The following is a 72,089-nucleotide window of genomic DNA, read 5'->3' on the forward strand; positions in this document are numbered from 1 at the left end:
CATGGAATGTTCATAAGGACCTGCTTGTTGTTGAATTCAAATAATATCATTCAACTGAGGTTGTGGTTCTATAAGAACTACTGGATCTAATATTGCTACCTGGCATCCTGATGCTTTTTTAGCTTCCAAATCTGCTTTGTTGTTACCCTTAATGACATAGTCATTTCCTTTTTTTATGAGCTTGACATTTGATGTCTGCTAATCATTTTGGTAGCATCATAGCAGAAATTAATTGACCTGTCTGTTCAGCATGTTAAATGGGAGTTCCATCACTCTTTTTGAAGCCTCTCTGCTTCCACACTGCTCCAAACAGATGAGCATAAGCTGAATCAGTAAAAATATTTGCTGTTTGTCCCTTTGCTAATTGACATGCAGTTGTGAGAGCTTTTAATTCTGCTAATTAAGCAGAGCAAGGCTGTACACACTGTTGGGATATTACAAGCAGAAATTCCTCCATGTCTTTCTTTATAACTGAATATCCTGTATGATTTCCCAAATAATCTCTAAAATTAGAACCATCCACAAAGTAAGTGACTTCTGCCTCAGAGACTGGCGTAGACTCAAGATCTGTCCGTAGCCTAGTGAATGCAAGTGAATTAGCTACACAATCATGTGGCTCACCTTCATAAGCAAAAGGAATCAATTCAGCTGGATTAACTGTATTACATTGCTTAATGGTAACATCTGGATACGTAAGTAATGATGAATATGCTAGAATGCGGGCTTGAGTAAGAACAAATTTTCCTTGTTCTATTAACTCCACAATTTTGTGATGCATATAAATGGTTACTGGGTATCCCATGGTTAATGTAGATGCTTTCTCATATGCGTAATATACTGCAGCAAGGCCCTGTTGGTAACATGGTGGGTAACCTTGCACTACGTTGTCCAGCTTAGGGCTATAGTAAGCTATGGGTTGCTTTTTCCTACCACTGCAGGTCTCTTGCATCAATACAGCTGATGCATAACCATCAGCTCTGTTTGCCACATATAGGTGAAATGGTATAGTATAGTTGGGATTACAGAGGGCAGGTGCCCTTTGTAGTTCTTTCTTTATAGACTCAAATGCTAGCAACACATTTGTATTCCATCTTAGTCGAGTCCTGCTTGTTTCATGATTTCTCTCAGTGGAGCTGTTTTTACTGCATATTCCTCTATCCAATCAGAACTGAGGCCAGTCATTCCTAGGAAAGTCATCATCTGTCCTGCTGTTTATGGGAATGGTGTTTTACTTATGCCTTCTAATTGATTTGGCGCTATAGCTTTTGTGCCGTATGAGATCAATCATCCTAAATATTCAACCTGTGGCTGGCAATACTGTAATTTTGCTTTGGATGCCCTGTGACCTCCTTGAGCTAATTTAGTAAGTACTTTAATAGAATCTTTATGGCATTGTTCCAATGATGTAGAACAATTCATCAAATCATCTACATACTGCAGCAGAGTACTGTATATCATTAGGTCTTCTAAATCAGCCTTGATAAACTGATTGAATATATGTGGTGAGTGTTTAAATCCTTGCGGCATTCTGGAATAGGTATACTGTTTACCAGCATATGTGAATGCAAACAAGTGTCTACTTTCCTCTGCCACCGGAACACTGAAAAAGGCGGAGCATAAATCAATCACAGTAAAGTATTTGGCATCAGGAGGGACATTTGTCAACAGCGTGTGCGGGTTTGGAACATCAGCTGGCCAATCCTCTACTATTTCATTGATTGCTCATAAGTCATAAACGAGGCGCCATTTAGATTTGTTTGCTTTGATCACAGGCAAAATTGGAGTATTACAGAAACTGTTTGTTTCCATTAATACTCCTGCTTTCACTAGACCTTCAATAGTGTCTTTTATGCCTGTTTCAGCCTCAGGCCACAAAGGGTACTGCAATTTTCTTGGCAGGCATGCACCTGGCTTAAGTTGTATTCTTATTGGGCTGGCTGAATTTACCAGTCCTACATCTGTGTCATGCTGAGATCATAACTCAGTTGGTACCTGACGCTCTACTTCCTTAAACAGTTCAGCATCAATAGTCTCTACCGATTTGGGTGTTGTTATCATCTGCTTTTGTATTTTTTTTTACTAATGACTACTTCCTGAGGAGTACTCATCAATATAATCTCACACAAAATTTTTATGTAATTTTTGTCAGCGGAATGAAAAATCAGTGGATTTACTGTTGGTTCCCATTGGCACTGTTTAGCTTTTTTCATCATTGGCCCCAAATCTTTTGCATTCCAATTTTTCATTACATATAATGATACCTATGGAGCAGGATCTGCTACATTAAACCAATTTTTTACAAATTCACTCTCAGTTATACTCAAAGCTGCTCCCTTTTTACCTATTATGATGTATTGTGAGGTAATTTCGATTTTTTGTCCTTTAGTTCCTTCCTGCCATTTCTTTTCTATTTTTGCATCTCTCTCAGGATCATATATAATTGTACAGTGAAATTCTGATTTTGGCAACTGTGCTTCAGGAATCTGTGCTTCAATACATTTTCCCCATTTATTAATTGCCTGTCTCACATCATTTTCTATCTGTCCTATCCAGTACACATTTGCTCTTGGCTCAGAAATCATCATTTGAGTTCTTATTCCCTGTAAGTCTATATACACTCCCTCTGGAGAACACCAAATTTGAAGTCCCAATTTACATAATGCATCTCTCCCTAACAAATTAACAGGAGTCTGATTTGATACCAGGATAGGTATAGTTGCACTTTTGTTTTTAGTTTGTAGACACACTGAAGCGGTCATAGGAATTAGCTGCATTTGTCCCAAGAATCATTAGGCCTGCTTCTTCCTCTCTGTCCCCCTTGTGATGATTTTCTTTTCCATCCCATTGTCCCTGGCTGTTGAGCATAGACATTGACAATGGGTGCAGGGATCTGGTGTGTATTTGTAGGGATTTCTGTAGGTGGATTCAGCTGGATAGTTGGTGATGGAGCATTTACAGGAGCCATTACTGTCATTTGCTCTGATTCTTCTTTCTTTACTGTAGCTTGAATCTTTTTCTTATGCTTATGTGTTAGTTCTTCAAGTTGTAACTGAGTCAGTTTTCTCTGCAGCTCTTTCTCCTGGTTCTTGAGCTTTTGTTATTTTTTTTCTGTATTGCTCCACTGCATGAGTCACATGATTGCAAAACTCCTTGTGTGTTTTGGAGGTTAAGCCAACTACGTCCTTCAGCTTGCTCTTTACAGCTTGTGGCATGGCATCTATCACAGCATTTCTAAACAATGTAGCCATTAATGGGTCTCCTTCTGGATTCCCTTCAGTCTCTTGCTTCCATCTGTTTAGTTGTCTCTGAACATATGTGATTGGGTTTTCTGTTTCCCCCAGCTGTTCCCCCTTTAATGCCTTAGGGTTCACTCTGGTTGGCTACTCAGCACGCGTTGCCTGCCACACTGCTGGACGGTATGCATCAAAAACAGTTCCATCCATGTAATAAGATTCCACAGCTCTATCCAGCCCAGATGTTTGAAAGATTTCTTCCATCTTTGCTCCTCCTACAATTTTTGCCAGGAGTGCTTTAATGTCCCCCACAGATAAAAGTCTGTCCATTGTTTGTTCTTCAAACACTCTAATCCACTTCCCAGCCCCCTCGTGGATATCAGGGAGGCGAGTGACCAGCCACACAAGGTCCTGTGAAGCCCAGGGCACATAATGTCCCTGCATACATTTAATTAAAATGGGGAGTTGCTCTGCCAATGGTCTAAGCCTTCCTCTTTTTTTCCCCTGTGCCCACCTTCCTCCATCAAATGATGACTTCTCTTCACTTTCTATATCCCTACTGTCTAATAGTCTACTTCTATTTCTCACCAATTTATCTGTCTTGTATTAATTTTTCTGTTTCTCTAATTTTCCTATTTATTTGTGCCAAACCACTATAACAGTTACTTTTTCTTAGAGTCTTTATTTCTTTCACTGTTATTTCTACGTGGCATACAAAGAATGAAAACTTATTTTGTCACCATTCATTTAGATAACATTAAATTTAAAGGATAAACATATATCTTACTATTTTAGTTTATTTCCTACTACAATAATCTGCAAAGCCAATATCTTGTAACAATTTTTCTCATTTGTTTCACCTTCACTATTCAATACATAAGTTCATAAAAGGCCCTATATTGTTGTGTGGGGCTCAAATTTCTCATACTTCAAATTTCTCATACATATGTATTCTCATATATACTTGTCTCATTTGTTTGGGCTCATTATTTCTCATACATATATATTCTCATATATACTTGTCCCATTTGTTTGGGCTCATTATTTCTCATACATATACAGGTGCATCTCAATAAATTAGAATGTCGTGGAAAAGTTCATTTATTTCAGTAATTCAACTCAAATTGTGAAACTCGTGTATTAAATAAATTCAATGCACACAGACTGAAGTAGTTTAAGTCTTTGGTTCTTTTAATTGTGATGATTTTGGCTCACATTTAACAAAAACCCACCAATTCACTATCTCAAAAAATTAGAATATGGTGACATGCCAATCAGCTAATCAACTCAAAACACCTGCAAAGGTTTCCTGAGCCTTCAAAATGGTCTCTCAGTTTGGTTCACTAGGCTACACAATCATGGGGAAGACTGCTGATCTGACAGTTGTCCAGAAGACAATCATTGACACCCCTTCACAAGGAGGGTAAGCCACAAACATTCATTGCCAAAGAAGCTGGCTGTTCACAGAGTGCTGTATCCAAGCATGTTAACAGAAAGTTGAGTGGAAGGAAAAAGTGTAGAAGAAAAAGATGCACAACCAACCGAAAGAACCGCAGCCTTATGAGGATTGTCAAGCAAAATCGATTCAAGAATTTGGGTGAACTTCACAAGCAATGGACTGAGGCTGGGGTCAAGGCATCAAGAGCCACCACACACAGACGTGTCAAGGAATTTGGCTACAGTTGTCGTATTCCTCTTGTTATGCCACTCCTGAACCACAGACAACGTCAGAGGCATCTTACCTGGGCTAAGGAGAAGAAGAACTGGACTGTTGCCCAGTGGTCCAAAGTCCTCTTTTCAGATGAGAGCAAGTTTTGTATTTCATTTGGAAACCAAGGTCCTAGAGTCTGGAGGAAGGGTGGAGAAGCTCATAGCCCAAGTTGCTTGAAGTCCAGTGTTAAGTTTCCACAGTCTGTGATGATTTGGGTTGCAATGTCATCTGCTGGTGTTGGTCCATTGTGTTTTTTGAAAACCAAAGTCACTGCACCCGTTTACCAAGACATTTTGGAGCACCTCATGCTTCCTTCTGCTGACCAGCTTTTTAAAGATGCTGATTTCATTTTCCAGCAGGATTTGGCACCTGCCCACACTGCCAAAAGCACCAAAAGTTGGTTAAATGACCATGGTGTTGGTGTGCTTGACTGGCCAGCAATCTCACCAGACCTGAACCCCATAGAGAATCTATGGGGTATTGTCAAGAGGAAAATGAGAAACAAGAGACCAAAAAATGCAGATGAGCTGAAGGCCACTGTCAAAGAAACCTGGGCTTCCATACCACCTCAGCAGTGCCACAAACTGATCACCTCCATGCCATGCCGAATTGAGGCAGTAATTAAAGCAAAAGGAGCCCCTACCAAGTATTGAGTACATATACAGTAAATGAACATACTTTCCAGAAGGCCAACAATTCACTAAAAATGTTTTTTTTTTTTTATTGGTCTTATGATGTATTCTAATTTTTTGAGATAGTGAATTGGTGGGTTTTTGTTAAATGTGAGCCAAAATCATCACAATTAAAAGAACCAAAGACTTAAACCACTTCAGTCTGTGTGCATTGAATTTATTTAATACATGAGTTTCACAATTTGAGTTGAATTACTGAAATAAATGAACTTTTCCACGACATTCTAATTTATTGAGATGCACCTGTACTTGTCCCAGTTGTATGGGCTCATACAGACATTCTTTGTCCCTTTTTTACATACACTTTTCCTATTCTACACTCCCTTGAGTGACATAAGTTCTGCTCTTCAGTGATACACTTTTTGCCTACCCAGTCAAACCTGTGATTCGTGCCTACTCGGCTTCTTTAAACTTCATCTGCTTCATTTACTGATATCCGTCAAGGCCCTCTTAACAGTAAAAACAGATCATTGCATGCAATTATTTCTTCTGGAATCAGAACCCTTTTATTCTTTTTTCTTTTTAAATTTGCAGAAGCTTTTTGAGTGTCCTTACCACCACGGGCAAACTCTGGCAAGCAACACAAACTAATTATATAAGCAAAAAATGCTTACCTTTTTTTGGTGGTCACTCTTCTGCTCCTTCCTATCTCATCTGGGGTTTCAATTTGTTGTGGCTTCTGCCACCTTTGTGAAGAATCACTCTCAAAGTCTTGGGGATTTGATGCCAGAAGATAGACTTTATTATCAGAGATAGCAAAGCCGAGTAAGTCTGCAAAGCAACTCCCACAAAATGGGTTTGTCCCCCTTTATACATATGATCTCCCAAGGCATGGCTAATATATTCCATATGTGTCAACGTGGAGAGACCTCACCATATTTTCTTTAGCGTTAACACAGGAGTTTACCATATGCGAGGGGCCCCACATTCCACAGACACAGCAAGTCACATGCTTGACCAGCAGAAACAATTGTAGAATAAAATGGCTATATTAACATTGATTATACTTAATTAATTTATCTTCAACTTTATAAAAATACTCTACAACTGGCCATCTTTATTTTTCTCCCCCAACTCTCACTGTGAACATAGAGATGTAAATTAGTCACAATTCATCTCAGGTGGATGTCCTTACTGCTTTCTCTCTCCCCAGATGGGCGCTCGACCACGCCTTCACCTCCACATGCCCCCATAAACAAGACCTCTGAAGGTGTCCTGTGGTATCTGGCACCAAGATGTTAGCAGCAGATCATTTAAGTCCTGTAAGTTGTGAGGTGGGGCCCCCATGGATCGGACTTGTTGTGCCAGCACATCCCATAGATGCTCAATCGGATTGAGATCTGGGGAATTTGGAGGCCAAGTCAACACCTTGAACTCTTTGTCATGTTCCTCAAACCATTCCTGAACAATTTTTGCAGTGTGGCAGGGAGCATTATTCTGTTGAAAGAGGCCACTGCAGGCAGGAAATTCCATTGCCATGAAGGGGTGTACGTGGTCTGCAACAATCTTTAGGTAGGTGGTACGTGTCAAAGTAACTTCCATATGAATGCCAGGACCCAAGATTTCCCAGCAGAACATTGCCCAGAGCATAACACTGCCTCCACCGTCCTGCCTTCATCCCATGGTGCATCCTGCTGCCATCTCTTCCCCAGGTAAACAATGCACATGCACCCAGCCGTCTACATGATCTAAAAGAAAACGTGATTCATCAGACCAGGCCACACCTTCTTCCATTGCTCCATGGTCCAGTTATGATGCTCACATGCCCATTTTAGGCGCTTTCAGTGGTGGACAGGGGTCAGCATGGGCACTCTGAATGGTCTGCCTCTTCGCAGCACCATACGCAGCAATCTGCGATGCACTGTGTGTTCTGACACCTTTCTATCATGGCCAGCATTACGTTTTTCAGCAATTTGTGCTACAGTAGCTTTTCTGTGGAATCGGACCAGACGGGCTAGCCTTTGCTCCCCACGCACATCAATGAGCCTTGGGCACCCATGACCCTGTTGCCGGTTCACTGGTTGTCCATCCTTGGACCACTTTTGGTAGGTACTAACCACTGCATGAACACCCCACAAGACCTGCATTTTGGAGATGCTCTGACCCAGTCATCTAGCCATCACAATATTTACCTTGTCAAAGTCACTCAGATACTTACGCTTCCCCATTTTTCCTGCTTCCAACACATTAAATTCAATAACTGACTGTTCACTTGCTGCCTAATATAGCCCACCCCATGACAGGTGCCATTGTAACAAGATAATACATGTTATTCACCTCACCTGTCAGTGGTTTTAATGTTGTGGCTGATCAGTGTATATAGTTCTCATCAAGCTGAACAACTTTCATACTCACAGTAATTATCTCTGCCCAACAGGAAATTGGCCATTTTGGATTTTCTGAAAATCGCAGGCTTTGAACTTTTAAATACTTCTCCTAGGGGATTCATGTGACTGGCACCAAATTAAGGCAACATCATGCCAAGACATTTTAGATTCTAAATTGCAAAAGGTTTTTTGATATATCGAACGGTGTTGCCATGGTGAAGCAATACATTTATGAAAAAATATGGGAAACAGGAAAAGCCTTATATCTTCTGTGTGCATTGTGTGATTTTGATGAAAAATCAGCTGTATGTTTGGTAATGGGTCTGATCACATGGATGAGGCTATTATGGTCACGGTCATAGTGCCACCAACTGGCAGCAGGAAGTCTAGCACTTTTAACACTTTGAAATAGCCCTTTTATGTTTACATGAATTGATTCAAAATCCTTTAGAATAATGTCAAGACACTGCTGATGTAAAACTGTCAAGGGATATTTGATATCTTAAATAGTGTTGCCATGGCAACACATTCATTGTTATTATTCCTTTCTTCCTATATGTGGGTGTTTTTGAGGCACTTGGCATGCTTAAAGTTTCATGAAATTTTACACACATATCAGAGTCGTTGGCCATTAGGGCTGGGCAAAAGTTCACGCATGGATGTGTAGGAGGGGCTCTGTAGCACCCCTTTTAAAATGGGCATGTAAGACAGCCTCTGTAGCACCCCCATTTTCACCTACAGTCACCAAAATTGGTACATATATAGTTCTCATCAAGCCGAACAACAATCATATTTATAGTTATTAGCTCCGCCCAACAGGAAGTCAGCCATTTTGGATTTTTTAATATTGCAGTCTCTGAACTTTTAAATACTCCTCCTACAGTGTATTACTCCCTGCTAATTCAGAGTCTGGGAGCGGAGCTTTAAATTCCCTCAAAAGATTATGGGAGGAAGATTTAAATTAGTTTTTGGAGGAGGGAGTGTGGGCTAGGATTCTTAAAAACGTCAAGTTTGCATCTAGAGATGCAAGGGCGCGCCTTATGCAACTTAAGATTCTACATATATTTTATTGGACCCCTTCTAAATTGTATAGGCTTGGTCTTAAGGACACACCCACCTGCTGGCGATGCCATTCAGAAGATGGAGACACCACCCATGTTTTTTTGGGGTGTCATAAGATACAGGAGTTCTGGTTGAGGGTCCAGAATTTTATGAGCGACGTATTGGGTACTCGGATCTCCTTTTGCCCCAGGCTCTGTATTTTGGGTGATGGAGCGGTCATTGATGTAGGAGATAAGTACATGAAGAATTGGATCCTGGCTGGTGTTATGGTGGGCAGACAGGTTATCCTTAATGGATGGAAGTCAGCTGGAGCCCCCTCGTTTTGTGAGTGGTGCGAGGAGATGGGCAGGGTGGCAGCTTGGGAAGAGTTGTCATATAGAAGTCTAAGTGACATGGATATGTTCATCAGGAGGTGGGGCAGCTATTTGTCCTTTTTGGAGGGCTCTCGGGAAGGGGCAGTGGAGGGAGACGTGTTGTTTTAAATGTGTATGTTGTAGCCTTTTTGTTTTTGAACATATACTTTTTAAAAATGTATTTCTAAATACTTTCTTCTGTTTTATTGTCTGTTTGTGTGTCTTTGTCATTTGTATTTGACCACTGGGGTAGCTGTTTGTTTTGGGTGGTGGGGTGGGGTGGTTAATGTTCAGGAGGAAGGGTTGTAAATAATATAATGTGATTCCAAATATTCTGTTTTTTTTTTTGTTTTTTTTTAATATATATATATATATATATATATATATATATATATATATATATATATATATATATATATATATACTATATTGCCAAAAGTATTCGCACATCTGCCTTTAGACGCATATGAACTTAAGTGACATCTCATTCTTAATCCATTGGGTTTAATATGACGTCGGCCCACCCTTTGCAGCTATAACAGCTTCAACTCTTCTGGGAAGGCTTTCCACAAGGTTTAGGAGTGTTTTTATGGGAATTTTTGACCATTCTTCCAGAAGCGCATTTGTGAGGTCAGACACTGATGTTGGACGAGAAGGCCTGGCTCGCAGTCTTCGCTCTAATTCATCCCAAAGGTGCTCTATCGGGTTGAGGTCAGGACTCTGTGCAGGCCAGTCAAGTTCTTCCACACCAAACTCACTCATCCATGTCTTTATGGACCTTGCTTTGTGCACTGGTGCGCAGTCATGTTGGAACAGGAAGGGGCCATCCCCAAACTGTTCCCACAAAGTTGGGAGCATGGAATTGTCCAAAATCTCTTGGAATGCTGAAGCATTCAGAGTTCATTTCACTGGAACTAAGGGGCCAAGCCCAGCTCCTGAAAAACAACCCCACACCATAATCCCCCTCCACCAAACTTCACAGTTGGCACAATGCAGTCAGACAAGTACCGTTCTCCTGGCAACCGCCAAACCCAGACTCGTACATCAGATTGCCAGATGGAGAAGTGTGATTCGTCACTCCAGAGAATGCGTCTCCACTGCTCTAGAGTCCAGTGGCGGCGTGCTTTACACCACTGCATCCGACGCTTTGCATTGCACTTGGTGATGTATGGCTTGGATGCAGCTGCTCAGCCATGGAAACCCATTCCATGAAGCTCTCTACGCACTGTTCTTGAGCTAATCTGAAGGCCACATGAACTTTGGAGTTCTGTAGCTATTGACTCTGCAGAAAGTTGGCGACCTCTGCGCACTATGCGCCTCAGCATCCGCTGACCCCGCTCTGTCATTTTACGTGGCCTACCACTTCGTGGCTGAGTTGCTGTCATTCCCAATCACTTCCACTTTGTTATAATACCACTGACAGTTGACTGTGGAATATTTAGTAGCGAGGAAATTTCATGACTGGACTTGTTGCACAGGTGGCATCCTATCGCAGTACCACGCTGGAATTCACTGAGCTCCTGAGAGTGGCCCATTCTTTCACAAATGTTTGTAGAAGCAGTCTGCATGCCTAGGTGCTTCATTTTATACACCTGTGGCCATGGAAGTGATTGGAACACCTGAATTCAATTATTTGGATGGGTGAGCGAATACTTTTGGCAATATAGTGTATGTTATATGGAATCAATAAAAACTTTTAATATCATAAAAAAAATAAATAAAATAAAAATACTCCTCCTAACGGATTCATGAGATTGTCACCACATTTAAACAACATTATGCCAAGACATTGAAGATGCTAAATTGCAAACAGATTTATGAAAAATCTAATGATATTGCCCTGGTGTGGCAATAAATTAATGGCAAAAAAATGGAAAATAGGAAATGTCTTATGTCTTCTGCGTGTATTGTGTGATTTAGATCAAAATTGAGATGTTTGTTTAGTCTTGGGGGCTAATAGCATGAATTTGGCTATTTTGGTTCACGGTCATAGTGCCAACACCTGGCAGCAGGAAGTGTCTCTTACAACAGACTTTAAAATAGTCCTCTTATATTTACTCAAATTGCTGCAAAATTGTTAACAATAATGTCAAGGCACCGCTGATGTAAAATTGTGAAGGGATTCTAGATATCTTGAAAAGTGTTGTCATGGCAACAGATCAAATTGCAATGTACAGGTGCATCTCGATAAATTAGAATGTCGTGGAAAAGTTCATTTATTTCAGTAATTCAACTCAAATTGTGAAACTCATGTATTAAATAAATTCAATGCACACAGACTGAAGTAGTTTAAGTCTTTGGTTCTTTTAATTGTGATGATTTTGGCTCACATTTAACAAAAACCCACCAATTCCCTATCTCAAAAAATTAGAATATGGTGACATGCCAATCAGCTAATCAACTCAAAACACCTGCAAAGGTTTCCTGATCCTTCAAAATGGTCTCTCAGTTTGGTTCACTAGGCTACACAATCATGGGGAAGACTGCTGATCTGACAGTTGTCCAGAAGACAATCATTGACACCCCTTCACAAGGAGGGTAAGCCACAAACATTCATTGCCAAAGAAGCTGGCTGTTCACAGAGTGCTGTATCCAAGCATGTTAACAGAAAGTTGAGTGGAAGGAAAAAGTGTAGAAGAAAAAGATGCACAACCAACCGAGAGAACCGCAGCCTTATGAGGATTGTCAAGCAAAATCGATTCAAGAATTTGGGTGAACTTCACAAGGAATGGACTGAGGCTGGGGTCAAGGCATCAAGAGCCACCACACACAGACGTGTCAAGGAATTTGGCTACATTTGTCGTATTCCTCTTGTTATGCCACTCCTGAACCACAGACAACGTCAGAGGCGTCTTACCTGGGCTAAGGAGAAGAAGAACTGTACTGTTGCCCAGTGGTCCAAAGTCCTCTTTTCAGATGAGAGCAAGTTTTGTATTTCATTTGGAAACCAAGGTCCTAGAGTCTGGAGGAAGGGTGGAGAAGCTCATAGCCCAAGTTGCTTGAAGTCCAGTGTTAAGTTTCCACAGTCTGTGGTGATTTGGGGTGCAATGTTATCTGCTGGTTTTGGTCCATTGTGTTTTTTGAAAACCAAAGTCACTGCACCCGTTTACCAAGAAATTTTGGAGCACTTCATGCTTCCTTCTGCTGACCAGCTTTTTAAAGATGCTGATATCATTTTCCAGCAGGATTTGGCACCTGCCCACACTGCCAAAAGCACCAAAAGTTGGTTAAATGACCATGGTGTTGGTGTGCTTGACTGGCCAGCAATCTCACCAGACCTGAACCCCATAGAGAATCTATGGGGTATTGTCAAGAGGAAAATGAGAAACAAGAGATCAAAAAATGCAGATGAGCTGAAGGCCACTGTCAAAGAAACCTGGGCTTCCATACCACCTCAGCAGTGCCACAAACTGATCACCTCCATGCCACGCCGAATTGAGGCAGTAATTAAAGCAATAGGAGCCCCTACCAACTATTGAGTACATATACAGTAAATAAACATACTTTCCAGAAGGCCAACAATTCACTAAAAATGTTTTTTTTATTGGTCTTATGATATATTCTAATTTTTTGAGATAGTGAATTGGTGGGTTTTTGTGAAATGTGAGCCAAAATCATCACAATTAACAGAACCAAAGACTTAAACTACTTCAGTCTGTGTGCATTTAATTTATTTAATACACGAGTTTCACAATTTGAGTTGAATTACTGAAATAAATGAACTTTTCCACGACATTCTAATTTATTGAGATGCACCTGTATTCAGGTGTATTTGACATACTCAGACATACTCAGCCATATGTTTAATAATGCTTATGGTGTGAATTTGGCTATATTGGGTCATGGTCATAGGGCCTCTGAACTTTTAAATACTCCTCCTAGGGGATTCATGTGACCTTCCCCAAATTTAGGCAACATTATGCCAAGACATAGAAGATGCTATATTGCGAATGGGTTTTTGATATATTGAACGGTGTTGCCATGGCGAGGCAATAAATTAATGGCAAAAATGGGAAACAGGAAGCGTTTCCTATCTTCTGCGTGCATTGTGTGATTTCGATCAAAATTTACCTGTATGTGCCACCACCTGGCAGCAGGAAGTGTGGCACTTACAACAGACTTTGATATAGTCCTCTTAAATTTACCCAGATCACTTCAGCGGTGTCTTGATTTTATTCTAAACAATTTTGATGTAAAATTGTGAAGGGATACTTGATATCTTAAATTTAGTTGCCTTGGCAATACATTAAATGTTATTATAATTTTATTTATATATTCATGTGTTTTTGAGGCACTTGTCTTGCTTTCCTCGACAAAATGCATGTGCTCATCATGCATTGTTTTCCAAAAGCCACCGGGTGGAAATGGACCCATGGTGCTTGGGCCCATCATCGCTGCTTGCAGCTTTATTTTTAAAATTGATTTTTATGTCTGTATTTCTCTTGTTTTTATTATGTAAGGCACTTTAAATTACCATTGTTCTGAAATGTGCTTGGCTGTGTAAATAAATTTGTCTTTATTTGTGTTCCAGTCAATACGAGAATACATTCAAATAATTTTTTACATTATTTCAGTATATCAAGCCATACTTGGTGTCAAGCAGCAGTTGTGGGTGGAGTTTTATATTTATATGTTAATTGAGTTTAACTTGAATTGAACCTGGAAGTTTCCTTTAATTTATAATAATGTACTGTATATTACTGAAAGAGTAGCCTACTCAATTCAGTTTGATGGAAATTCGTTATACAATCTAAATGTCAATCTTAAAAACTGACTAAAATATATTTTAAGTGATGACTTGTACACCATATCCAAGTCTTCTGAAGCCATATTATAGCTTTGTTTGATTAAAAAAAAAAAAAAAAAAAAGTACATTAAATCTTATTCACTGAAAATCTTCCCATCTGCCGCAGCTATCAAATCTCATTCTCAGTTCACAATATTCAAACTATAATGCCAACCACGGCTTTTGGCTTTCAATGTGATTTCAGAGATTCGGCAGAGTTTCGGTCTGTTCCTCACACAAATGACTTAGAATATAGTGCACAACTCATATGACTACTTAAATGGTACTTTTATGCTGCTTTTTTTCTTTCTTTTTTTAGCTTGACATTTGTGGTCACCATAAACTGTCTGCATGAAAAAGTTTCTTCAAAACTCTCCTTTTGTGTTCTGCTGAAAAATGACATGACGGTGAGGAAGTAATGACAGAATTTTCATTCTTGAATGAAATATTCTTCTAGGATTTGGGTTTGAGCAGATGAAGCTGGTCATGGATTGGCACAAAAAGAAAATTACTTAGGTAAGGCCTTTGCTTGTACAGTAGATCTGAAGGCCGTCTGCAGTCCTTAAGAGGATGCCAGTCCGCGATCAGCTAAACTGGGCGAGTTCAGCGTCGTAGCTGTTATTGGCGGGATTAGGATGAGGTGACTGCAAAACATCCATACTGACAGACACGCAGAGGAAGGACTTTAGTACTTAGCGTGCTGAGGTTCAAGGATAGCGAAATACATGATTGTCAGGCTTCAGAGAAGGCCTAGGGATCACAAGCACCTCTAAATGTGTTTAATTATCCATTTATGTTGCCCCATGTTTTGCAGAAAGCCAGTTAGAAGACAATACATGAAATTGAGATCCTTACGAAAACATGAAAGAAATACAAAATGTGCAATGATTGTAAAGAGCAGTCAATATGCCCAGCAACCTAGAATTAAGCAAGTATAAATAGGATGTGAAAATGCATGTGGATCCTTATAGTCTGTCTTTTTACATTTTAATTAAATGTATATGACAGACATTTTGTCCAAAGCAATTTGCATTGAAGATATACAATCTATTAGCATGTGTATTCTGTTGGAAACAAACCCATGATTTTAGTATTGCTAGCGCCATTCTCTAACATTTAAACAACAGGAAATTGCAGTTAATTTCATCAGTGACACTTTATTAGTTACATTAGTTAGCACGAACTAACAATAGACAGTACATTTACAGCACTTATTAAGCTTGGTTAGTGTTCATTTCAACATGTTCTAATACTTTTTTTAATTTTTATTAAAAGTTGTACACTCAGTAAATAATTTTAATATTTACGCATTTAATTTTCATAACACAATTCCATGAAATTGAATTGAATAATCTTTAACATAATAAAATTAAATAAACTAAATATTTTAAGTTTTATTAATTCAATTTTGTTAAAAATTACACAATTCAATTGTATGGAATTTTGTTGTGAAATCTAAATGCGTTCATCTTAAAAATAGGTTTATAACGTATTTTTTGAGTGTATGTGTTAACATAAGTTAATGCAAGAGGAACTAACATGAACTAGCTGTAAACAATTGTATTTTCATAAATTAGCATGAGCCAAGATTAATATATACTGTGAAAATATTATTTATGTTAGTTCATGATACATAATGCATTAACTAATGCTATCAAACAGATCCTTATTGTAAAACATTACCATTTTTAGCAAGTTGCGTTATATGTTAATATTATTTAATTCATTCATTATGAACTAACAATGGACAAAAGTATATTTATAAATGAACATTAACCAAGAATATTAAATTCTGAAAACAAATAAGGTTGTATTCATTATTAAAATTTAACTACATAACCCCTATTGTAATCTGTGTCCTTATCAAAAAGTAGGAACTTTTCTCCTTATGGTGTGGGAATGTGAGAAGGTTTATAATTTGGGGAAAGGATTACATCTATACTGTCAAACATGGTTGGAAATGAACATGAACATTTCATGACATAGTAATGTTAGAACTGTCAACTGCTAGAATAAGACCATAGCTTGTAATATTGAGGCATGGAAGTCAGCTGCAGAGAAACTGTTGGAAAGATTCAATGATATTACAACCTAAAGGTGATATAAAGTAGGTCTCTTAACCTGTGTGCTGTGTGCTGTGTGCTGCTGTAATGTGTATTTCTCAATAAATGTACTTTTATTGTTCATTATTTTTTAATTTTTTTATTCTGTCTATTTTTTATTTTCCAACTTTATACAACTTGTGTTTGATAGTCATCTCCTGTTTGATAGCCAAGCAAAGCGGGGACTGTTGAGGTTTGGGAGGTGGTAAGCAGGAGAGATTTTTTTTTTTCTGTTCTGTTGAGGAATTTTTTTTTAAACATGTTCCAGTTGACTCTGTGCTGTTGAAAGAAACCAATACAAAATTGATAACAAAAAATAAGTTAACTTCATCAGTTAAAGTGAACTAACAATGAACAATATTGTACAGCACTTATAAACCTTGGTTAATGTAAATTTCTACATATAGGCCTATTAATATATTTTTTATCTATTAAACCATTATGAACTAAAATGAACTAACAATGTACAACTGTATTTTTATTAATTAACATTTACCCAGATTAATTGTTCATTGTTAGTTTCCTAATGCATTAACTAATGTATCCTATTGCTAAGTGTTACCTTTATTTGTAACACTCTAAAATCCGAGTTAACATAAATAGAATAGATGAGAATAAAAAAAAAAAAAAAAAAAAAAAACATATACCAGGTAACACTTTACAATAGGATTGTATTAATTAATATTAGTTAACTATATCTGTTAACAAGAAATAATAGTAATCAATTTATTAACAGTACAGCATTTGTTATGTTTGGTTAATGTTAATTTCAACAAATTATAATGCATTAATAAAGTTAAAAGTTGGACATGTTAACATTATTTAAAGCCATAAAAGCTAACATGAACAAACATTAAACAACTGTATTTCCAAAAATTATCTAAATAAGCCAAAATTAATAAATACTACAAAAATATTGTTCATTGTTAGTTCATAATGCATTAACTATCTTAACAAATTGAACTTTATTGTAAAGTCTTCCCATGTTGCATTGTTAACAATTGCATTGTTAATATACATTAATACTGTATATAAAAATACTGTATATACAATATACAAATATATAAAATATGTATTTTAAAGTTGCAAATGTGCCACTGCTTTTTGCAAATAATGAAGTGTTAAGAGTTACATTGATAAATGCATGCAAAAGCGATCATACATTTCAGACATTAGAAATAACCCAATTTAAAGGAACTATTAGAACTATGTTGCAACAATAACTTGAAAGCCCATGCAATTAAACAGTCAGATTTTCTCTTAGCACCCACGAAAACCCCATTTCTAACATGCACCACCAAATTCCATGCATTAAATGAAGGCGCATACAAAATAATTTCTGTTCTGCTTACTCTTTTCACAAACACTTCACCCAGTGCACAAGCACAGAACTGGCCAGACATGTTTATTGATGATATATCTGTTTTGTCTTTCCAGCAGTATCGTCATTAGGACAACATGAGTCTCACAGGCAGGAAATTACAGTCTCTCTCTGCCTGCACTTCATTAGATGTGCTATCTCATGCAGCCACTTTCTCTGAGAGAGCACCAATTTGGAATAGCATTGCAGCTCCTTGCTGTGCTTTCTGCTGGAGGCAGCGAAACCAGGACATCACAAAAAGTGGGGGAGAAAACAGATGACAAGATGAATTTGATAGGAAATAGAGCTTCAATTAAAGGGTATCCAAACACATACAGTTATACACAGAATTTGATGTTTATCATGAAATAATAATAATAATAATAATAATAATAATAATAATAATAATTCTCAGAAAAACAGCATTTAGTTTTTTTTTTTTTCTTTTTTTTGTCAATACGCCCTGATGAAGCTATTTGACATAATAAAACCTCACAAAATGAAATTGATAGTAAATAGAGTTTAAATTAAAGGATATTCAAATACATAGGGCTGCTATAGACATGGAATGGAATTTATAATGCTTTTGCAAATATACAAAAATATATAAAATACACAGAAGAAAGAAAGTCAAGTAAATGGTAAAATATTTTTAATTTTGTGGTGACATATCCCTTCAAACATGTCTTGCAACTAATTTTAAGTGAAACATCTTACAGATTATGCAAAGGGTGTGTAAAATTGAGTAGCCTACATATGTGAATGAAACACGCTTTGCTTTATAAACAATGAACGCGCAAAAGAGTAGAAATGGCAATGGCCAAAAGACTGACTGCTCCTCCATCAACAGTGAAATATTCAGCTCTCTATCTGTTCGGAAACAATCTCTATATAATAGACATGAGTCATGCATGAAATCACATTGTTATTTACAGAGATTATGTCGCAGTCTAGCATGATTTGTGTGCATGAATGTGTATTTGTGTGTGCAAGTGTAAAAGACTGCACATATCAGTGCCAATGGCAATTTTTGGCATATTACACCCCATAAGCCTTCAGATATAACAATGTATTAAATCATAGATGCTTGCATGGCACAAAGTAAAATATGCTTTCAATGCAATACAGTATATTTTCATAAAACAAGAACAAAGTGTGATTCAGCATGTACACAATTGTGTTCATTGTGTAAAGGAAGATGTTGTAACGTGTTTGCTATTTTGTAACCTTGTATCTTGTACATAAACATAAGAAGGTTAAAACGTATATGGCTAAAACTGATCAAATTGCTTATGGTAACACTTTGCAGTAAGGTTGGATTTTTTAACATCAGTAAATGCATTAGGTATCATGAACTCTATACTATATACAGCATTTATTCATCTTGGTTAATGTGAATTTATTAGTCTACCATTGTTCAGTGTTAATTTATGTTAGTTTATAATGCATGAACTAATGTTAACAAATACAGCTTTTATATATTTTTGTTTTTTTCTGCATATATTGCCACATCAGATTTCTGGGAGTGCTTTGAAGGTATACACAATACTAGTAACCTATGTGTTCCCTGGGAAACAAACTACAGATAAACAACTGCAAAGAGCAGAGAAAACTTCGCAGTCATACACCCACAGAAAGTTGGTTCAAAATATAAAGAAAAATAATTCAATTCTAATTTTTGGACATAATGCAATACATTGTGCATAAATGACAATCGAAAACTTCAACACTGATTTCCTTGGCCAGTTCACCCGATGGGACTATGATTTAAGGCCTATAGTTAAATGGCTTGAAACACTCAAGGAGCGATCAGCCTGTTGTATTTTTATTTTGTATTTTCTGTTTTTGGCCAGGCATCATAAGGGCTGGGAAGCAGGGAGCTGGTAATGCTACGCTTGCCATTTATCAAATGACAGGGTTACTGTGACTGCTTATTATTAGGTGCCGTTTTGTAAACAAACAAACAATACAATTTCTGCATTAATAAATACAGCATGATGTCTGAACCAATACAAAGCCCATCAGGGTGTCAAAAGCACTGATAAGGAGAATACAAAAAATAAATAAATTAATAAAAAATAATAAAAAAAGACTGAACCTCTAAATATTTTATAATGCCAACTAGACATTTCAGTTCTCAAAACAAAAGTTTAGGCCTATTGCTCAATCATATCAGGGTGATCTTATTTTCATCCATAGGTATTTGTATGTTCAGTGTACATGTACTTTTTTGTTTATTTAGATTTACACTGAAATTTACAATATTGATATATTAACAGTATGTAAAATATAAACCATTTATCTCAGCAGATTCTCATTTATCAGTTTGTGGTGGATAAACTTTGCCCTTAAAAGAATTTTTTAATGGCACATTTACATATAAATGAAGTTCAGATGGGTCTAATAAAAGTAAAGTCATTTGCATTTTTTGCATGGCAGAATTTAGTTCATCAAAGCTCAACAAGTATTTCAGTAGACGCCATTGACGTAATGTGGGTTACACACACCTGAATAGCACACAAGTCGACACGTGAGACTTAAGTGTCATAGAAGCACCACAAAATGGCGTGGTTGCTTCAGCAATTTTCTTTCTCACCTCACGTTTGCTTTTTATGACACTATCGGTTAGGTTAAGGTTTAAGGTTTAAGGGAGAAATGCCGGTTTTGCTGATTTAAAACTCGATAAAGCATTAACCTTTAAAAACATATCTGTTTTTTCTAAAGTTTTACTCGCTTTTAGTTCCACTCAGTGTATATTTCATCTCAGACCTGACGCGATACATGTAAGGAGACACATAAGTTTGCAACAATGTCACCTCAGTCACATATTTTTCATTAGATCAGGCTGCATAAAGTTTTTCATATGCATAAGTATTACATTTTCGACACTGTTCCATGAATGCTAATGAGATCATGCTGTCCATATGGAAGTCTTTTTGCTATTACAAACTGTAGGACTGAACAATAAATACATGAAACGTGAAATAATGCTGCCTTCACATGCTTTCTGAATTATCGTAAATACGAGTTTCCCATTTGGAAGTTGCACATGAACGACCCATCAAGTCGTAATTACGACTGGGAAACTCAGAGATAATTTTGATACCCGAGTTTCTGAGACTTTCTCATAAACTTTCAACATGGCGGAGGAGCGTACGGTTTCTGTAGTGAATGGCAGATTTTGTTCATTTTTCTAAATACAGCTAATTGTTAGTGCTTGCATTTTCGGTCATATTCATGTATGTATATCAGCAATCATTTGATGCATTTTGTACATTTTTACACTATGAAAATAGCTTTTGTTTGACCAAAATTCCATTATCGTTACCAGGCTAACTGAGTAGTAGTATGCTGTCAAAATAAAAGTTCCTCCAAAAATATGTATGAATGAACCTGTCCTCGTCCATGTTTCTTGTTCTTTCCGACAACAAAGCACTTGAACGCGACATACTCATAATTATTACTTCAGAAGTGGAAAGTAGGATAATTCCGATAGCACATGAAGGTAGCATAATTCATGAGCAGTGAAATTAATATAAAACCGAAGGGTAAAAAATAGCAACTGCATACACACTAGAGAAAACACTCTTGAGAATAGTTAAAGGAATGTGGTATCCTTTTAACAGATTTATGCATATCTATATACAGAATTCATTTGAGAAATCAGCTTCTTTATCTGTTTGTTTTTTCCTTCAACGGAAAGACAAGGACAAGGTTGTTAAGGGACCACAATCCAAGTCCGGAAGTAGTTTTAAAAGATACATTGACATTTTTAAATACATTAAAAATACATTTTTTTTTGCACACATAACCACCTGGAGAGGCACCTTTTTGTTGTTTCTTTGTTATGCTCTTTTCACTTGTTTAAAACTGACAATTCACCAGAAATATACTAATTAGAACCATTTTCCACAGCAATCTTGGAGGGTAAAGTGTCATTTGAAATATTTGAAAGCCATCGTGTGAAACACAGCTAGCAATGTTTATGGAAGTTTCCGCTCGACTAGCCGATAACCAACAGGTGTCTAGTTACCATGGTAAACCTTGTCAGTTACCAGTCCATAAGCATGGCTAACTATATTTCTCACAGCATCCTAGAATATGGTTACGAGCACCCCTCGTAACCATATTCTAAGTGAAACATATCCCCTTTTCTCCCAATTTGGAATGCCCAATTCCCACTACTTAGTAGGTCCTCGTGGTGGCGCAGTTATTCACCTCAATCCGGGTGGCGGAGGACATGTCTCAGTTGCCTCCACTTCTGAGACCATCAATCCGCGCATCTTATCACGTGGCTTGCTGTGCATCACACCGCAGAGACTCACAGCACGTGGAGGCTCATGCTACTCTCTGCGATCCACGCACAACTTACCACATGCCCAATTAAGAGCAAGAACCCCTAATCTCGACCACAAGGAGGTTACCCCATGTGACTCTACCCTCCCTAGCAACCAGGACAATTTGGTTGCTTAGGAGACCTGGCTGGAGTCATTCAGCATGTCCTGGATTTGAACTCGCGACTCCAGGGGTGGTAGTCAGCATCAAAACTCGCTGAGCTACCCAGGCCCCCAGCACCACTCTTTATGATTTGTTTTAAGTATGCATCTGAATACTTTATAAACTGCTTTGAGGGGCCCATTGGGATCCAAATCAGGCCTGGTGCACCATCCAAATCTACTGGATACTATTTGATTTTAAAGATAAACATGAGTTACAAGCCCCAAGCTGCTGACCTCAACTGGGGATATAGTTGTAAGGTGGAAAGAACACTTCGAGGACCTCCTGAACCTTGCCAACATGTCATCTGTGGAGGAAGCAGAGTCAGAGTACTCTGAGGAGGACTCGCCCATCATGGTTGCTGAGGTCATTGAGGTAGTCAATAAACTCCTCTGTGGCAGGGCTCTGGGGGTGGATGAAATTCACCCAGAATATCTGAAGGCTCTGGATGTTGTTGGGCTGTCTTGCTTGACACGTCTTTTCAACATTGTGTGGAAGGGGGGTACGGTACCCTTGGATTGGCAAACTGGAGTGGTGGTCCCCATTTTTAAGATAGAGGACAGGAGGATATGCTCCAAATTTAGGGGGATCACACTCCTCAGCCTCCCTGGGAAAGCCTATGCTCGGGTGCTGGAAAGGAGGGTTCGGCTGGTGGTTGAACCTCGGATTCAGGAAGAACAATGTGGATACCATCCTGCGCGTGGAACACTGGACCAACTTTTTACCCTCTCGAGAATACTGGATGGATCATGGGAGTTTGCCAAACCAGTCTACATGTGTTTTGTGGACTTGGAAAAGGCATACGACCATGTCCCGAGAGGAATTCTGTGTGTGGTGCTTCGGGAGTATGGGGTATCGTGCTCGTTGCTATGAGACATACGGTCCCTTTATGACTGGAGCAAGAGTTTGGTTCGCATTACCGGCAGTAAGTCAAACTTGTTCCCAGTGAATATTGGACTCCACCAGCGTTGCCCCTTGTCACCGGTTCTGTTCATAATTTTTATAGACAGAATTTCTAGGCGCAGCCAAGGTGCGGATGGGGGTCCAATTCTGTGACCTCAGGATTGCATCCTTGCTTTTTGCAGACAATGTGGTACTGTTGGCTTAATCGGGTAGTGCCCTCCAATGTTTATTGGGATGGTTTGCAGCTGAGTGTGAAGCGGCAGGAATGACGATCAGCAAGTCCGAGTACATGGTCCTCTGCCGGAAAAGAGTAAAGTGCCCTCTTCAGGTTTGAGATGAGTGGCTGCCCCAGGTGGAGAAGTTTAAGTATCTCAGGGTCTTATTCATGAGTGATGGGAGAATGGAGCGTTAGATCGACAGACAGATCTGTGCAGCATCAGCAGTTATGGTGAAGAGAGAGCTTAGCCTTAAGGGGATAGTGCAAGGCTATCGATTTACCAGTCGATCTACGTTCCAACCCTCACCTGTGATCACAAGCTTTGGGTAGTGACCGAAAGGATGAGATTGCGGATACAAGCAGTGTAAATGAGTTTCCTTCATAGGGTGTCTGGCCTCAGCCTTAGAGATAGGGTAAGGAGCTCGGACATTTGGGAAGGGCACAAATTAGAGCTGCTGCTCCTCCGCATCAAAAGGAGCCAGTTGAGGTGGTTCGGACATCTTTCTAAGTCTCCCTGTAGAGGTATTCCGGGCATATCCATCTGGGAGGAGACCCCAGGGCAGACCCAGGACAAGCTGGAGAGATTTTATTTCTAGGCTGGCCTGGGAACGCCTCGGTATCCTCCCGGGAGAGCTGCTTGAAGAGGCTGGAGAGAGGGAGGTCTGGGTATCCCTGCTCAGGCTGCTGCCCCCGCGACCCAGATAAGCAGGAGAAAATGGATGGATGGATGGATGGATAATACAATTGTATAAATTATAAATATTATATATTTATTATATAATTATATAATATATACCTGTAAATATTATTTAATACAAATAACAACAACAACAACAACAACAATAATAATAATAATAGTAATATAATTTACATATGGGCCATTACTACTGTGCAGCACATTTTTTATGTCTTAATGTGCCTTATTATACTTATATTATACTACATATATATATATATATATATATATATAGAGAGAGAGAGAGAGAGAGAGAGAGAGAGAGAGAGAGAGAGAGAGAGAGATAGATATATAGATAGATAGATAGATAGATAGAATGTAAATCATATTAGATTGTTTTCTTATAACACAATAAAACAATAATACATTGCTATATCTCTGACAATTTATTACCAATATTACAGGGGCAGATTCATGAAAGTCCTTCTAAGAAAAAAATGCTTAGGATAAATTATAAGAGGTTCGTGAAAAGGTATCTAACTGTTAACGTTGACTTTTAAGAAAACAGATAATAACATTATTTTTAGGAATACAAAATATTTCTAACTTTTTTTTCTTACGTTGGAAAATAAGAAGAAAATGGTAGTTCAGTAGAATTTTATTCTTAATGTTTTGTGAATCCAGAGGTCTTTCTTCATTGTTTCCTTCCTCCTACGTGGAAAACATGTGCCAAACAAAACATGTGTTCTATTCTTTCGAAAATTCTTTTGATGGCAACCCTGTTTATTTTCTTGCCAATCTGTTAAAAAACAAATTATAATTAATATAGATAATAGTGCCTGAGCTTAACCAAAGCATGACATGTCACTTTGAATCATTCCCTAAAATTAAAACACATGAAAATTAATTTAGTTTAAAGGGATGGTCTACCAAAATAAATAAATAAATAAATAAATAAATAAATAAATAAATACAATTCTGACATCATTTTTTTCTTTTCTTCCATGGATCAGAAAAGGGGATGTAAGACAATAGCTTCAGTCACTTTTCACTTACATTGTATGGATCAATTATGCCATGAAAGTTAATGGTGATTGAGACTAGCATTCTGCTAAACATCTCCTTTTATGTGCAAAAAAAAAAAAAAAAAGCCGTACAGGTTTGGAACAATATGGAGGTGAATACGTGATCACATAATCTTTATTTTGGGGTGAACTATCCCATTACGATACAGATTTTAAAAGGTTCTGCATACCAGGTATCAATTAAATAGAAAAGATGTGTAAACAAATTAGCAATAAAGATTAAACAAGACTTTGAACATCACCAAGCCAGACTAAAAACAAGCATTGTCACGGAGATGTAAAATGATTCCCAACCTGTGAAATTTTCGCACTTTTACGTTTCCCCACAGCTCAAAGAGTTCCATTAAATACCATGATTAAACTAATCAACAGACTCATTGGTGCCTGTCAGATATCATCGCTGCCTTCTCAATTAGCCAAAGCTCCTTGAACTCATTTGAACATGTCGTCATTCGCAAGGCATCACCCTCGCAGGTACTCTCGGCTGCCCCCCACCCTCACCAAAATGAGATAAGTGAAATAATGAGTGGGGAAATTAAACATCTTAGCCTCCCCAGACACCTCTCTCAAAGCCCATCATTTAGAATAGAAGAATCATTTGTGGATTTTGCATGCAACTTTCTCTTTTGTTGTATTGCATCCTTCTTTATAACCTCATAGCCAAACTCAATAAAAGCTAATTGTAGTTAGGAGGAATGTGCAGACGTTATATATTTAAATCATTTTGGTGATAGGGCAGGGTGCTTTCAGCACAATATTGCACAATTTTGGAAAGCACCCAAAAAATGCTTTAGCAATAACTTCAAGTTTTTTGGATAGAAATGGAAGATTGAAATCCCTGGAATTTGATGTTCTGAAGCAGATATCGTTGACAGATGCATTTCAAATGACATTTTCTTGCAGTAGAGGTTGAACCCAGGATACTGATCTAGAACATATTTATTTTTTCTTAAGACTTATTTACTACATTCAAACATCTTCTTTACTTCTTTGAAGAAAAACAAACAAACAACCAAACACAAAACTGATAAAACTATATGATTTACCAGTCTTAGCTGGTAGCTTGCATTTTGCTGGTTGGCAAACAAAACAAAGCAAGCTAAGCTGGTAGGCTGGTCTTTGCTGGTTTGAGATGGTGCTTAGCTGGTTGACAAGCTGGTCCTTCAGCCTGACAAAATAAAAAAGTTTCTAAAACCAGCCAACTGACCAGCCTTGCCAGACTGGGAGACCATCTAAAACCATTTTAACTTATTTAACAGGGTGTTACACCACCTAAAATTATTTAATAAGACATTCTTAATTCACTTAATTCACAATACAAAACGTTTGATTTACTTCTCCCTGCTCGCAAGGCAAGGCAAAACAAAACAAAACAAAAAACAAAACAAAACAGCTAAACTAGCTGGCTGGCTGGTCTTAGTTGGTCTGTCATAAAGCCTTGCCTGGTAAAAAAATAACCAGCTTAGGCTGGTTTTAGCAGTTTTTTTTTTTTTTTTTTTAGCAGGGAGTTACTCCATTTTACTTAATAAAAAAATGGAAAGAAATAATCAACAAAAAATCCACTTACTAATGTAAAAACCCTTCAAAAACATCAATTACATCTTCACTTCATAAAAATATAAATAAACAACATGGTGAAGTGTGTAATTTCTGTGGCAATAGTGATACCAAATGAAATTTCAAAAGTAATTTACCAGTCTTAACTGGTTTAAGTTGGTCTTTTCCCAGCCTGGCCAAGTTTGCATTTTGCTGGTTGCAAAACAAAACAAAGCAAAACAAAACAAAACAAGCCTAAGCTGGTAGGCTGGTCTTAGCTGGTTTGAGATGGTGCTTAGCTGGTCGACAAGCTGGTCTTTCAGCCTGACAAAATAAAGTTTCTAAAACCAGCCAACTGACCAGCCTGGCCAGACTGGGAGACCATCTAAAACCACTTTAACTTATTTAACATGGTGTTACACCACCTAAAATTATTTACTAAGACATTCGTAATTCACTTAATTAATTCACAATGCAAAACATTTGATTTACTTATCCCTGCTGGCAAGGCAAGGCAAGGCAAGGCAAGGCAAGGGAACGCAACGCAACGCAACGCAACGCAAAGCAAAGCAAAGCAAAGCAAAGCAAAACAAAAATATAACAAAACAGCTAAAATAGCTGGTTGGCTGGTATTAGTTGATTTGTCAGTAAAACCTTGCCTGGTAAACAATTAACCAGCTTAGGCTTTTTTTTTTTTTTTTTTTTTTTTTTTTTCAGCAGGGAGTTACTCCATATTTACTTAATAAAAAATTGGAAAGAAATAAAATCCACCTACTAATGTAAAAACACTTTAAAAACATCAAATACATCTTCACTTCATAAAATTATAAATAAACAACAATTAACAATTAATATAAACAATTTCTGCGCCACTAGTGATACCAAATGAAATTTCAAAAGTAATAACTGTTTTCAAACAAATCGACAAACAGATAGTCCCACCCCCAAACTCACCTCATTGGTTGAGCCAGTGTTTGTCTGGGGTGCGTTTCCCGTACAATGATGTAACTCACTGCTGAACCACTGTATCGTGAATCGTACAATGAATCGTTGGAGAAATTAACTAGCTAGTCACGACTGTTTCCCTAAACCGTAGTAACTACTGTATGTCGCACATCCATCGTTCGAACCACATTGGTTTAACAACACATAGCTTTCATTAATGATGTTAAGTGGGGGATGGAGTAAGAACTTCTGCGAATATTCAATTATAAAAGCTCATTTACACATACATCTGAAAGCAGTTTTATGTGCAAAAGCTGCTGAAGACAGGAAAGCTGTGTGCACTGTGTAATGCGACAGATGCATTGCACTGCAATAGTGGGGTTTCTTTCTACATCAGACTTCGCTGTTCACCTGACACATTTGAGCACATATGCACATGCACACTCTTCACAAACATATAAACGGCACTTATGCGTTAACATGAACACATAAAAGCGGTGTTCTCCAAAAGAAACTTTGTGTATTAAAGTGCTTTCTCTTAACAGTCTTTAATCCCTTAAACAGCTGAATTTGCGTTTACATGATGTTTCAGAACACCACTTTCTGCAAAACCCCGGAATAAGCCGTTTTGTTAAATGAATGTAAACGTGGTCAAAGTGTTGACAGAATGAAAGATGTACATGGAATGAAAGATACAGAAGCCTGAGCAAAGTCAAATAATGTCCACACGGCAAGCTAACAAGGAACTCTACTTCTAACCAGAGGTGGAGAGCTGCAGTTCCAACCACACAACTGTGCGATGCTGTTTGAAATTGTTTGTAGGAACTACGGTTTCCGGAAACACCAAATTATCATTAATTGCAAACAAAATTATGTTGGTAATGATGGAACATGTGACCAAAGTTGACTAAGGAAACCACACCCCTGGCTGGGATGCTCAAACAAACTGGCTTACTTATATAAAGAATATTAAAAGGGTAGTTCAACCAAAAATAAGAATTTGGTTATCATTTACTCACCCTCATGTTGTTCGAAACCTGTATGACTTTCTTTCTTCCATGGAACACAAAAAAATGTAGGCAATGTGAGTCATCTTTTTTCTATAAAATGAAAGTGAATGGTGACTGAGGATGCCATTCTGCATAACATCTCCTTTCGCAAATAAAAGTCATATGGGTTTGGATCAACAATAAGGTGAGTAGATCATTTTCAAAATTTTCAGATTTTTGTTGAACTATATCCCTTTCAGTATGATTCTCTCAAAACCTGTCAAGAAAACAGCAAAATTCCCCTCCTAAATCTCAATAACGTAACGTGTCTGGATGTTTTATTTTTACTATTCCCATATTTTTCAATGATGACTCTCTTTACCGTCACACAGTCATGTTTTTACTGTATTACAATAGGGAGTTCTACTATACAATACTTTGCAATGTAATACTTTTTAATGTAAATAAGATATATATATATATATATATATATATATATATATATATATATATATATATATATATATATATATATACAGGTGCATCTCAATAAATTAGAATGTCGTGGAAAAGTTCACTGATTTCAGTAATTCAACTCAAATTGTGAAACTCGTGTATTAAATAAATTCAATGCACACAGACTGAAGTAGTTTAAGTCTTTGGTTCTTTTAATTGTGATGATTTTGGCTCACATTTAACAAAAACCCACCAATTCACTATCTCAAAAAATTAGAATATGGTGACATGCCAATCAGCTAATCAACTCTAAACACCTGCAAAGGTTTCCTGAGCCTTCAAAATGGTCTCTCAGTTTGGTTCACTAGGCTACACAATCATGGGGAAGACTGCTGATCTGACAGTTGTCCAGAAGACAATCATTGACACCCTTCACAAGGAGGGTAAGCCACAAACATTCATTGCCAAAGAAGCTGGCTATTCACAGAGTGCTGTATCCAAGCATGTTAACAGAAAGTTGAGTGGAAGGAAAAAAGTGTGGAAGAAAAAGATGCACAACCAACCGAGAGAACCGCAGCCTTATGATTGTCAAGCAAAATCCATTCAAGAATTTGGGTGAACTTCATAAGGAATGGACTGAGGCTGGGGTCAAGGCATCAAGAGCCACCACACACAGACATGTCAAGGAATTTGGCTACAGTTGTTGTATTCCTCTTGTAAAGCCACTCCTGAACCACAGACAACGTCAGAGGCATCTTACCTGGGCTAAGGAGAAGAAGAACTGGACTGTTGCCCAGTGGTCCAAAGTCCTCTTTTCAGATGAGAGCAAGTTTTGTATTTCATTTGGAAACCAAGGTCCTAGAGTCTGGAGGAAGGGTGGAGAAGCTCATAGCCCAAGTTGCTTGAAGTCCAGTGTTAAGTTTCCACAGTCTGTGATGATTTGGGGTGCAATGTCATCTGCTGGTGTTGGTCCATTGTGTTTTTTGAAAACCAAAGTCACTGCACCCGTTTACCAAGAAATTTTGGAGCACTTCAGGCTTCCTTCTGCTGACCAGCTTTTTAAAGATGCTGATTTCATTTTCCAGCAGGATTTGGCACCTACCCACACTGCCAAAAGCACCAAAAGTTGGTTAAATGACCATGGTGTTGGTGTGCTTGACTGGCCAGCAAACTCACCAGACCTGAACCCCATAGAGAATCTATGGGGTATTGTCAAGAGGAAAATGAGAAACAAGAGACCAAAAAATGCAGATGAGCTGAAGGCCACTGTCAAAGAAACCTGGGCTTCCATACCACCTCAGCAGTGCCACAAACTGATCACCTCCATGCCACGCCGAATTGAGGCAGTAATTAAAGCAAAAGGAGCCCCTACCAAGTATTGAGTACATATACAGTAAATGAACATACTTTCCAGAAGGCCAACAATTCACTAAAAATGTTTTTTTTATTGGTCTTATGATGTATTCTAATTTTTTGAGATAGTGAATTGGTGGGTTTTTGTTAAATGTGAGCCAAAATCATCACAATTAAAAGAACCAAAGACTTAAACTACTTCAGTCTGTGTGCATTGAATTTATTTAATACACGAGTTTCACAATTTGAGTTGAATTACTGAAATAAATGAACTTTTCCACGACATTCTAATTTATTGAGATGCACCTGTATATTCATATTTAGGTAATAAGAGTTGGGTGGTAATATGAATGCAACTGTCATGAAAATAATGTCACAATGAAAAAAAATTCTTCCTAATTGTTATAAAAAATAGACTTAATTTAGCAAAATATAACATTTGATTTGTTGTACTTTCAAAGTAAAATAGGACAAGAACATTTTCTTGACAGGTTTCGTGAAAATCATCCTTAAGCTAGTATGGTAGAAAGTATTTAAAACCATAGAAAATTACACACTTCACCTTTAAGAAAAAGCACAGTCACCTGACAGTCAACTCTTGCACATTAATTACATTAAAATCCCTATGCAGCACATCAGTATGTAACAGCATGTCGAGCTCCGTCCCCTCATAATAGCCCTTTGTGCCTTTACAACTCTGCAATTCACCCTATTCAGCCTATAAAGACAAACTGTCAGGTTACCCGAATTATTCAAGCCCCTCGTCCTCAGATGCAGCCTTCATTTTCCACTGCTATATAAAGATCCACATCACACTCAAAGTGGAATAGGACCCTTGAGTCTAGTGAAGCACGGGGTACAAAGCAGACCTCTTTATCATTGAGCAGAGGTTCAGGTCAGCTTCCCTCCAAGCTTGCTTTCAGTACTCGACACAGCAATTTAAAATCCACCAACAAATGCAGCTTTAGCAATATTATAGTCCGTCATGGTGAAGATGGCAAATTGGTACAAACAAATATGTTTTTTCAGACCACCTTTTAAGATCATAGCAGCATCAAAACAAATTTGATATAAGAATTGCTGGTAACACTTCACAATAAAGTTATATTTATGGTAAGATTAGCTAATGCATTAGGTATAATTAACTATCATTGAATACTATTTTGTACAGCATTTATATATTCTGTTAATGTTATTTGTTTTATAAAAAAATTTAAAAAAATGTAATGTTCATAATGCATTAACTTGTGTTAGCATAAACAACTTTAAATGTTAAAAAAGGTTGGTAACACCTAAGGTTCTGTTTGTTAACATTTGTAAATCTACAAACAATTAATACAGTTTTAAACTCACTCACTCAAAAATAAATAAATACATAAATAAAATCTGTCATTATTTACTGACCCTCATGCTGTTTAAAACCCTTTTTTTTTTTGTTTGTTTGTTTTTTGCAATGTTTGTCTTCATCACCATTCATTTTCATTGAATCTTCTTACCATATGATGAAATTAATTGTGACTGAGGCTCACTTTATGGCCATAATCTCCTTGTGTTCCACAAAACAAAACAAAAAAAGTCTTATGAAAGTGAGTAAATAATAGCAGAAATTTCATTTTTGGGTGAACTATCCCTTTAACATTAGTTAATGCATTTGGGTATCATGAAATAACAATGCACAATACTGTATAGTCAGCAGCATTTATTAATCTTAGATATGCAATTTTGCTATATATACTACCATTTATTACTTTTTCATGTTAGTTCTTAATGCACTAAATAGTATTATCATATTCCAAGTTTATTGTCAAATATATTAGAAATGCACATTTACCAAGATTAATAAATGCTGCAAAAGTATTGTTCATTGTTAGTTCAAGTTAAATACTGCATTGACAAATACAACTATATTGTGAAGTTGTGAAGTGTTACTGGATTTTTAAGTAAAAAAAAAAAAAAAAAAAAAAAAGGGTTATTTGCAATCATGTAGTACAGACTCTCATTTAGTCAGAAAGAATTCTGCTTTCATATGGAAAATATATTTCTTTTTCACTTCACCCACTTCACTTCACTTCACAAGTCAGAACAATATAATTTCATCTGTCTATAATAACAGCTCAACTCTATAATTACCACAGGGAAGATTAGTTATTATTGATTACTTTTTATTTCTCCAACCGTAAAAATAGTTGACCCTATTAAGTGTTGCATTGTGTGTGCTACTCGCAACAAGAGCAAGGGTTTTTGAACAAAACCAATACATACAAACAAACTGCCTGGGTTGAGAGGTTCACAGAGTATCGGCTTAGTGTATTGATTTGAGCTATTGAATTGACTGCTGTCAACTTGCAACGGTCCTGCATTTGTTGGTTACCTGGTGGCACCCTGTAATCCAACTCGTTTTAACTGCCAACAAAGATATATAAGAAACGGACATCATATTTATTGATGACATAAACTTATTTTGGTCAATATAGTGCAAAGCAATCAAACGATGAAATCGAAAAGGGAACGAGAATGCTTGTATAAAAATAGTTGTTACATTAAAATATCAGTATTACACAACATAATTATTACTTAAATTATTATTTATGAATTTTGATAACATAATAAAAATACATATTAAGAATGAATACACATATTCATTTTTAATATATAATATTTCATCTAATGTTAGCTGGGAAGACCCTGTGGCCTTCCATCTTCCAAAAAAGTGCAGACAGCATACAAAGACACTTTTCCTTTGAAATTGTTAAATGATGCAAATTTTCTCTTCAATGCTGGGGTGTGCCACTGCAGAAAGAAAGCCACTTGTACAATGCAAGCTACAGTAAGTGATTGGAAACAAACAAAAGGTTCATACAGAAAATCATGGGACATGACACACATACTATTGATAAGCATTGAATTTTTTTTTGTTGAAAATATATGGCAAAGAGTATACCAATAAATACAGTACTTACAGACTAAAGCAGACAAATTGTTCTGCTCGGCTGGATGCGTTGCTGTATAATATTTCCATTTAAAGTATTTTTTTTTTTTTCTTTTGCACTTGCATGTACTGTTAACTCAACACCCCCCCACCCCCTGCACCAAACCTTTTAAATTCACAATATATGCATGATTATATTCCTGAATATGTATTTGGGTGAGATTAACCTGTACACTGATTTATGTGTATTCAATCTTCTAATTAAAAAAATAGACTTTGCATCGCCAGTTTTACATCACTCGTGCTTTCATCCAAGTTTTGCAAGCTCTGTTAATTATTTTCATTCATATTTAATTATTTCTGTAATGCCATGTGGTTTTGAAAATAAAGTAACACAGTTTGGCACACCCCACTGAAGGTTTGGAATATTTTTTTTGTAGTTGTTGTATATTGTGCCAAGGCACCCTCCATTTTGAGTCAAAATAGCGGGAAAAAATGCTTTTAACGCATTTAGAAATAGACCAAGATTTAAAACTGGCTTTGTGTCGTCTGTTTCTCAAAAACTTCGAGGTAGTCAGGCTCTATTTGAAGTTTTGCCTTTAGTTCCAAATAGTCATTTCTACTGGGTTCCACAAAGACAGTACTTGGCGCCTTACTGTATAGCATAGTTTCTCGTATTCCTTCGGGATGTAAGAACTGGCGCCTGACGTCGAAGTTTGGTTGATACATATACGGAACGGGGCCATTGTACTTGAATTCAAATCTGTTGCCAGCAGTCGATGGAGATTTATCTGGTTCTAGAATCCCTCGGAAGAAGTGTTCCACATCTTGAACAGGGGACTGCTGCTCACGAGCCTCAATGGTGCTAACCGTGTAAGTAGGACTCCTCAATGTGACTTCTTGGTCTTCGTCAGTATTACTCCTGTAAGTGACCTTCAACTCATGAAGGTCGGGGTAATCCTCAACAGCATTACCTTCCCTGGACCGATAGATTGGGTTTTTGCACATATGACCTAGCGGATGTGGTATGTACTCATAAAAGTGACCTGCAGGGGCTTTTACCTTGGGGACGGAGCGATTGCTATAGAGATTGTACTGAAGGTTGAAGGAACTAACGTCCGAGTTGTTTGTACTGGTACGATCGCTCTGAGGCTTCTTACGCCTCTTCATGACCACAACAAACAGGCCGGCTGCCACAAAGACTGACATTATAAAAACAAGAAGGAGGCTGAGAATCAGGACAGACAAGGGAACATTACTGGAAGGGGTGTTGAACCTAAGGGGTGTCTCGGTCATAGTGATAATTTCTACTAAAGTTTCCTCTGACGGAACAACCGTGGACACAATGACGTCAGAGTAATCAGGGCACAACTGCTCAGAAGGGATGACCCTCATATCCTGTCCTGCAAGTCTCTTGGGCATCACACATTTGACATCGTTGACTACTGTTCCGGTGTTGAGTTGCTCCAACCAGATCTTCATGCCGACCGCATCACAAGAGCATTCCCAAGGGTTCTCAAACAGGTCAATCTGAACTAGAGCTTTCAGCTGGTCAAGAACTCCACTCACGGGCAGATTTTGAAAATGGTTGCTGCGGAGATTGAGCCTGGAGAGCGACAGGCTAGAGAAGATGCCTCCTGGCAACGTTTTTAAAAGATTATTGTTGAGGAAAAGCAGCTGAAGGTTGGGCACAAAACGAAAAGTGCCACCTACAATCTCTCCAATCTTATTATATTCTAAATACAAGTACTGCAGACTATTTAGCCCAAAGAACATGTCTGCTGTGAGTCTATCAATCAAATTGCCATTCAAGTACAGCCTACGTAGGTTAATTAAATCCCCAAAGGCGTGATCATGAATGAGTGCTATCCGATTGTTTCCCAGGTGCAGTAAATCCAATCCCTTGGCCTCCACGAAGTCGGATCTACGTACAACAGGGATGTAGTTCCCTGTAAGGTACATCTTTTTAGGATTGTATGGCTTGGGCTTTAGATCTGATATGTTCACAATCTTCCTTTCCTGGCAGTTGACATTTAGCCCCAGGTCGGAGATTTGCAGATTGCACGTACAGGTGGTGGGGCAGTCCAAAGGCACAGGAGATTTGGTCTGAAAAGCAATGATGGGACCATAGTTGTAGGGGTTGGCTGGAATTCGAGAGGTGGGCTTTGATTTTGTTTTGCTGGACTGACGGGTGCCCTTGGTTGGCCTGAATGAGAAGCGTAGGACAGCTGAAGATGTGGCTGATGCCGTCACAGCTGCCGGTGTTGTCTGGAAATAGCCACTAGTGCTGAGCGGGGGTGGTGGATGCATCTCGTACTCTGATATGGCCCTTCTGGGACACAGTTCCTGCTTGGAAACCTCATCCAGATCCCTGCCATGGAGCCTGAATGGAGTCTCACAAACCACTTCCCCCACCAAAGCAGTGTAGGCGATGCTCTCAAGCCAAGCCTTAAGCGCAATGAGCTCACAGGAACAATTCCATGGATTCTCCTCGAGCTGTAATTCTACTACCTTGTCCATATGCTCCAAAAGTCCAATGTAAGGGAACATTTTCAACCGGTTTCCCCTGAGATCCAAGTGTGTCAAGGGCACATTCTGGAAAATGTTTGTGGGCAAATAAGACAACAAGTTGTCATTAAGAATGAGCACAGTCAGTTGATGAAGCCTGCTTAGAGCATTTGGTTCGACAGTGCTAATAAAATTATAGTCAATCTGAAGATATTCTAGGCTCTCGAGTCCGGCAAATGTGTCGTCCCTAAGCATGTCTATTTTGTTATTGTTCAAATGTAGTCTTTTTAATCCCTGGAGTCCGTTAAATGCCCCAGTCTCCACCTCCGATATGTCATTATTACCTAAATGCAAAATAGTAACTCCAGTGTAGTTGATGAAGTCGTTGATGGATAATCGTTTCAACAAATTACCAGTCAGCAAAAGATGGTATGTGGAAAAATGTACTGGGCTTACTTCCGACAGTCGCACAATGCCCCTGTTTTCACAGCTGACTGTCAGAATGCCTTCCCTCTCCTCGCAAGTGCACAGATTCCTACAGATCTCCCCATAATTGTCATACATCTCAACCAGACTCAGAGATGTGGTGAGCAGCAATATTATTTTCAGTATCCAGATATGCATTTTCTTGTGCATGAATGGCATGGTTCACTGTTGTGTAGTTGCAGTTTGTGGTATCATCTAGAAAGGGGAACAAATGGGATGAGTGACTGACACATGAACATACAATCTCTGTATCTGCAAAGTACATCAAATGGTGGACAATCCAAAAACGGGACAAAGAAATAAAAAAATTAAAAAAATAACAAAGATAAATAACAGTATCCTTCCCGTTTATGTGAAGCCAAATGTTCCTACTTAACAATGAGAGTTGCACAATGTGCACTGTTCTTTAGCTTCTAAATTTTGTAATGCAATAGCTTGTAAATGGATTCAATTATTTATATTTTTTTTATTCATTTTTATGCATTTTTGTTACATAATCAAGACAAATAGTCTCATATCATCTTCATATGTCAAGTCCATTGATTTGTTCACTACAAAAGAGTATGTATATCATGTAAATGCCCATGATATTTCAGATACAGTCACAATTTGTTTCAGCACGACACTCAAGCACATTTATGAAGACATATGACACATTGGGGAGAACTAAGAGAGAACGTTCTCGCTCCTTTGCAATTAAAAGTAACACCGACTGAGTGAAATACGAGCCACTCTCCAATGCGCAATTTGGGAATGCATTTTATTTATGTATTTATTTTATTATTTTTTTTTGGCGGCATCTCAATTCAAAGAGGTAAAATGTGGTTTCCAAGAATTTGAAGGTCTGACATCGAGAATGATGGCAAAAATCGACAAATTATTTGTCACTCTGGAAACTGCTATAAATCTCAAATGCAAATAATTTTTCATCATCAAAGACACTATATCCTCAAAGCATTGAAAACTAGAAATGCCATTTCCTTTACTCACCCAACATATCCGACGACCGTTTTTATCAACTCTCAACGAGTATCCAAGTTAAAGCTCAACTCAGAGTGAACAACAGCACATCTACATTTCACAAAGTGCCTATGATTAATTTCCCTCAATGTTAGTGCTATGTGACAGTCATAGCTCATCCCTCAGGCGACAAAGACGCGAGTTGATTAGAAGCAAAACGCGACGTCATCGATTATAGCCCGATTCCATCTTTATGGGGCGCAAAACAATAATATATTAAAACATTTTGTTGAGCATCCGCTAGAAGCATTTGTATCCATACTAATCAACCCCTCTCTCTCTCTCTCTCTCTCTCTCTCTCTCTCTCAGATAGAAACGAACACACACACACACACACACACTGACAGATAGAGCACGTAAGTCTATTGCGCTGTACTACATGCAAGGGAAAATATGGCCAACAAGTCCAGTTGAGTTTTTATTAAGGTATTACTTATCCAAAAATGTAAATATAAAAATAAAAACAAATGAGTTTGTAATGTCACGAATTCAAACAAGAGCTCATTCGTTGCCTACTGTATATGTTCGCCGGTCTTTCCGAAGGAACGCGTTGGCAATTTCTTATTAATAAGCCCTTTATAAGAACTGAAGCGTCGTATAAAGTTGTGTAAAACACACATGACAGAATATTTCACAAAAGACATCAGCACAAGTGTTCAAGTGCCAGCTTTTGCTAATTCCCTATGCCAGCGTAACTGCATTTCAGCACCACGGACAGCCCCGGGCGCATCAAAAACGGGGAAATCCATATTCCTTACCCGCTTAAATGTGGTAAATTCGCACATATCATGACCAATCCATAACCTTGACGACCACTGGTTAATTTTTACCCCGACTGAGCGAAAATATTCCGTGAGGTTGTTCGTGATCAGCCCGGATATCATAAACTCTCCCTGGAAACGTGACGGTCAGCGGGCAAAAAAGGAGGAAAATGCAAGTTTTGGAAAATCAGGCAAAATCCAACCAGTGCAATGTCCATTTTAAACGGCAAGTTTACATTTATTTATATAAATGTATGAATATATTCACCAGCAATCGCTGTCTATCCTTTCTCTAAATGCGCGGACCGGCGAAACGGACGCGTGAAGAACGCATCATCCCTGGACTGATTGCGAGTGGTACGGCTTGTATCGCGTTGCCTATCGCCGGATACGCTTGCAGTTTCTTCGCAGCTCTCTGAATTCTCCGATGCGATCATATTTTTGCATTTTTTTATTTTTATTTTAATTTTGTTCTCGCACGCGGTTCCCATTAATCCGCCTTTGGAGTTGCGTTGCCATCTTCACTATAGTGTTTCAACTAGTGGAACTTGGATTTCCATTGGCTCACTGTTGCTGTACTGTCGTCAGATCGATTGTAAATTTGGGGCAGGGTGGAAAATTTATGAGAGGACTTAAAATAAAGCGCATCGTGCACACAGTATATGTTGCTCGCGCACTGCCCCTTTCTCTCTCTATCTTATTTTACTAAACATAATAATTGAAAGGTGATGGTAAGACAATCAGTGAGAGAAAGAAGCGGAAGAAAAAAAAGGAAGAGTGGAGAGAGAGAGAGAGAGAGAGAGAGAGAGAGAGAGAGAGAGAGAGAGAGAGAGAGAGAGAGAGAGAGAGAGATGTGGGGGGGGGGGGGGGGGGGGGGGCTTCCTGTAGTTTAGTTGCGTTTTGCATAATTGGCAAAAAGAGCATGCCAATCACAATTTCAGTCAATTTGCTTTGAACAAAAATAGAAGTCTATGACCTTAGACATGTCTTATAATGCAATAAAACACACTTTTATGTTCCACTGTCATCATTTAACTCAACCTTGGTGAGAGAGAAAGTCTTGAACTAATGCTAAATCAACACAATCACCCTCAATGCAGGGATTGGAATTGCTTGTGAGGTCGCATGATGCAAGATTACTTCTAATCCATAATTTTATTGACTAACAGATAAACTAAATGACAAGTAAGCTTCAACCTTGGGTAACAGATGCATTATTTGTCACCTAGAGTGTGATATAGTTTGACAGATATCTGAAAAAAGACAGATACATGTATATACTGTACACAGACCCCTCTCCCCCAATAAATGCTGTTGCTTTAGATTAAAAATAAATAAATAAATAATAATAAAAAAAAAGTGCCATCTGCAAACATATGATGCCCAAACCTTTCCCAGAATTGTCTTTTTTCTTTTCATTTGTGCAAGAACTTTTAAGAAACAAAGTGATTTTTAGTCGATGTATGAAATTTACAAATCCAAATAATTTCTTCAATTTGAACAGTATCCTAAATCTATTGTTCTATAATTTAAAACTGAACAAACTTCTTTTTATGATTTTTTTTTTCTTTTTGCAATCTCTGTAACAACTTTACAGCTCAAATAACAAAGTTCAAATGCTAAGTTTTAAGAGAAGAATTATTGTAAATGCTTTAATAAAATTATAAGCTTCACATTTCTGCCTTTAAACCCTCCAAAAATTGGCCCCATTCACTTCCTTTATAAGTGCCTCACTGTAACCTCGATTTTTATTTATTTTTTTAAAGGAAAGGAGGGACCAGTCAGTCTTTTTTATACCACAAATGCTGTCGATTGAGTTTAACCTGTATTGAACCCAGAATATACCTTTAGTTTCCAAACACTTTTTAGGGTCACTGTATACCCAAGCATACTAACAAGGCCTAAACCCCATGTGCTCTATGTTTTCTATCGCCCTCTTTAACTGCTGGCCCTAGATTTATAAGGGCCCAGCATCAATTACACCTCAAGAGCCACTAAGCACCTCTGTCCTCTTTTGTATGCTAATTTGCGACATCCACCTCCTGTCCCATTCCAATGAAGACAGTAAGTGGGTGTGACATCTATGACATCTTTAGCGTGGTATCGAAATTAACCACTAAGATGCATTAAATTATTTAAGTCACGCGCTGTGGCCAATCACATTAAGTGGCTACATTTAAAGGACACTTCCTATTGTGAAGGACAAATCTCCAGAACTGAAATTCCATTAACATAATCCTTCACATACTAGTCCATTAGTCCCACTACAGGATACAGTTTCTTTGGGGTTTATATATATATATATATATATATATATATATATATATATATATATATATATATATATATATAAGTGATGTCTGTTCAGATGGTCTGAAATGGTTAATATGGTCCTATAGCATATTATCATGGGCCTGGTTTAAAGTCAAGACTCAATTTTATACAGTCTGTAAAAGGGGGTCCCTGCTTATTCTCTCTATCCACCAAGGGATCCTTGGCCTGGAAAACACTGAAGACCCCTGGCGAAGATTATTCAAATGTTGATTACCAGGAAACTTAAACCAGGAGTGAGGTTTTTTTTTTTTTTTTTTTTTTAAATAATTTTATGATCTATTTTTTTTATTTTTTAGTTTCAGCAAATAAAGTATGTGCTTATTCCACAACTGGTGAATAAAGGTCTAATTCTTCAAGAGAAAAAAGGTTATACACCTTATGCATTAGTATATCTAATCCTCCTTTTTTGGATTCCTCTGTGGTATTTTCCAACAAAGTTGGAGCTAGCTTGGGGAAGCCACAATTTTATTATGTAAAAGCATTCCCACAAATGCACCATAACCCTCAGGCTAAATATTTCTAGTCCTGACTTTACCACAGTAAAACGAGAGCTCACATATATGTTTCATTATAAGAGAGTCATATATCACACAAAGAGGTACTGGGGCATAACAAACACATCACTCGTGGATATTACAGTCAGTGTGTGAGTGCATATTCCATCTTGGTGTCTGCATATAACACATGTATTTTAGGGGGTTGCAATCAAAAGTTTCAAAGTTAAACCCAGGCATTTATCAGCCAAAGCTCTGATGTAAAATGCCGAGTAGGATTCCGACTGAGCAGAGACGAGATTACCTATTTGACAGGTAAGACAGATTGCTAAGGGCTAGGAGGGCTGTATATGGCATTACCTTTGTCATTGCACACAGCTAAAGTAGAAAAGGAAACAAGAGAGAAATAAAAGAAGGAACTGTTAAACAAGAAAGATTCACTGACTATGAAGTGGTTTAACTGGCTGTTTAAAACACATTGAGCTACACATAAAACATAAGCTACACATATGTTACATGTATGTATTTTCTCATTCACTTATTGTTGACAAACAATTTACATAATTTCAGTAGTACACCCAAATATCAATAGCCAAATCATACTGTTCAAGTGTTACACTTGCAACAGTACACGCATATGGGATACTGATAATTCACCATTTTTGCACAGAAAACCAATGTAATATTGTAGTCATTTGTAGGATTTTGACACTCATTTCTCTTTTAATAAACAAAGAAATAAACATTATGTGAGAGTAAAGTTAAATACTGTAGGATATGATTATAGAAGCAGTATATATATATATATTGTGGCACTATTACATTTATAAGACCCTATTTACATTTGGAAATTAAACAATTAGAGGGAAAAAAATAGCGAGTGGGGTCTCTTACCCCACACCTGTGGTAAAAGGCCCCCATGGGGGTTATATTGGCATAGTGTAGATACCCGAGCAATAGTTATAGGGCACAATTTGTCAACTTATGCAAATAATTGTAAGATAGCATGATGCTTGTTTGAGTAACAAATTAAGATGTTATTCAAAATAATCACTTCAGAAAAGGGTGCATAAATTCTTGTTCATTTCAATCACATTTGACATTTTATTATATCTCAAGTATTCTATAAACTAATGAATCTCCCTTGTGATTGGATCAATCAATGTGAGCCCACTTTGAATATACTTCATGTCAAATCTATTCACCCCACTTAAGAAAAACAATAGTAGTTCATATAATGGGGTAAATGTCAAAATGATTTATGAGGGGGCGTGTCCGGAAGTAGTGATGGGTGTTTATGTTTGATAACAATAACCGGAAATATCTGGCCAGATATGTGTTTGATTTTTGAATGACCGGAAATGTCTGACCGGAAGTCTGTTTGAGAGATAACAATAACTGGATGTTTTGACAGGAAGTCTGTTTGAGATATAACGATAAACTGGTTGTTTTCACAGGATGTCTGGCTGGTTGATAAAAATAACTGAATGTTTTAACCTCTTAATGACGGGTGGTTCAAAAATGACCCACTTGCGTATTTATTTACATTTAATTTATGTTTAATGCATGTTTAAACTGTGAAATTGTAAACTAATATTGATATCCAATATATCATTTGAAAGATCTGGGTCTCAAGATTTGATATTTTAAAGCGATTTTGATGATCGCAAAGTTACAACAATAAGATTTTATTAAATATGTCAAGAGTGAAAATCAAAACACGGAAGTTCTGACCTTTATTGTCTTCCAGCCAAACACAGTTGAGCACAGTCCTCCAAACTTCGGTATGCTTTTCATTGCAAGAGTCCAATAAATACAGTCCATTAGATTTTAGTCCAAAATTGTCCAAATATGAAGAAATATTGATCAATCTGTCTTTGTTCAGGTTTTACACATTCAACACGTTATCATTCATGTCCATTCTCTGCAAAATCTTGCACTCTGTGTAGTGTTTCAGTAGCAAAACACCCAACCATGATATTTGGGAGGGTCTTATGAACAAAATGAGCCCTCCCTCAAAATATTCTGTGCAGTTGTGATTGGATAGTCACTCAAAATAGCCAAACAGGGCAGTCAACACGAGTGATGTAAAGATTTGCATCATCCATGTTTGTCTCTGGATAAAGCCGGCCAATGAAAAGCTAGATTATTTTTTACTGATGGGTCGTGTAGCTAATGAAAAGATGAAAACAATGATATGAGGGTTGTATATACCCCTGATGCCAATTCGCGAAGGTTCGGATTGGAAAACCGTGGACTGTGTTTGTGTTTGCACTTTTACGCTTTGTTGACAAAGAACTCGGCTTTTGGACCCGCGATCTGATCCATCCTCCTCGGCTTCAGTCACCATCACTGAGGGTATGGAGAACACACGCTCCCAACTGCATTTTTTCATCAAACCCCCTGTTCAACTGTACATCCAGGGAGCTCGGACATGTCATTCAAGCCGAGATGAGCCACCCTCCCTGGCTTCGCTCACTGTGAGTTAGACCCTGGAGCACACGCACTCCTAATGAATTGACTTTTTTCACTGATTTTTCTTTGCCATTCACCCAGGGCCTTTAGCCTCTGCCTCAAGCCGAGAGGCGCCACCCTCCTCTGCTATAGTCACCATGACCAAGGGCCTGGAGGAACCGCTCCTCCCGACTGGATTTTTTCATCAAACCCCCTGTTCAACTGCACATCCAGGGGGCTCGGACATGTCATTCAAGCTGAGAGGCGTCACCCTCCTCGGCTTCAGTCACTATCACCGAGGCCCTGGAGGAACTGGTCCTCCCGACTGCATTTTTTCATCAAACCGCCTGTTCAACTGCATATATAAATGCAACATTCATTCATTCATTCATCCAGGGGGCTCTTGCATGTCATTCAAGCTGAGATGAGCCACCCTCCCCGGCTTCGCTCACCGTGAGTTAGACCCCGGAGCAAACGCACTCCCAATGCATTGACTTGCATTTCATTTCACTTGCATTTCGTTCAATTTGCATTGGGAGCAGGTGTGCTCCAGGCTTCACTGACGGTGATTGAAGCCGGGGAGAATGAGTCTCCCTGGCTTGAGGCAGTGGCTAAAGACCCTGGGTGAACGGCAGAGCAAAAGCTCTTTTCAATTTACATTTGTATGGGGAAAAATTAACAGAAGCATCTTTATTGTAAGTAAAAGTTTATTTTCATTGCAACATTTCAAATTGTAAAGTTCTTTTCACATTGTTTATAAAATGCATAAATATATATGGAATGCATTATAATATATTCTCAAATAATAATAATAAAAAAAATGATATCTTCATGTATATTTTGGTTTGTGTGGTATGTTTACATTGAAATATAAACAAATTGTGTGTTTTGAACCACTTTCATCATTTGGTTTTCATAGTTACTACAAGTGGTCTATTGGCGCTTCCAAGTGGCCTTTTTTGGAGGTACACTTACATAAATCATTATGGAACAAAGAGTTTTGGTCATATCAGACACGTGGCTTTGTTTCAGATGTGTTTTTGGGGCACTGCGCATTGTCTTACATATAAAAAAAATATATAAAAAAATGAAAATAAGTATTTTATAAATAATATTTGAGGTCACTATTCAAAATATTTGAATAGCTCTAACTAATTTTTTTTTTTATACAAAAATTATACATTTTTACTCTTGAATAACAAATGTCTAAGTGTCTACTTTCAAACAAGCCCAAGTTTGTGTTTGTAGACCAAAGGGTTCAAGACCTGGAATGACTTAACTTTGGGTATGTCGATTTTAAGATCATGCACAAAAAGAGGCTGGATGTTAACAGGAAGTCTGTTTGTGTATAATCCTGTTTGACAGGAAGTGTGGACATAGTCTGACTTTTGGTCTGACAGATCTTTTAAGTGATAAGAGTGAAGCATGCGGTTTTAAGTCTAGGTCTTCAGTGCGATTCATGCCAATAAGAAAACACAGCTTCACAATGAATAAGACACCGTATGCCTATCATACATTATGTGGCAGTCAACTAATAATACCAACTGAAAATTTAAAAACACATCCACGCACGAAAGCCAGAACCAAGGAGGTCTAATACCAAGAAAAAGCTCTCTTATAATATTTGCGATTTAAATTTAGCTTGCATTAAATTATGTTCCGTCAGGGTACACGGTTACTTTTCAAAACTTGATCTGACACTGAATGCTCAAGCAGCATAATTTACACTTAGAAAACTCCTGATGTTGCTATGACAATGCAAAAAGCACTTACCAATTTGCTTGAAGTGAAAATCAGTCCTCCTTTCCTGTTTAATGAATCAATGGCATGATCATGCAGAACATCTTAGGTTTTTAAATCCATAAGGATCACTTTCTCAATGGCAATAACAGCGTGATGACAGCCGACTCGTCAGCAAGATCTCCCGCTCTTCGCTTTCAAATTACGTACATCACTTAAAGCATGATTGCGTCACTCAAGGCTTGCTAGAAGGCCTGGACTGGGAAATATCCTAAAGACCACACCCACAAGAACAAATCAATCAATCTGATTGGCTGATGAATCTGACAATCTGACTTTAGATGCCTTACACTCTTGAGGGATTCTGTGGAAATTTTGAAGGCCTGACGGGGTGGAGCTCAGACTCATGCGCTGCTTCGGCTAAGGAGCATGGCTTCGGGCATGCGATTTGTGAAACAGCTGTCACACTTTGCTTGTAAGCATCGAGGAATAAATTCTGATTGGATAAAAAAAAATTTGTTTTTTGCTTTGTTTGTAGATTAATTAGGACGGAAAGTGAGAATGAAAGGATGAAAAAATAGTTATTTATTAGGCATGTTACGCCAGCAGTGAAGGATTTACTGGCACTGAGAAATCGCCACTGTTCCTGAGTCTGATTAACTCTCCACATTCAGAAAACTATTCTGAACATTGCTGAAATGGCTGTTTCTCCATTGTGAATGCAAGTTGAATTAACTGAAAGGCTGACTTTTGCACCGGATGGATCGAGTGTGGCAGAGATAACATCGGACATGGTGATGCGTGAGTTTCCCACAGACTATGAGAGCATTGTTGGGTTACCATCAAGATCTACATTAGGGTTGATGATGGCGTATCATCCAATGATCCATCTTTATTCCTCACAGCTGCAGACTGGCATTTTTTTCTATATGATCTTCTGGACATCTGTGAGGGGGATCCGGTACAGCTCGATGTACATTATTGATTGGGCCAATGTGAATGATCATCAACGTTTTTCAGGTACTGGCTGAACTGCAAACCTGAAAGTCAGATAATTATACCTGTATAGGCACTCATGGGTTAATGCAAAAAAATTTCTTATGATGATTCTTCCTCAGGAGACAGTGACACCGATTATGAAAACTATGACATATCAGTCTCAAAGTTTTTAATGACCAAGATGTGTGAATTGTTTGAAACAAACCACTTTTTCTACTGCTCTGACGTGAATGTATTAAGCAAACTTTTCTCAATTTTGGATCAAATGTTCAAAGAACGATGCAGTAAAATAAGAAAGCGATTGCTGTTGTAACCCTTTCATATGTAAGATCACACATATGTGATGGTTAAGAACTGGGCCCCACAGAGTAGCGTCATACATGCAGTATCTGTTTCTGCAAGCTGCCAGATTCAAATTGGCTATTGCGCTGACACAGGCTGCGGTGGTAAATTGTCTGTTATTTATAATCGCTCAAACAGTTACTGTGGCTTTTAAACCACAGAATAAGTTTATTTTATATACATACTTCCAACTCATCACCAAAGTGCCAAGATAAAAAGTTTACAGCTCTTATACACATAGTTAATATATCAAACACAATCTTCCTCCGATGCATGCTGCCTTTTGTTTACATTAGTAGCGGTTGTCATTCATCAAACAAACAGCTACTCAAACAGTCTTTTCAAGCACATAATATGTTTATTTTATGTAACAAACAGCCAAATTGTCACCAAAGTACCACGATAACAGTTCACAGCTTGTATATGCACAGCCATCATATCTAAATGTGATTTTCCCATGCACGCAGCCACATCTGCTGATTAGGTGCAGATGCAGTTTTCATTCACACAAACTGCAACTCAAACTGTCTTTTCAGGCATATAATATGTTTGTTTTCTGAAACAGACAGTCCATCTATTACAAAAGCACCACGATAATAGTTTAAAACTCGTGTACTCACAGTGAAAACTTGCTGATAGAGCGTGATTATCCGATGCATGCAGGCAAGACTGTTTACATTAGCGCTTGTCAAACACACACACACACACACACACACACAGGCAAACTGGACTGCTCTGATGTAAATGTATTAAACTTGTCTCAATTTTGGATCAAATGTTCAACAAACAATACAGTAAAATAAGAAAGGGATTGCTGTTTTAAAGATACGTGTTTCCAAAATAAATAAACAAGTGTTTTAGTGACTTATGTATTACTAAATGTATATATGTATTGAAGAAATTTATATGTGTTTAAGTGTTAAATTTACCTGTTTTTGTGCAAGATGTACAAGACTTTTAAAACATTAAAGAGGATTAAATGGTTTACTATGATTGTTTATATAAACTGTAATTGTGTATTCAAATAAAAAATCTCAAAATTTTCTCTTTGTTTGTATCTCTCTCTCTTTCCCTCAATTACACATCTTTTAGAGGTCTAGTAACTCTAACTTGAGTCACCACTTCAATGGACATCCTCATCCCACTTCACACATAACCTCAACAGAACCTTCTGGTCATAAAACTTTAAGGTTGACCAGCCTACATATGTTTGACCTAATGTGGATTAATTTAACATTACACTATTTCTTGACATTACGTGCTAAACACACATTTTATTCTCATTTTTACCTCTATCATACAGCATCAAATAGAATGTTACAAAAGTAAGATTTAAACACGTTTAATTGTGTTCAGTACAAAATGAATGGTAAAACAAACATACTTACATCGAACATAAACTATCATGTTTAAAATGTGTGAATTTATGTTTTATATATTTTTAAAGCTCAAACTCTTCATTATGACTAATGATTTGTAATTATTAATATGTTTAAGAAATTTAATATTTCACAATTATTCTTTTATTCTAAATTCAATGTAAATGTAACCACTTCAACATGATTATCAGTTCAACAATTCCAATACGGAGAGCTATTTCAAAGTAATTTAATACCTTTTATTTAAAATGATTTATAAATTGTACAGTGTTGGTGATAATTAAACAAAATGGTAATCATATGTATATTACTTTTAACATGATGCTAAAAAACACACTAACTCCTTATAATAGTCACGAGTTCATGATATTCCACAAATCTTTCAACAATGTCCTATGGTAATAAAACAACAACTTTTCAAAGGCCAATTAACTCTCTAAACATGAGTAAGTGCTCTTTTCCTCTCAATACCTAGCAGAGGCCTTCTGGTCATGTAGTTTTCAGATAAGACTGACCAGTCATAAATAAAACTTGACCATAAGTTACTAAACACAACATCCCATATCATACACTCTTCTACAAAAGAAGATAAAATGCTTAATTAGATGTAAATACATTTAATTCTGCCAAGTATAAATTATTGTTAAAACAAAATGCACCGTTATTTAACAAATTACCATGTTTAAACGGGTGAAGTTTTTAAAACACAAACATTTCATTATAATTTAAGACATTTAAAATGTCACATTTATTCTCTTATTATCAATCATAAATGTGTACAGAATTAAAACATGATTCATTAAATTAAGTATTTCAAACAATCATTTTATACTCCTCTCTTACTACCTCACTCTATAAAATTAACAATCTAATGAATTTTAAACACTACAACTAGGCTACTAAACACACCATCCCATATCCCACACTTTTCTACAAAAGTAGTTTATTTTTATAATTATATTTTTTTAATTAGATGTAAATACTTTTAATTCTGCTATATTTAAACAAATATGGATAAGCAAGAGTACTTACACCGATCAATTAACTAACAGACGTATCTAAAACTAGAGACATATAAACTAAAGTTTATAGGTCTCTCTAAACTCCTCCTCCACACACACACACACACACACACACACACACACACACACACCTCAACAGAACCTTCTGTTCGTAAAACTTAAAGATAAGGCTGATCACTACCAATATGTTTAACACTATTCACTATTTTCTGGACAGCACACAGTAAAAAATTAACCTTATACCTGCGAAAATACTTATTTTAAACTTGTAGAAAATGCCAACTGATGTATAATCATTGTCTTCTTCTAACAGGGCAATGAAGTAAGTATTGACATTTTTTTCATCTTTTTGGTCTTTGTACTTTTTTGGTCTTTCTAATTTTCACCTAAGTTTGCAAAAAATACATAGGTATGTTAGATCCAATACAACTAAGTTCTTAAAAGAGGTATTCCCTGTAACTCAGAACCTCTTCTTAATATTATTAACTCCTCGCTATCAGGCTATTAGGACATGTCCCAAGAAACTTTAAAATTGCAGTTATCAAACCGCTTATTAAGAAGACACAGCTTGATCCTGGAGAATTGGCTAATTACAGACCGATTTCAAATCTACCATTTATATCGAAAATACTAGAAAAGGTAGTGTCCTCCCAAATGTTCATTTCTACAGAGAAATGGTATATATGAACCATTTCAGTCAGGATTTAGGCCCCATCACAATACAGAGACTGCACTTATCAGAGTTACAAATGGCTTGCTCTTATCATCTGATCGCAGCTGCATTTCTCTTCTAGTGCTTTTAGATCTTAGTGCTGCCTTCAACACGATAGATCATGACATTCTCTTGATTAGGCTGGATAATTATGTTGGCATTAGTCAACTTGAATTAGCATGGTTTACATTATCAGACCACTACCACTTTGTATGTGTAAATGAGGAATTGTCAAATCAAACAAAAGTTAAGTATGGAGTGCCACAGGGATCAGTTTTAGGGCCTCTGCTTTTCTCCTTGTACATGCTTCCTCTGGGAGATATTATCAGGAATCATAGAATAAGTTTCTACTGTTATGCCGAAGATACCCAACTCTATATTTCTTCTAAACCCAATGAAAATTCAAAATTTTCCATATAAGCAGAGTGTGTCAATTAAATCAAAGTTTGGATGGCTAGAAATTTCCTTCTACTCAATGCCGACAAAACAGAGGTACTAACTATTGGACCAAAAACCTCTAAAAATAAGCTGCTAAAATATAATTTGACTATCGATGGATGTACTGTTACGTCGTCTTCTACAGCGAAGAACTTGGTTGTCATATCTGACCTTTGAAAATCAAATTTCCAGTGTTTGTAGAACAGCATTATTCCACCTCAGAAATATTGCTAAGTTACGACACATACTCTCTATTGCTGATGCCGAAAAACTAATTCATCCATTCAAAATGCCGCTGCCAGACTACTGACTAGAACCAATAAATATGATCATATTAGCCCAATTTTATCGGTTACATTGGCTACCTGTTAAATTTCATAATAATTTTGAAATTCTGTTAACTACATACAAAGCTTTGAATGGTCAAGATCCACAGTACTTAAGTGATCTTCTAACACGCTATATTCCATCACGTTCATTATGATCACAAAATTCTGTCTTGTTAGTAGTTCCTAGAATATCAAAATCCACAAAAGGAGGTAGATCCTTTTCCGATTTGGCTCCTAAACTATGGAATAGTCTCCCTAACACCATTCGGGATGCAGACACACTCACTCAGTTTAAGTCTAGACTAAAGACTAATCTATTTAGCCAGGCTTCCACCTAATTTATCCATCAATCCACAATTAGGCTGCTTTAGTTAGGTTTGCTGGAACCAGAATCATCTATCATGATCTATAAATCTACATAATATTGAATGGTATCTATGCTAATATTATTCTATTTGTTTCCATGTCTCAACCTCGGGATTCACATCCCGCTCTGTTCCTGCTTGGTGTCGGACTCCACTGCTATGTGTCTCTGAGTGATGACGACTAAATGCAGCTGGTACTAGCCAGACATCACTTCAGTCTTTTACGACGGACTTCAGAGGATGAACTGATGCCAACTTCAACTGTAAGACATCGGATACTTCATATGCCACTGCCTGTACCTTGGATTTAGGATGGACCCCACCGAACCTCACCGAAATTACCTGCTGGTTGAATTGCGATGCACCTCATTGATCTCTGCCTGCATCACCTTTGTCTATTGATGGACTTCACTCTTGAAATGGAATACATAGACTATGATTTAATTGCCAACAAAAGCCTTCATCAGCCAACTAACAAAGGACAATGCATCTATGTGAACTTCTGCAGTTAATCCAGGATGGACTTCAGAAACATTAGTCATTAATCTTACAGTTCATAAAAAAACTATTTTTTTTTTTTTTAAACACTGGACCTTAACACTTACTTAGTTTACTACTCTTAAACCAAGACGTGCACTGCACATACATAACTAATATTGGCATTATATTCATGCTGGTTAGCCAGAGGGGAACTGGCCCACACAGTGAGCCTGGTTTCTCTCAAAGTTATTTTTCTCCATTAGCCAACATCTTATGGAGTTTTGTGTTCCTTGCCACAGTCGCCTTCAGCTTGCTCACAGGGGTTCTAAATACATTTTTATTTAATTATGTAATTTTTATACACAATTTACAGTCATATTTAATAAAACTACACAATGATGACTCTAAGACTTAATAGATTTTATATACTTAACAGATGAATACTTTCATTTTTTGTAATGCATGATTTTCTGTTAAGCTGCTTTGAAATGATGTGTGTTGTGAAAAGCGCTATACAAATAAAAATGACGACTTTTATTTTTAAATTGTTATACATGTACAATTTCATTAGAATGGCAAAGTCACCATACCAGGTGGGTAGTCATACAACAACACAATGAAACATATAAAATACAGATATTTCTTAATTTCACTCTTTAAAATCATTAATTTAGACATTGAAACAACAATTAACACAGAAAATGTGATTTTAGTACACCTGTGAAAACACTGAATAAGTGATTAATCACTATTATTATTTCAAATGGTAGAGACATAATTTTGGGGTAGAAGCAACACACAATAATAATGGCAATAATGTTATAACTAATAATGTTTTAAGGTAAGCACTTACCATTTGCAGCAAACAACACATCAATTTATGATAAGCATACAGAAAGTGTGCATACTGATCTGCTTTGGTTCATGATTTGAAGTTGATCTGGACGTTTTGTACTTTGTCCCTCTCATTAATTCAGTGGATGAGATTAATCATAGTTTAGATAAAAAAAAATTAAAAAAAAATCTATTTGAATGTGTCAGTCAGACAATGTTATTTTTTAAAGTAAATATGTGAAATATCGCATGAAACTGTGTAAGACTTTTTTGTTTAAAAGTGCAGTTGTAGCTAACTTATGACTTTCTATAGAGCAGGTCATAAGACACATGCATCAGCATAAAGAGTTGAGTTTAGGTGTTGTCCTTAATTCAAATCTCATCTGTTAATTTCACAAATAGGCTTCTAACTCAAATGATAAAACTTAAAACTACACATGCTCTGTTAAGTCGCCGGTGTCACACTCAGACAGACAGGCCACGCTCTGACACAAATATTTTGGTTCACAGATCCGATGTTAACAGTTTTTACAGAGTTATATTAACTCCAGGAGCAGTTTTAGGCTCAGTTGATACATATGGGTTAATCCTTTGATGAAAATATGAATATAATACAATTTATAATTAAAGTTTAGACCTGTGAGGAATAATTTATGTAAAATATATTTTAAAATATTAATGAAAACTAAAACTAAAAGGACACACTAACTCTTGTCTCAGCCTCTATTACGCTTAATGTACTTTTAACACTATTCATGACTTCAAAAACACGATTAAAACACCTTTTGTCCCTTTCTGTAGTTCAGTGCACATTGTGTGCAACTGACTGTTTTAAATCATTGATTCATTGGGTGTTTTAAAAGATAGCAGTCCATTAAAATTTGCAAATTCCTTGAGCATAGATGTATTGTAGCCTTGGTTTTCAGGTTTATGTCTCTAAATAGCTGGTGTTTATAGCCTCCTTTCATTTCCTTTATTTCACAGTGACAGACTTTTTGACTCCACACACACACACACACACACACACACACACACTGAAAACCACCACGAAACAACTTGTGGTCGTTTGGTTAAATCAATACTGTAGGTATTGATTTATAAGGACTCAAGATGGCACCGAGTATGGCTGCTGCGTTGCGAACTCCGACACAACATAGTAATGTTTTGTTTGTTTTGTTCACAGTTCTTACGTTTTTTGTCTTGGATGTTGTCTGTCTTATTGTCTACGACAGACAAACACTTTTGGACATTGGTTCAGCAATTTCACACCGTAAACCGGACTTCACATTCCTCAATGCCGACCCGCTGTTTACAAACACGCAAGCGGAGCCCTTTGTCTGGGCAGCATGGCCGCGGAAACGCAAAAGGAAAAGGGGAAACAGAGCCGGCGTTCTCATCAGAGTAAGATGCCGCGCAAATCGACCCCCGCTACCCACTATTCTTTTGGCAAATGTTCAGTCTCTGGATAACAAGCTCTGAGAGCTGAAAGCGTGGATCTCTTTCCAATGAGATACAAGGGACTGCTGCATTATCTGCCTTACGGAAACTTGGATGTCTGCGGAGATTCCAGACTCAGCCATTGAACCCACGGGGTGCGCGAACCAGCTGGCTGGTGTTTTTACGGACATTTTCAACCTTTCCCTCTCTTTGTCTGTAGTCCCCACATGCTTTAAAACATCCACCATTGTGCCTGTTCCAAAACAATCAAAAATAACTTGTTTAAATGACTGGCGTCCTGTTGCTCTGACCCCCATCATCAGCAAATGCTTTGAGAGACTAATCAGAGACTATATCTGCTCTGTGCTGCCTCCATCACTGGTCCCATTGCAGTTTGCTTACCGCAACAACCGCTCCACTGATGATGCCATTGCATCTACAATACACACTGCTCTCTCCCACCTGGAAAAAAAGAACACTTATGTGAGAATGCTGTTTGTAGGCTACAGCTCAGCATTCAACACCATAGTGCCTTCCAAGCTAGATGAGAAACTCCGGGCTCTGGGCTTAAACAGCTCGCTGTGCAGCTGGATCCTGGACTTCCTGTCAAGCAGACGCCAGGTGGTTAGAATAGGCAGCAACATCTCCTTATCACTGACCCTCAACACTGGAGCCCCGCAGGGCTGTGTTCTCAGCCCACTACTGTATTCCTTGTACACACATGACTGTGTGGCAACACATAGCTCCAATGCCGTCATTAAGTTTGCTGATGACACGATGGTGGTAGGTCTGATCACTGACAATGATGAAACAGCCTACAGAGAGGAGGTGCACACTCTGACACACTGGTGTCAGGAGCACAACCTCTCCCTCAACGTCAGTAAGACAAAGGAGCTTGTGGTGGACTTCAGAAGAAAAGACAGAGAACACAGTCCCATCACCATCAATGGAGCACCAGTGGAGAGAGTCAGCAGCTTCAAGTTCCTGGGTGTCCACATCACTGAGGAACTCACATGGTCCATCCACACTGAAGTCGTTGTGAAGAAGGCTCATCAGCACCTCTTCTTCCTGAGACAGCTGAGGAAGTTTGGAATGAACCGCCACATTCTCACACGGTTCTACACCTGCACTGTAGAGAGCATCCTGACTGGATGCATCTCCGCCTGGTACGGCAATAGCACCGCCCACAACCGCAAAGCACTGCAAAGGGTGGTGCGAACTGCCAGACACATCATCGGAGGTGAGCTTCCCTCCCTCCAGGAAATATATACAAGGCGGTGTGTGAAAAAAGCTCGGAGGATCATCAGAGACTCCAGCCACCCGAGCCATGAATAATGTGTATCTATATAGTGTATATTGTATACTGTACAGTGTATGTTATTATTTGTATATTGTTGAGTGTAATTATGTGCATATCAGATGTTTAAATTGTGTTGTGTTAATTTGGTGTTATTGTAAATTGGTACTGTCTCATCACTGTCACGACTGCTATGTTGATCGGAACTGCACCCAAGAATTTCACACACCATTGCACTTGTGTATATGGCTGTGTGACAATAAAGTGATTTGATTTTGATTTGATATTATTTCTAAGGTACTATATTTATATACTACTTAATTAAAATATATAAAAAATTTAGTGTATTTTGACATACCTACATGATGATGAGGCTGTACTAAAAGCATAAGGTCCGATAACTCACCCTAGCACAAACCATGATTAACTAGACAGATTTCCCAGTGTCAGGCATTATCGATATGTTTAAACTAACAAGGAACAAGATGGAAATACATCTATGACTTTAATGTTTTATCGTTGTCGAGATGTATCTTGCTTTTATCGTGACATAAGTTGATTTCAGTCAGTTAAGTTCTTCTCATTTGTAAATTGTTATTCTTGATTGTAAATATGTTGAAATATATTTTAACCCTGTTCTCAGTCAGTTAACTAATAAGTCAGGTTTGTGAAATTTAGGCCCATACAGTATATGTTTTCAAAGCCAGGATCATTAGACACAGATTATCATTCCAGACAGACAAGGTTACTTTGTTGTATATTGGCTGATAAATACTAGCATGTTAACATAAAGCTTGAAATAGAAGAATTTGATATATACTGTAGTACCAGCTGATATTTTGTTTGTAAGACCATGAACTTTAGGTAAATTCACTCACCTTCAGTTTCTAAAACCTCTAAGAAGAACTGAAATGTAAAGGTATGAACTCCAATTGAATTTAAAATTGTGATATTATTAAATTATATTACTAAATTTACCATACTTGTAACTTGAACAAATTAACAATATGTACATAATATAAAAAGATATCTGTAAATTCAAATGGGTTGCGAGGTAGGTTGTGCTATACAAACCATACCTATCTTTTACTACGATCCATGGCTCTGTAAACAGGGTGAAGATTTTGTATTGTCTATTTAATCAATATTGTATTAGCTTTTGTTGCATATATTGTAATAAACATATTTTTGTATTTAATGATGATCATTGAAATACACTAACAATGAAACAGGATGACTTGTTTGACTTGTCAGTTTTTGGTCACTGCATACAAAATATGACTACTTTTAAATTTGTCAGCAAAATTTCCAAACAAATCTGTATTCAGACTTGCGCTGTAGAGTGGTAACCTGCAATTGTTATCTTAAGTAGCAGGGATGTGCCCAAAGCTGAATACCTTATTTGGAAAGGCATGAATAATGACTTTGTGATGGGTGCTTAACCCACCTCACATATTTGGCCTCTACCATGATTTAAAATGGTTATTTTGAAGTTTAATTTAATATGGTTTGTTACTTTATTTAAATTCCCTTATTTAAGGAAAGAAAATACAGGACAAGGTAACAAGTTAGCAGTTTATTAAAATCTTGAATGTACAGGAGTGTGCACACTTCTTATATTCCTCTTTGCTGTTTAACTCCACCTGAGTCCTAGATTCCTCTGGTCCATGGAGTGAATGGCAGCATTCCATGTGTCAGCAAACAAAGGGAGAGGCGGTGCTTCAGTCTCCAAACTTGTGCTGTTCCAGAGGAAATTGAACTGTACCATCATGATTCTGATTCAGAGGGGGATTTTTTTTTCATTCAGTTCATTTTTGTTTTGTTTGTTTGGAGTAGTCTTATATTGTGCTTTAAGTAGTTGATTGTATTAAGTTAGTTATGATAAAGTGTATATTTGGTTGTAAATATTATTGTTGTTTACGGTTTATTTGGGAACATATTATTTGATATTTACCTCTCTTTTTATTTGGTAGAGGCTAAATGAGTATATGTAGCAGTGAGTCAGGGCTGATCAGCCATTATAACATCATGACCTGCGACCTTAGTGGTTTTTGTTTTGTCTGTTTTTGTTGTTACTTTGTTAACAGGTGAGATTTATTTCTTAGGCTTGTTTAATTTTTGTTAGTTTCAGTTAACTGCCATATTAAGTCTTTGATTTTTGTGTGGACTATGTTTGGAAACGACATTCGTCATATCTGCCCCTGTATATTATTCAATTATTTTTTTTTTTCTCTTTCTTCTCTCTGTTCACTACCTGTCCTGCCTGTTCTTGGCCACGACCACCACAGACTTCAAAACGAATAACGGATTCATCCGAATAATCTAAAAGATATTTGTATGACTCCAAGAAGCACAAAGATGAAGTGACATTTTAAATAAACACATCCAAACTTACAACGAATTTATAAATCCATGCAGCCAATATTTCTAAAGTGTAAACCGTATAAATGAAAATGTGCACGTTATGATTTCAGATCAGATGGCCGTGGTCTCGACTCCGTTTGCGGCCTCTGTTAATTGTGCGCGTCTATAGCTTGTCAAGTGTAACATTAACTAAGATATGACACCATATACACTTTCCACTTGAAATGTCTGTTAATGTATCACAAGTGATTCCCATATATTTATTTATAGCCTAAACCTGAGCACGATGTTAAATTCCTGAACTGATGTGCGTCTCTCTCTCTCTCTCTCTCTCTTTTAATACATTATATTCACATCAGTGATCAAGGTTATTACCTGGTTAAGACTTTATTCCGAAAACAGGTTTAAATGCTCCATAGAGTTTTCATTTATTAGGAATATTCATCCTTATGTAAAATGAAGAATCTGAAACATGCCTTTTTTCTTCTTTTTCTTTAACCTGTGCTAAATGTGAGAATGTTAAGTGTTCTTGAACAGTAAAGGCGCTATATAAATGTAACATTATTATTATTATTATTATTTAACTAAATAATGGTGTCCTATCGTAAAAAAAAAAAAAAAAAAAAAAAAAAAATCCTGGTAGTTTTATGGGACTTTCACCTGTTTGTAGGCTATTCTGTTTTTAATTTCATTTCTTTTTAATGTTCTAATTTGTATTTATTATTCACTGCAAAATGTGTGTTTGACATTTCACATTTTGCTTGACACCTCCTGCCTCCAGAATAATGGTGTTATACATGCTGTTTCATGCAGATATTAATATCAGGAGAAATCACAGTTAACAACATATTCCACAGTTAACGTAGCCTACAAATTAAGCTTCATCTGGTTATATATATATATATATATATATATATATATATATATATATATAATTGGGCATATGTGCCGCAGTGATGTGCTTGAGGAATAGAGAATGGGCGGCGAGCGCTTCCAGAGTTTGAACCCTTGTCCAGTTGAATCCCATAGAAAAAGGCAAAGCAAACAAATGTGTCCCCACTCAAGATATACATCCATTGAGGTGCGGATGCAATCTTTTTTTATTAAAATATGTAGTTTTATATGGACGGATTAGAACGTTTAACATCTTATGCAATTAGCGGATTAATTACCACTAGACCACACAGTCAGACTTCTTTTTCCGGAGCTGATTGATGTACTTTTCCTTTGACTTACAATATCTCATGACCGACAATAGCGCACATAGAGATGAAGTTATCAAATTGATTATGTTAAATATTTATTTTAGAGCTTTAACTGATCATCAAGAATGACTTTTTATCAAAGCAGACCATTTAAAACAATATTTTACTAGCGCTCATCGTTGCTGTGCGACTTCAAATGTTGTTTCGTGAGCATGACGTTATTTTGTTAGCCATCTTAAACGAATATTTAACTTTATATGTCGTTCCTTTGATAAACACAGTTAACTGATGAACACAGATACAGATACTTAGACATACATAACAGAAGTTGACGAAAGAGGGATCTCTTCTAGACAAGACTGATTTTGCGATCTTGCAAATTCAACCAATCTATGCATTATTTGCGGCAGCTTGCCATCCGCAAAAAAACGCAAATCTGAGGGATTCCCATCGCTTTCCTTCATGTTTGACAGTGGCCAAACAAATGCTTGAAAAGCCTGAAGCAGTCACAACATTAAAATACAAAGCTGCCGGTTGTATCATCACCATAGCAACAGTGTAGTCTCCTCCACATTGTGCGTTCACTATCAAAATCCTTCTAAACTTTCACGGGACCGCAGACAGCACACATACATCACAGCTCGTGTTTAATCTTCACCCTGCGTGCTGCGAATGAGACACAAAATCCCGCATTTATACAAAGAATCCCTAACATTCACTTAAAATCCCCATTAGTTCTGTAATAAAATGTGATTAGAATTTGAAGTGCTATTAATACAGTCGGCTACGAATCTGAAAATGGCAATATATGCTGAATACTTGTATGCTGAAAATAAGTGTTCATAATTTTTTTTACTGATATAAAAATGTCAATTATATACAGTAGATATATGCAATATACAGAATATGACAATATTACAAAAATGACCATTTTTCATATAAGTAACATGTTTTTTAAAACACTTGTGGAATTTAAATGTGTACAAAAATGCTCAAATATATGAACTCTAATTGTATTTGTTTGTATATGTGCCATATACAGTGCATCCGGAAAGTATTCACAGCGCTTCACTTTTTCTACATTTTATTATGTTACAGCCTTATTCCAAAATTGATTAAATTAATTATTTTCCTCAAAATTCTACAAACAATACCCCATAATGACAACGTGAAAGAAGTTTGTTTGAAATCTTTGCAAATTTATTAAAAATAAAAAATGAAAAAAATCACATGTACATAAGAATTCACAGCCTTTGCCATGACACTCAAAATTGAGCTCAGGTGCATCCTGTTTCCACTGATCATCCTTGAGATGTTTCTACAACTTGATTGGAGTCCACCTGTGGTAAATTCAGTTGATTGGACATGATTTGGAAAGGCACACACCTGTCTATATAAGGTCCCACAGTTAACAGTGCATGTCAGAGCACAAACCAAGCCATGAAGTCCAAGGAATTGTCTGTAGACCTCCGAGACAGGATTGTATTGAGGCACAGATCTGGGGAAGGGTACAGAAACATTTCTGCAGCATTGAGGGTCCCAATTAGCACAGTGGCCTCCATCATCCATAAATGGAAGAAGTTTGGAACCACCAGGACTCTTCCTAGAGCTGGCCGCCTGGACAAACTGAGCGAGCGGGGGAGAAGGGCCTTAGTCAGGGAGGTGACCAAGAACCCGAATGTCACTCTGACAGAGCTCCAGCATTTCTCTGTGGAGAAAGGAGAACCTTCCAGAAAAACAACCATCTCTGCAGCACTCCACCAATCAGGCCTGTATGGTAGAGTGGCCAGACGGAAGCCACTCCTCAGTAAAAGGACATGACAACCCACCTGGAGTTTGCCAAAAAGCACCTGAAGGACTCTCAGACCATGAGAAACAAAGATTGAACTCTTTGGCCTGAATGGCAAGCGTCATGTCTGGAGGAAACCAGGCACCGCTCATCACCTGGCTAATACCATCCCTACAGTGAAGCATGGTGGTGGCAAAATCATGCTGTGGGGATGTTTTTCAGTGGCAGGAACTGGGAGACTAGTCAGGATCGAGGGAAAGATGAATGCAGCAATGTACAGAGACATCCTTGATGAAAACCTGCTCCAGAGCACTCTGGACCTCAGACTGGGGCGAAGGTTCATATTCCAACAGGACAACGACCCTAAGCACACAGCCAAGATAACAAATGAGTGGCTACGGGACAACTCTGTGAATGTCCTTGAGTGGCCCAGCCAGAGCCCAGACTTGAACCCGATTGAACATCTCTGGAGAGATCTGAAAATGGCTGTGCACCGACGCTCCCCATCCAACCTGATGGAGCTTGAGAGGTCCTGCAAAGAAGAATGGGAGAAACTGCCCAAAAATAGGTGTGCCAAGCTTGTAGCATCATACTCAAAAAGACTTGAGGCTGTAATTTGTGCCAAAGGTGCTTCAACAAAGTATTGAGCAAAGGCTATGAATATTTATGTACATGTGATTTGTTTTTTCTTTCGTTTTTTTATTTTTAATAAATTTGCAAATATTTCAAACAAACTTTCACATTGTCATTATGGGGTATTGTTTGTAGAATTGAGGAAAATAATGAATTTAATCCATTTTGGAATAAGGCTGTAACATAACAAAATGTGGAAAAAGTGAAGCGCTGTGAATTCTTTCCGGATGCACTGTATGTACACATTTAAATTCATACAATGGTGATTTTTCTCAGGGCCAGCAAAGCCTTCTCTGCTGGCATAACATGCCTAATAAATATATATATATTTTTTTCATCCTTTCATTCTCATTGACCTTTTTGCATATGTATTTTCAATTGCTTTCCACTCCTAATTAATCTACAAACGGATAGCAAAAATAAAATAAAAAAATGTATCCAATCAGAATTTATTCCTTGATGCTTTCAAGCAAAGTGTGACAACTGTTTCACAAATCACATGCTCAAAGCCATGCTCATTAGCCGAAGCAGCGTGTGAGTTTGAGATCCACCCTGTCAAGCCTTCAGAATTTCCACAGAATCCCTCAACAGTGCAAGTTGATAGGCATCTAGAGTCAGATAATCAGATTCATCAGCCAATCAGACTGATTGATTTGTTCTTGTGGTTGTGGTCTTAAGGATATGTCCCAGTCCTGGCATTGAGTGATGCAATTATGTTTTAAGTGATGTAATTTGAAGCGAAGAGCGCGAGATCTTGCTGACGAGTCGGCTGTCATCACTGCTGGTATTGTCGTTGAGAAAGAGATCCTTATGGATTTAAAAACCTGAGATGTTCTGCATGATCGTGCGATTGATTAATTAAACAGAAAAGGAGGACTGATTTTCACTCAAGCAAATTGGTAAGTGCTTTTTGCATTGTTATAGCAACATCAGGAGTTTTCTAAGTGTAAATTAGGCTGCTTGAGCCAAGTTTTGAAAAGTAACCGTGTACCCTGACAAAACAACATTTATTGCAAGTAAAATTTAAATTGCAAATATTATCAGAGAGCTTTTTCTTGGTATTAGACCTCCTTGGTTCTAGCTTTCGTGCATGGACGTGTTTTTAAAATGTTAATTTGTATTATTAGTTGACTGCCACGTAATGTATGATGGGCATACGGTGTCTTACTCATTGTGAAACTGTGTTTTCTTAATGGCATGAATCAAACTGAAGGCCTAGACTTAAAATGCATGGGCCACGGCTGTATATGGCCATATACCAAATTTAAATATCAGACAATGTAATAATGGCAACAGGCCTAATTATTGAATCCTCATTTGTGTTTTTAGCTTACAGATTTATTGTACATTGTGGCAGCGGGGGCGTGGTCAAGCGTCCATCCGGAGAGAGAGAAAGTGGTAAAGGTGCTTGCACCTGAGCTAGATTATGTTTAACACCTGTTTCTAATTCCAGTGAGCATGGGGAGAGCGGCATATAAGCAGCCACACCACCAGCAGTGAGAGAGATAGAGTCTGGCACAAGGAAGGCCATGGTGCTCCTGAAGCTGCTATGTTTAATCTTTGTTACATACATCTATTTTAAACTTAGATAAGTTTTATTGCATTCTCTGAGGCAGAAAATTATAATACAAAAATAATTAAGGGTCTTTCAATACCCACAGCTTTCACCTAAATGTATGCTATTTTTGTGTGCATTTTTTTTTTCTTTTGGTTGCTAACTGCATATTCAGTTATTATGCACTAAAATATTTAAATGTAATTGCATTTAAAATTTAATTAACACAATTACAGAGGTATATAATGATGACTTGTGAGTTTTCACTGCAAAACAACCCCAAAAAATGCAGCAAATTGCATTGCAAAATTTGAGAAAAGCAGCAGCAAATTCAGCCATTTTGTAATTCCAGCTTGCCAAATTACATGGCCATTTCCTAACTAAACTGTAATTTGATGACCAAACTTTAGTTCTGGCAATGTAACTGATTACGTTGTGACAACCGGAAAAGTGAAATTCCTATATTCGTTGCCACAGCATAACTTTGGAACGATGCCAGTCCGTCATGACGATGTTGTGGCAACATCGAGGAACAATAGTTGGTTACTAGTTGGTAATATTTGCTTTTAATGATTGTTCTATAGGCATGGCTCTACATGCAGTAGTATAACCTAATTTAAGGTGTATCATTTAAAGATGGGAAATGAGGAAGCTGGGACTGGCTTGACAAACAAATAGACATTTAATAACACTTTTCAACGTCCAAAGAATCAAAAACACACACTGCTTTTCAGCCAGCTGCATCAAATCATAACAACATTCAGACATGTGGACAAGCTTCGTACATCTCTCTCCCGTCAGCCGCTGTCTCTTCTCCTTAAATACTCCCGCCTCCCCTCGCTGGAACGCGAGGCCGGTGTGGTGCGCAGGTGGAAGTCATTTGCCACTTATCTTCCCGGCCTCGCTCTGTCCAGACGCCGCTCGGCTCTGCCCTGCTCACCACAAAAGGCTATTTAAACAGTTGCATATGAATAACGAATGCAGACTAAAAGTTACTGTACTTCATTTATTTTGAAAGAGAGCAGAGAAAAAAATGCAACAATAATAGAAACTGAGACCTATTGCCACATAACTGCAACAAAATTACTAAAAGGCTAAATGACTTCTGTGCTCATATTAAACTCTATTTAGACCAACTTAACACCTAATGCATTGAATTACATTTGTTAATTTAATTTAAAACAAATTTAAGGATATATAAAAATGGTAAATTACTTCATTACAATATAATCTTCAGATCTACATATTTTTTCAATAAATAATTATATTAAATTATAGCAAAAATGTAAAATTAATCAGTTAGCAATAAAATAAAAATTAGCAATTAAAAATGAATATATATATATATATATATATATATATATATATATATATATATATATATATGGCAGACCTCTGCCTTTCCTATGGAGGGAGTGGGAGCCGGGTGAACAATCCACATAAGACTTTAATGCCACACTTTTCAGTGTATGTCAAAACATAAACGTGCTTTTCTGTACAATAAAGAAACACATTCAACAACACTCAACAGCCTTGCTTTTCAGCAGTCACTGTGGCACAGTCACACACAGCTCTGTGTGTCTGTCTCTCCCTGTCTGCTGCTGTCTTCTCTCCTAAAATACTCCGGCCACTCCTCCCTGGAACGTGAGACCGGTGTGCAAACAGGTGGAAATCGTTTACCACTTATCTCTCCGGCCTCGCTCTGCCCTGATGCCACTCGGCCATGCCCTATTTGCCACAATATAGATAGCTAGATAGATAGATAGATAATAGAGGTGTAACGCTTCAAATTTCTCTATGTTCGTTTGTATCACAGTTTTAGGGTCACGGTTTCGGTACGGTTCGGTATTTGTTATGTTCAGAAAAAGAAATATTACTGCCAAATCCAAAATAAATATATTCTATTTGGTAACAGACACTTCAAGATATTTGCCCTCACTACAAATCACTATGGTGACAGTAACCATGGTTTAACCATGGTAAAATCATAGTAACCACAAAATTAACATAGTTACTGTCATGGTTACAATATTATAATAAAATCAAGGTTACTATATGGAAATTACAGTATTACTATTGTAAAACAATGGTTAATTGTATCAAAACTATTTCTGACAAGAAACCAATGGTGACAGAAGTCATTGTTACTTCAGTCATGGCTACTACAATATTATTATAGTAAAACCATGGATAATATATGGCTACTATAGTATTACTGAATAAAACCATGGTTAATTTTTGTTAGTGTCCTTAACTAACAGAACAAATGCTCTGATTACTAACTCAACATTTAACTTCATACCTGCATTTATGCTATATGCATCAACATAATGTGCATTTCATACTCAACTCAACATATATTCAGTATTCAGAAGTTGTATATCACTATCGAATGAATAACCTTGCTGTAAAAATGTATGCTGGAAGGGATGTCGTAATGCAACATTTTAATTTGTTTTAATCATACGCAGAAATCCCACATCTTTATCAGCAGAGTAAAGGCAACATAACTTTGGCAATGAACACCCCGAGCACTTTAGTTTTTGTTTCATGTCTGTCCGAACTAGCAGCGAGTGCCTGTTTAAAGATGGGGATTGTGTCTGTGTGCAGTTTCAGGCTCACCTGCAGCTCTGAGTGCACCACCCGCTATATATTCCCTTGTGATGTCAGCGTAAATAAATAATCAAACATCGATGTATTACCAGTATATGACACTCGCGACAAGCAATGTCTGCAAACAGTGCCTGTTTTGTAAATGTTTTTTGACCATCGCTGTTTTGATTGACCGTAAAAAGAAATAGTTCCCAGATAGGAGACTTGAATGACACAGGGGCTTCTATCTTGCGGCTTGTTTTCTCAGCTTGCCATTTTCAACTTCACAGTAATGCGTGCAGAACTGTGAATCATCAACTGATTTAACAAACTTACAGTTAATAGGACAACTTCTTCCTGTAGAAAGTTGACCCACGTGAAACACAGGCGAAGTATGTCCATCTACAGAGCCATACAGGTGCATTAGCGGAAGTTGCAACTGCGCATGTCTATTTGGCGCTTTATTTTATTTTCTAAACTAGAGATGAACCGCGGAGCAAATGCTTGCCAAACCGTGGGTGGTGAACCGTGCGGTTTGTTTTTTTTACAGAGAACCATTACACCCCTAATAGATAGATAGATAGATAGATAGATAGATAGATTCACATTTATATTATATTATGTATAAATTTATTTTAACAAATAGCATCAAACAAATTTACATACATAAATGTATGCTTATCCTGTATAATACACTTCCGTTAAAAACAATTGCCATAATGTTAGCGGACATTTCAGGTGAATAAAGCTGCTAAATAATAACGGATTCAAAAATATTAACAGAACTTCAACTAGAAGGTAATAATGTTTCTTAACCAATCTTATGTGGTTGTTGCATTTTCATCAGTAGACCCTCACAATGAAATGCATGTTGTTTTTTCTTCAGTCATTGGATTTGATCATAAGCAGAGAATATGAAACATAAGTACTGTCGCTCACATGTCGTATGTTTTAAAAATGCACTCTTAACATTTTTTGATGTTTTCACTGTAATGTTTTAATTGCAATATAGACTTCAAAAGATGAAAGTTGAGTTTTTAATCTTTAATTTGATACCAAGTTTTTGAACATTGATGGGAAGTATTTGTTTTATGGCCACATTCAAATGGCCCAACTGTTGGCCAGTGAGAGTTAACAGGTTTAAAATGGGCGTGAAAGACGGCCTCTGTAGCACCCCCATTTTCCAAACAGTCACGAAAATTAGTACATATATAGTTCTCATCATGCTGGACAACTTTCAGAATTATAATTATTAGCTCCGCCCGACAGGAAGTCATCCATTTTGGATTTTTTGAATATTGCATTCTCTGAACTTTTAAATACTCCTCCTAGGGGATTCATGAGACTGTCACCACATTTAGACAACCTTATGCCAAGATACTGAAGATGCTAAATTGCGAACAGATTTTGTAATATCGAACGGTGTTGCCATAGCGAGGCATTAAATTAATGGCATAAAATGGGAAACAGCAGTGACTCACATCTTCTGTGTGCAATGTGTGATTTAGATCTTAAAATAGTTATCTTATATTTACCCAATTTGCTTCAAAATTGTCTAGAATAATGTCAAATGCCTAATGCATGTGTCCACCTTGCATTGTTTTCCGAAAGCCAACAGGTGGAAATGGACCCATGGTGCTTGGGCCTGTCATCACTGCTCACAGCAATATTTTTCTTATTATTTTTCTTTTCAAGGTTTTATGTATTTTGGGGTACATAACATGCATGAAAACTCTTGAAAGTCTGCACACATATCAGAGTCATTGGCCATTAGGGCTTGACAAAGTTGCGGGGGGGGGGGTCTGTAGTGCCACCTAGAAGATGGGCATGTTCGGGGGGCAAGGTAGCACATACCCTTTGAGCTACCATCACCAAACTTTGTACACATATAGATATCATCAAACTGGACAACTTTCCTGTTGACAGTCATAAGCACTGTCCAACAGGAAGTTGGCTATTTTGGATTGTTTGAAAAATGCATACTCTTGAATTTGAAATATTCCTAAGGATTTCATGTTACAGGTACCAAATGTGGGTGACATCATGCCAAGACATTGCCGATGCTAAATTGTGAACTGATTTTTTATATATCGAACGGTGTTTCCATGGCGACGTGATAAATTAACGTCAAAACATTGGAAAAATGAAGTGTCTCATATCTTTTGCATGCATAGTGTGATTTATATCAAAACTGAGCCAAATGTTTGTGCTTGCAGGCTGATCACATTGATGTGGCTATTATGGGTCACGGTCATAGCGCCACCAACTGGCACCAGGAAGTAAGTCAATTTTATCAGACTTTGAAATAGCCCTCTTGTGTTTAAATGAATTGCTTCAAAATTCTTTAGAATAATGTCAAGACAATGCTGATGTAAAATTGTAAACAGATATTTGATATCTTAAATACTGTTGCTATTGCAATTTATTGTGCAAGTGAAAACAGTTTTTAAAGTGAAATAAAAAAGCTATAGATGTTTGAGTTGTGTAATGAAAATGTAGTAACCAAACTTTTTATTTTTTATATAAATAAAATATAATAAAAATATCAACTGAAATAGAAAAATATTAGAAAATCAAAGCCTCATGTCTAATCCAGTTCTGTTTTAAATTTTAGGTCGATATATAAAAATGACCTTTTCGTGGCAAATTTCATATGCAGTACCAGACATTTCCAATAGAGGACAGCCAAGCTCCATTGGTGAATGATTCCCAAAAGACCACGTCTGCACAACAGACCTTTTTTTACAGATTGTGATGACAGGTTTCCGCCTTTTATCAGTGTAAATCTCGCAATATTTTATATTATACATTTTTTAAATATTGAGTGTAAATTTATAACATATTCTTATGTTACCCTGGAATTAGTAAAAAAATAAATAAATAATAAAATAAAAATAATAATTTCCACAGCTGCGAGGGGGTTTCTATTACAACTGCTGAGATAGTGACAGTAAATTTGGTATCTTCTCCCATCTGACTTGCTTAATCCATCACTCTCTATTATTTTTTTTAATTTTTTTCCTCTTCTGGAAAGTCATTTAAATGTAATATTGGATTTTTTCTTTTGGTCTTGGAGCAAATGGGTAAGTGAAAATAATATTTGCTATGATCTCCCATTCACTCCCATTCACTGCTGTCAAAGTTTACCCTGCAAAATTTACTTCCGGCAGGAATTGGCATAAAAACATAAAGGAACCAAAGCCACTTGTCTGATCATGTCCTGATATGAATTTGAGAACAATCTGTGCTTGAAGTGGGGCGTTACACAAACCTGCACTTCTATAATTTACTCTACAGCGTACAGGTGTCCTGAAAATATATGCTACCTATCAGGATGTGCTACCAACGCTATAATCATATTAGGGTTTGGGATAGGGCTTAGTACAGCCTCACACCCATTTCACATCGCAAACTTGAGTGAGACGTGAGCATAGCATCAGCTTAACTACAGTGTAACTGCAGCTGCAGACTGGACAGGGCTTTCACTCTGGAAGCATTTCTATAGCGTCACAGCAGCAGTTCTATACAGATAAATACTGTGATTTCTATGTTACTAAGGTGAGTATTTATTTTAATAAAGACCATAACTTATAATATGGTTATCAAGAGTGGGTCATTGATAAGATTATAAACTTGATCATCATGATATCATATTTACTTGAGGAGGAGGACCACATTTGCATCTAAAAGGTAAACAATTGAACACTTTGTTCTCCACCTCCACAATCAGTTTTGTATCATCCATTGTTGAACACAAATGAGATAATTTCTGAATTTACTGACATCACGGTCTGTCACGTGCTTGTGTTTACAAGTGAAAGAAAACTCGGCTGTGACTGGGAATTGCTGAAGCCTATAGGTGAAGTTACTGTTTACAAACAAACGCTTTGCCCCTTCCGGCTTCTTTTTTTGCCCTGAAAATTACTGCTGTCTATGGGTGCTTTGCTCAAATTGCACTGAAACTGCCCAAAAAGTGCTATTTGTGTGGTTGAAATGCCCCGTTTCCCACAGATTATTGGAGATTAGGCCTTCTTTAAATTTCCACCAGATTGTTGCATCAGGAAAAACTCAGGATTTTACATAAATGATGATAAGTCATGGGTCACCATCATTGTTATCGCGTCTGCTCTATTAGACACAATTGACCCACAGAAGCTGTTGGTGGATATTAACTTTTTTATCAAAGAAATCACGCAAATGGCTGTTTTTAATTTCCAAAGTGCTGTTACTGTGACAGATAAGAGGTCAAATATGATCTGACAATGATCTTATCTGATCAGGATCACCATATACGATATAGCAGGAGGAACAGATCCCGTCTCCACCACCGCAAAACATGGACTACTGTTTGTGAAAGGATAAATTAATAAAAATAATGCAATGCAGCAAAAATTATGTCTTTGCATTTATTTTTAATGCAGTAAACAATATTGTTCTGGGCTCAACGCTAAGAATTTTTTCTACTGGCCCTGTTGGGCCAGTGCTTCAGATTTTTACTGGCTCTGCCAAAATTTTCACTGGCCCCAACACAAAAATGACAAATAGCTGTTTTTACCATCATGGCTTTAAAAAATATGTCCAAGATAAATATTTTTTACATATCTTATGTTTTTAATGCAATGTTCCCCAGGTGCCTGGGTAGCTCAGCGAGTAAAGATGCTGACTACCACCCCTGGAGTCGCGAGTTCGAGTCCAGCGTGTACTGAGTGATGTGATGTTCTATGTTTAATAGTACATGTCTCATATTTTCAGGCTCATAAGTTGTAGTTCACTGTAGTTTTAAACGATAAACCATACTTCTGATTAAGATCTATAATTAACATACTTTAAATTGTTAAATCTCCTGGAATTTCTTTTTTCTTTTCATTTGTTTTTTTTTCAGATGTGCTCTAATTCATACAGTATAAAGACACACTAGACTACTAATATATGCTTATTCTGTGCACTGTGTATTTTTTGTGTCAAATTACATTAATTTTATCCATCAACAGTGCACGGTCACTTTAACTGAGCATGAGTAGCACTGCAAAAATAGATTCTGAGCCGAAACCCCAGCTGCACTGCAGCACACGCGACACTCACGCTTCTCTCTGACACGCTTCAGACGCTTCAGATGTGAATGCTGTAATCTGTTATGATGGACGATGAAAAGAATATGCTCTACTCAGATGCTGATCATGCTTGTGATGTGAAACGGGCGTTCCACCATATCACACTATCTGATGCACACTATCTGATGCTGGTAGCACATCCTGACTGGTATTATCTGGCTGACAAGATGTGCTACCTAGGTTTTTAACACCTTTAATGCTGTTGTAGTATATACCAACAGGTTCTCCCATGCCTCGACATGTGCTACCCAAGTTTAAGCTTTACATATCACTGTTTTCACTGCTGGTAGCACATCCTGAGCAGGAAGCCGAATACTGGCAGTTTTTCTTGCATACCACCACTTCTCAAAGTCTCCCAGTATGATGTAATGTCTTTATTTAATGTAAGTCAGTGATTCGATGAGGCCAGCCAATCACTTTTATCTGACCTTCCAAATGATTTTGATAAAATCGCTGTGGTAAACATCCGAGCCCTCTCTGCGCAAAACACAGTGGTGAGTTTAACAACACTCAACACATGTAACAACAGCATCGGCGGTCGTCAAGCAATCCATGGTCCAGTTCTGGACTGGAACGCGCATGTTTAAGCTTGTCTGGGCATAGTTCAGCTACACTCTTTTCCAAAACATCAACCAGCAACTTTTAGGTGAGTGCATTTTATCGCATCTTATTTATGCAAATTGTTATCCACTGGGTGCAGTTAAAACTACAGACTTAAAAATTTTTTACAGCTATTACAGAATGTCTTTACTGATGTCAGCTCATATGCACAACCTTTTTTCACAAAAGATAAATCGATGATGAAAACCGAAGCTTCAAAGAAAATACACAGGAAAATTTGCATTTTATTCTCAGTTTTTTTCTGTAGAGCTCTTAAAATGATTATGTGAAGTGTCACTGAAGTTGCCTATGCATAAATCCTGACAGTGTTTAGCTGTATACAGGTGTGTGTCAGTGTTCACAATCCTGAACATCATCAAATCAGTTTTTTCATCGTTTCTTATGATTATTTATTATATGCATAAGTATATGGCTCCTGTGTGCAAATTCATATGTGCAGGACAAGAAAAGGCTAATTGTCCTCTCAATGAATGGGAGTATAATAATAATAAAAAAGTAAAAACTGACATTATGCTCTTTTTTCAGTTTTAGGCTACATTATTTTGTGTAAAAAGAGAGTTCTACATTAGATTGCCATTGTTCTCTTATGTGGGTTGATATGGTCAAAGATAGACTTAAGCAGGTCTAAATATTCTTCCTCAGATTTTATAAACAATAACCCTACATTGTATGTTTTTATTTTCAAAGTAAAGTTAATCAACACCTATTTGTTAGTTGAAGGTGTGATGTTTTTCTTCAGCCAGATCTTAAGGAATTTATAGCCAGACTCAAATGTTAATTAAATACCCCATGTAATGTAATTGCATAAAATTTTAATATAAATAAATGCATAATATTAACAGTTTTATTTTTGTGTTAGGTAAGATAAATACCCCCCCCCCCCCACAAGGAGAGAACCTGCATTTTTTTTCTTCCACTTCAAGCACTGAGAACAATAATACAAAAAGATCAGACATATGAAAGCTTTTTCTACTCCTCCTTGGGGATTCATGAGACTGTCACCACATTATGCCAAGACATTGAAGATAATAAATTATGAACAGATTTTTGATATATTGAACTGTGTTGCCATGGCGAGGCATTAAATAACGAAGAATGGGAAACAGGAAGTGTCTTATATCTTCTGTGTGCAATGTGTGTTTAAATTGTTCCTTGACGTTGCCACAATGTTGTCATGACGGACTGGCACAGTTCCAAAGTTACGTTGTGGCTACGAATCCAGGAATTGAACTTTTCCTGTTTGTCACAACATAATCAGTTACATTTCTACAATGAAAGTTTGGTCGTCAGATTACGGTGCAGTTAGGTAATGCAAGAAAATGTATCTAAGGTTAAAATAGACGTACAATACACCTGAAAACTAAAAACACAAATGAGGATTCAATAATTAGGCCTGTTGCAATTATTACATTGTCTGATATTTAAATCTGGTATATGGCCATATACAAACAAATACTATTAGAGTTCAAATATGTGAGCATGTTTAAAAAAACATGTTACATATATGAAAATTGGTAATGTACTAAATTAATGGCAAAAATAGGAAAACCGGAAGTGTCTCATATCTTCTACGTGC

At 37.3% G+C, this 72,089-nt stretch overlaps 1 protein-coding gene across 3 annotated transcripts; it reads right to left on the minus strand.

The window, feature by feature from the left end:
- Positions 1–33,417: 33,417 nt before the first annotated feature.
- LOC127444910 (SLIT and NTRK-like protein 5) lies at positions 33,418–38,325 on the minus strand. Of its 3 annotated transcripts, none has more exons than XM_051704566.1 (2): positions 38,256–38,325; positions 33,418–36,401 (listed from the first exon to the last, which is right to left on the minus strand). In XM_051704566.1, the coding sequence occupies exon 2, from the start codon at positions 36,363–36,365 to the stop codon at positions 33,741–33,743; it is 2,625 nt and encodes an 874-aa protein (XP_051560526.1). In that variant the 5' UTR covers positions 36,366–36,401; positions 38,256–38,325; the 3' UTR covers positions 33,418–33,740. The 3 variants fall into 3 exon arrangements, with proteins under 3 accessions (XP_051560526.1, XP_051560525.1, XP_051560524.1); XM_051704565.1 differs by lacking the exon at positions 38,256–38,325 and adding an exon at positions 37,985–38,099; XM_051704564.1 differs by lacking the exon at positions 38,256–38,325 and adding an exon at positions 37,197–37,340.
- Positions 38,326–72,089: the final 33,764 nt, after the last annotated feature.

The sequence above is a fragment of the Myxocyprinus asiaticus genome, chromosome 8, assembly GCF_019703515.2.
Source record: "Myxocyprinus asiaticus isolate MX2 ecotype Aquarium Trade chromosome 8, UBuf_Myxa_2, whole genome shotgun sequence".
Taxonomy (NCBI): Eukaryota; Metazoa; Chordata; class Actinopteri; order Cypriniformes; family Catostomidae; genus Myxocyprinus; species Myxocyprinus asiaticus.

Coding starts and splice junctions, on each gene's coding strand:
- LOC127444910 (XM_051704566.1), bottom strand. CDS start 36,365: ATGCCATTCATGCACAAGAAAATGCATATCTGGATACTGAAAATAATA.